The sequence below is a fragment of the Silurus meridionalis genome, chromosome 3, assembly GCF_014805685.1.
Source record: "Silurus meridionalis isolate SWU-2019-XX chromosome 3, ASM1480568v1, whole genome shotgun sequence".
Lineage (NCBI taxonomy): Eukaryota > Metazoa > Chordata > Actinopteri > Siluriformes > Siluridae > Silurus > Silurus meridionalis.
This window is the reverse complement of record NC_060886.1, coordinates 24,195,200-24,267,288: the sequence shown is the minus strand read 5'-3', so window position 1 is coordinate 24,267,288 and position 72,089 is coordinate 24,195,200. Positions and strand designations below refer to the sequence as shown.

The 72,089-nt window shown below is 36.4% G+C and overlaps 5 protein-coding genes and 2 long non-coding RNA genes across 13 annotated transcripts in view; 5 read left to right on the top strand and 2 right to left on the bottom strand.

Moving 5' to 3' along the window:
• The window catches only part of LOC124380504 (protein FAM171B-like), a 13,152-nt gene extending 8,718 nt beyond the window's left edge, over window positions 1-4,434 (top strand). The window contains exons 2-8 of the mRNA XM_046841560.1: window positions 423-656; window positions 911-1,003; window positions 1,095-1,250; window positions 1,342-1,512; window positions 1,945-2,061; window positions 2,158-2,281; window positions 2,855-4,434. Of these exons, the coding sequence (XP_046697516.1) occupies window positions 423-656; window positions 911-1,003; window positions 1,095-1,250; window positions 1,342-1,512; window positions 1,945-2,061; window positions 2,158-2,281; window positions 2,855-4,058 (2,099 nt within the window). The 3' untranslated portion in view covers window positions 4,059-4,434. The remainder of the gene's footprint in view (window positions 1-422; window positions 657-910; window positions 1,004-1,094; window positions 1,251-1,341; window positions 1,513-1,944; window positions 2,062-2,157; window positions 2,282-2,854) is intronic.
• Window positions 4,435-9,662: 5,228 nt separating this feature from the next.
• On the top strand, window positions 9,663-12,947 carry LOC124383196. The gene is made up of 6 exons (XR_006925237.1): window positions 9,663-10,334; window positions 10,540-10,796; window positions 11,843-11,881; window positions 11,998-12,036; window positions 12,126-12,238; window positions 12,694-12,947. It is a non-coding gene; the product is annotated as an uncharacterized LOC124383196 (long non-coding RNA).
• A 6,559-nt stretch (window positions 12,948-19,506) lies between these two features.
• Window positions 19,507-23,886, top strand: LOC124380300. 4 transcript variants are annotated; one of them, XR_006924656.1, is made up of 7 exons: window positions 19,507-19,583; window positions 22,005-22,109; window positions 22,304-22,629; window positions 22,726-22,831; window positions 22,918-23,020; window positions 23,628-23,720; window positions 23,836-23,886. It is a non-coding gene; the product is annotated as an uncharacterized LOC124380300 (long non-coding RNA). The 4 variants fall into 4 exon arrangements; XR_006924651.1 differs by lacking the exon at window positions 19,507-19,583 and adding an exon at window positions 20,388-20,755; XR_006924652.1 differs by lacking the exon at window positions 19,507-19,583 and having other exon boundaries at window positions 20,880-22,109; window positions 22,304-22,476; window positions 22,567-22,629.
• A 4,318-nt stretch (window positions 23,887-28,204) lies between these two features.
• dap1b (death associated protein 1b) lies at window positions 28,205-31,640 on the bottom strand. Its single transcript, XM_046845258.1, is given in 5 exon segments — window positions 28,205-28,606; window positions 28,800-28,863; window positions 29,135-29,172; window positions 29,175-29,221; window positions 31,447-31,640. Coding segments are annotated over 5 exon segments (333 nt in total). The 5' UTR covers window positions 31,514-31,640; the 3' UTR covers window positions 28,205-28,489.
• Window positions 31,641-36,820: 5,180 nt separating this feature from the next.
• Window positions 36,821-54,328, top strand: nme9 (NME/NM23 family member 9). 4 transcript variants are annotated; one of them, XM_046845296.1, is made up of 18 exons: window positions 36,821-36,908; window positions 37,006-37,063; window positions 37,152-37,209; window positions 37,642-37,745; window positions 37,897-37,968; window positions 38,831-38,947; window positions 40,251-40,329; window positions 40,416-40,498; window positions 41,019-41,111; window positions 41,613-41,767; window positions 43,232-43,413; window positions 43,917-44,061; window positions 44,841-44,948; window positions 46,713-46,864; window positions 47,454-47,598; window positions 49,329-49,594; window positions 50,075-50,170; window positions 53,774-54,328. In XM_046845296.1, the coding sequence occupies exons 2-18, from the start codon at window positions 37,031-37,033 to the stop codon at window positions 53,812-53,814; spliced, it is 1,929 nt and encodes a 642-aa protein (XP_046701252.1). In that variant the 5' UTR covers window positions 36,821-36,908; window positions 37,006-37,030; the 3' UTR covers window positions 53,815-54,328. The 4 variants fall into 4 exon arrangements, with proteins under 4 accessions (XP_046701252.1, XP_046701253.1, XP_046701254.1 ...); XM_046845297.1 differs by lacking the exon at window positions 53,774-54,328 and adding an exon at window positions 52,913-52,965 and having other exon boundaries at window positions 37,645-37,745; XM_046845298.1 differs by lacking the exon at window positions 53,774-54,328 and adding an exon at window positions 52,913-52,965 and having other exon boundaries at window positions 50,081-50,170.
• A 214-nt stretch (window positions 54,329-54,542) lies between these two features.
• On the bottom strand, window positions 54,543-67,177 carry smarcal1 (SWI/SNF related, matrix associated, actin dependent regulator of chromatin, subfamily a-like 1). Its single transcript, XM_046845294.1, is given in 18 exon segments — window positions 54,543-54,801; window positions 55,448-55,544; window positions 55,843-55,943; window positions 56,738-56,920; window positions 57,848-57,906; window positions 57,909-57,949; window positions 58,167-58,237; window positions 58,917-59,135; window positions 59,376-59,516; window positions 59,745-59,810; window positions 60,146-60,307; window positions 60,421-60,571; window positions 61,869-62,052; window positions 62,336-62,386; window positions 62,580-62,840; window positions 64,485-64,535; window positions 64,687-65,041; window positions 66,575-67,177. Coding segments are annotated over 18 exon segments (2,622 nt in total). The 5' UTR covers window positions 66,812-67,177; the 3' UTR covers window positions 54,543-54,609.
• Window positions 67,178-68,550: 1,373 nt separating this feature from the next.
• Window positions 68,551-72,089, top strand: part of marchf4 (membrane associated ring-CH-type finger 4) — a 20,513-nt gene continuing 16,974 nt past the window's right edge. Inside the window, exons 1-2 of the mRNA XM_046845459.1 lie at window positions 68,551-69,217; window positions 69,426-69,770. Of these exons, the coding sequence (XP_046701415.1) occupies window positions 69,513-69,770 (258 nt within the window). The 5' untranslated portion in view covers window positions 68,551-69,217; window positions 69,426-69,512. The remainder of the gene's footprint in view (window positions 69,218-69,425; window positions 69,771-72,089) is intronic.

Below are 72,089 nucleotides of genomic sequence, written 5' to 3'. Positions count from 1 at the left end.
TTAGTGTATTGTGTGTTTAGAATCCATATACTGTAGTAAGCTAATTGGTTCATTTGTAGAGCATCTTTACACACAGTCAATCCGAAAAATGCAAGTACAATGCGCAGCTTATTATAAGAGAATTAAGAGACATAAGCAGGGTAAAATTTAAATTTTACTAATATGGTCTCAATGACATGGGTAAAAGACCTAAACTTAATCTAGAAAGGTTTAGGTAACTTAAAGACTAGGAGAATTGGTATCAGCTTTTTAAGTTTCCCTACATTTGTTTAATCCTAACATCCACCACATTATAATATATATCTACTTTCTACATCCCTCGATGAACCAAATAGGATGCATGTCCATGAGTCTGCATTAGTTTTTTTTTTTTTTTTTTTTTTTTTTTTAAACCATCTCTAACGCTAATTCTGTTGCTCCAGAGTCAACATTCACCCTCAGGATCCAGGTGAAAGATGTTGTGAGCCAACAGCCTGTGAGCCACGCATCCCTGGAAGTGTTTGCGAACTACACACTTGTCAACTCCACAACAACCGGCAGAGATGGTGTTACTGTACTCAGGGTTCCGTACACACACAGCTGGCCTCTCACGCTGGTGGCCAGAAAAGATGGTTATATCCAAACACCACTGCTATGGAAAACCAAGAAAATGCCAAGTAATTAAAGTAACTGTTGTGTTGTAATAACAAAATAGATCAACTAAGTCACTGTGGCACAGTATCAGCAGTGCCCTAAAACCCATGTGTATCATTGGCCTACTTTACCCCCACTTATGAGCATATCTAGCAAATCTGAAGTGATATGTCCAGATAATCCTGCTTGATTCTAATGGCAATGTTTGTTGGAATCTTATGTATTTAGTGTCATTGACATTATATTATTTATTATATCGTATTTATTTGTTTTTCAGTTTTCTCATCCGTGACACTGCCACTTTTCTACCAAAACCAAGGAAACATATGGCTGTTTGAAGATTTGGTCATCATAACAGGCAAACTGTCTGGTGTGTAGCGATGGCTTCTGTCCTATGAAATAGTATATGATGATTTTTAGCTACACATTTTCATCTCTCTACATTGTGTGTATATAACCAGATAATGTGCCTCCTGCAAATGTGCAGTTCTCAAAGAAGCTGCTCTCACTACCAGACAGCAACATCTCTTCGTTAACAGCCTACCTGACTGTCCCTCAACTTCCTGTAGAGAAACATTTCTTTCCAAACACCACAGGCATTATGAGGAGCAAGTCAGGTAAGATATAACTGGCCTGAACTTTGTTGGGTTTTACTGTGAAAACTGTTTTTAGAGCCTATGAGTCTGTGTGCATGTTTTATATTCACAGGATACAGGAGTTTTGAGTTAAACCCAATTGCAGCAGTTAGTGTCCAGCTCTTGTATAATGGAACAGAGGTACAGATTTCAGGCCCAGTCCAGGTCACACTGCCTCTTACTGAGAGCAGCCAATCACAGCTCTCCTATACTGTCCCAGCCTGGTCATTTGACAGAAAGACTGGTAAGTTTTGTCCTTCTTAGATAAATAGTCTTTCTAGGGCAGAACATCATATTCTAAGTTTAATATTGGTAGAGAGAGGGAGGGACAAAGCAAAAAAGGACAGAAGGAATGAGCAAGAAAAATAGACAACTAACCAGAAGGAATGCAAAGAAAGACTAATAAACTTAGATTCAAATATGTACAGTGTGTATGTAGTAACACATATTGCACTAAGCATGCATTTTTCCTCTAGTAAAGGCAGAAAAGATCCTTATGCTACTAGAAACTTTCCTTCATGCGTTCAAGTTTGAATTGGTTTGAAAACCTGTGACTGAAACTCCAGCAATATGCATATAATCACAATAAACATTTTACAGGTTTGCTATATTTTTTTTATGACAGCTGAACTCCAGGAACACCATAAAGTCACACTATAATTTTTTTTCCACACAGGTGCCTGGGTGAATGATGGTCTAGGAACAGTTAAAATAGAAAACAGACATTTGGTTTGGGTCTACACTGCTTCCCATCTGGACTACTGGATTGCTGCCCCTTTTCCATCATCCACTGGTAGAAATTTTTTGTGTGGGACATGTACAACATTAAGATACCCGTTTGATTTTTTCCAAACATAACCAAACCGAATTCTCATTTGTAAACGTGTAGGTTACATGGGACATAAAAGCACTCTGGACTTCATTTCATACAACGCTTACCTTCTTGTTCCAGTAGTTGGAGGAGCTTTAGTTATTGCTGTTGGATTGCTTGCTGTTGTGTCATGCTATTGTAGGTAAGGCAGTTTTTTTAGATTACTGTATTTATTATCTGCTATACCAGCTTAATACCACAGTAATGTTGAATTCTTATAAGGTGTTTATTAGTATTATATTAAAGCAGCTCTGCACAGGAATTTTTTTTTAATACAAGACTTCATAGTTTTTCAATTACATGACTAGCTAATTTAATCAATGAGGCAATGCTAAGATATACAAATAATAACAAAAGCTAAGTTGGTGGACAAAATTAAAAGTAAATATATGTGGATAAAGTAGCCTCTTAATAACTCAATTTGTTTGCAGTTTCTCCTGGTAAAAGAGGATTAAAATCAGATTGGAACGTGCGGTAACTAGAGAAATAATCGCAATAATCTAGAGTGGTAAACGCAACTAAATATTTTGCCAGGTTGTAAAATACCATGTTACTGATTTCCTATCACATCATGCCAACACTGATTTAGTCCTTGTATAACCAACTTAAAGCGTCTGTTGTTTTGTTGGGCACAGAAAATAGCCACGCTGTATTTTGACAAAAATCCTATCAAAACCTCAAACTGGAAATTAACTGTTAATTTTTTTTTCCTTAGAGAGTCCCTGTGTAAGCGCAAAAGAAAGAGAGTCCACAGCCGAAAAACAGCAAGTAAGAAGAAGGAACAGATCGCTGGTAGAAACAACAGCAACGAGCAGCTGGACTTTTCTTTTAAAGTTCCTACACCTCACAAGCACAGGCATCGTTCAGCTGCATTTCAAAGCACATTAGCCTGTAAAAGGGATGAGCCTGAGGTAAAAAGGAAATGCAGCAGGAGCTTAGGGAAAACTGGCGAGGCAGAAATTCAAATCTATGAAAACCCAGCTAGAATAGCTCAACCATCTTCAAAAACCTTACAGACAACACCAAATATTAACAGTAGTGAGTTTGTAATACCTGTCTCTCTGCATGAAAATGTGTGTCTTTCAGAAAGCTTAGTTCTGTATAACCAGTCTGTAGCTTTGATTCAGGTTCCACAACACGTCACTTCATCAGTCCAAGCATCAGGGAGCAGGTCTGCAACGCTACCTAGGAAGGCAGTCCATTACAGTGAGCTGGAAAAACCATTTGAGGAACAAACTTTTCCAAAAATGGCACTTCTTTCGAAGGTCCAACAGCAAACCCTAACTATGGAAACAACATCTGGAGAGACAAGAAAGAAAGGCTGGAATTGCTTGCTGGAGTCTGTGTCTGTGCCAGACATTCTGAACAAAGCTACAGGGATGGACAGTTCCTATGGGGCTCATCAAGGTAGCTCTGAGCAGACACTACTTGAGTTATCCAGGAGCAAACCCTTCCCGCATCCAAAAGCCTGGTTTGTTTCTCTGGAAGGAAAACCTGTTGCACAGGTCTGCCACTCTATTCTAGACCTTCAGAAGTGTCACCTTCTACTCAGTGACAGTCAGGACACTAGCCTGGACTCAGGCGTCGACTTCAATGAGCAGCATCGAGAGCAGAACCAGAGCAGTCTGAGAAGAAACACAACTCACACACAGATCTGCTCGGAGGATGCAGATCTGCATAGCTGTGACAGTGACACAATCATAGCCTGCACGCCAGAAGAGCTTTTTCTCAAAAATACACAGCAGAGAGGCAGTGGAACGGTGTCCTACTTGCCAGAGGAGAAATGTGATGATGACATGTCATATAAGGGCAATGAATTTGTACCAATTCCACGAGTACAAGAACTCAGGAACACAAGGGAAAAGCTAAAAAGCACCTGGCACCTGAGAGAGGAAAGACCACTTATGAATCTAAACTAAATGCACATTCTATCTTGCTTCTCAGCTAAAGATTGTATTCCTTATAAAGCTTTTGATTTGTTTTGATGTGAATTCCCCAATGCAATCTAAAAGCTAAAAAGCATTTCATTCTGTTGTAGGAAATTACACTTGCAATGTTTTTGTAACTTTAGTTAATTTCTAATGATTTGTCATAATATAGGCCAAGAACTTTTAAAATCCAGGACATTCATGGGCATCTGATGTGGAAATCATCCTTAAGGATAAGCTGCTACTTCATAAAGATGTTTCCTCATGCCATGATGTATAGGCTTTGCTGCATGATTAACACATATGGGTATATTTTGTGTTATACTGCTTTGCTATGTATTTTGCATATACAAATAAACAAGTATGAGTCTCTGTATGCAGGATAAGTGCACGTCCTTTATATTAATTAGAGTTGCAATTACATTCGATGCTGTGTTCATTCACCCTGATTAGAATATTAACTTAAAATTATTTTATTTTATTTTATTTTATTTGTCTAGCGCTTTTAACAATGGACACAGTCTTAAAGCAGCTTTACACAGAAGCCCCGCCTTTATGATTAGTAGAAAGAGTTCAAATCACATTTTCTGCTGTTTCAAACAATAGGCATTATCACAAAGCAGTTATATCGAAATTAAAACATTTAAAGGGTTTAAAAACATTTTGGAGCCAGGGCTCTGTAAATTATTCTTCTCTTGGGATTAACCCAAAATCATCATAACTCGAAATTTGTTTACTACTCTTTTGCTATTTTGTTAACTCTGGCGCCCTCTGATGGTGGGTTTGAAAGTGAAACTAATACACCCGATGAACCGGAAAAGATAGCATAGCATAGCATTAAGGTACGTATATATTATTTGGATCTAATAATAAACTGCCTTTAAGAATGTTTTATGCCTAAGAAAAGAAGAAATATACAGTAAAGCAGATTATTATATCCCTTAAGTAACTAATACGATCAGTTTAAGGGTTAAAAGATCACTATGCACAGGTTCTCTAGATATTGTTAGCTTTGATTGTTTGTTATAAATTTGTACATATATAATTGGGATACAATCCGTACTTTCCATTTCAGAAAGCATGGACCAAATCACAACTAATAAGGTCAAACTGATTAAATGGTTACGCGGGGACGAATTCATTTTGCAGCATGTCCAGTCCAAGAAGTTGATAACCATGGACGAATACTTTAGTCTGAAAAATGGCTCAGACCCTGGAACACAAATAACGAAGCTCTTGGACCTGATTTTGTCGAAGGGACAAACTGAATGCATTGACTTCCTGGAACTGCTGAAAGAAGAAGAGGTGAATGAAAGCAGCCCACAGCTCAAAGAGTGGATAACGTCAGTAAACACATCAGGTATCTTCAAGTCTGCAAAACACCAAACTGCCACAATCTGATCCACCAGGAAGTCACAGATTTATAACCATTTCAGAAGCAGTACTTTTCCAAAATATATTATTATTGGATGTGATTTTCAGGACAAAAACAACAATAGTCACACTACTCTCTGTTAATGTGAGGTTTGGTATGGATTTTTAGCAGATATTAATAACTGATCACAGCTTTAAATAGTTTTTAAAAGCTAAAACTTTTGTTAAAAGGAGAGAAGCTTAAAGAAGAGAAAAGGTGATCTTTAAAGGAGAGAGAAAAACTGCATATCTTGCAAAAACATAACTTTCACACAAATTCCGTTGCAAAGTATAAATATAATTTTATCAACCGTACAAAGAATATAATGATGTTTACTCATACTGTTTGCAAACACAAAGTTTCAAATACAATTTTTGTCATTTTTAAACCCAATACAGTTCTGTTGTCTTCCCCCATTTGTTACAAAATCTGCTCCGAATGATTTTTTTCTGATATCTGATCAGATTATGGTATTGGCCAAACATTGAATCTAAGATAGAAAGATAGAAACTTTATTCATCCCAATGTTAAATTTACAAACTAAGTACTAAGTTTACTAAGTATCAAGTTGGTTCTGTTTTTAAGTGCTTAAAAGTACCAAACTTATAATAAATTTGCCATTATCAGATATTCGTGATAAGTGATTAAATCTAGATTTTCAGATGTGATTTTCAGGGCAAAAACTAAAATAGTCACACTTCTCTATGTTAATGTGAGGTTTGGTATTGTAAATATAGATGCATGATTGCAGTGAAACCTGGTGTTTTAGCAGATATAACTGTTTACAGCTTTAAAATGATTTTTAAAAGCTAAAACCTTTGCTAAAACGAAGAGAGAAGCTTAAAGAAGAGAAAAGGTGATCTTAAAAGTAAAGAGAAAAACTGCATATCTTACCAAACTGCAGATTTGTGATATACAAATGCTTAAATGTAGATTGCCAGTTCTGGCACACACAAAAAAAATACAATCTACAAAATATTATAAATTAAATATAAACGTATATCAGAGTACAAACAATGAATATTTTATTCCCATTCACCTCCATGCTTAGACGCAAGTAGCATCTGTTTATCCAGTTACACAAGATAATGAACCCTATATCCAGCTTTTTTTATTTTAACTAAAAGTTATGATATCCTAGGTTAAATGATAATCTACACACTTTATTAAGTATAATAAAAAAATCACTGTTCCACTGTTTTAGTTGGTGAAATGTAATAACTGAATATTATTACACAATGTCTTTCATCTTTCCCTCAGAAATAAAAGCAGCTTCACAGTCCTCTGTCCAAAGTTTAGGTATGTACGATCACCAAATCATACACCTTGAATATTTAAAACAAGTTACATTCAATCAAATACAAGATCATTTATGTGAATGAATATTATTTTACATAATATATTTTTCCCTCTTTCTCTAGAAACAAGTGATGCTCCACAGAGCTCTATCCCGTCTACAGGTCATGAATAATGTCCATACATAAATAGTGAATATTTAATTTAAAAACTTTTAGCAAACCTATAGTAATTTATGTGTATGCTTAGTGGAAATTATAATGCAAATATTTTTTCATCAACAGGTACCTCAGTGACTATTAACGCCTCTGGAATTTCCAGTGTTTTCAACCCGATGATAGTTGGCTCTCAGATTTCTGGTCTCAGTATGAACATGAATGTAAATCCTTAAAAATGTATTGTTACGGTAAATAACTTTCAGTTTTTGTTGTGCAATATCAATACATTTTATTAAATATATCCAGAAGAGAACAAGTAACTCTGATGCAATGGAGTTAATATATTATAGAAACCAAAAGTTTTGGTACACATTACACTTTCTGTCTAAAGGAATTTCATAATATTTCTTTGTCTCTTCCTTCTGCTCATCATGTGTTTTTCCCCTTTAAACTTCCCAGAATTTTGAAAAAAGAACCAAGTAAAACAAATTGAAGCAAAATTTGAACCAAGCATGACTAAACTGAAGCAAACATGGACTGCTCAAACTGAGCAGAAAAAACAGGAGAAAATGTGGAAAGTCCTGGAGTACACAACCAGCACAAATGCTGCTGAGCTTCTGATTGATGCCTTATATAAACCTGCTCCTGACATCATGACGGACTTAACCATGGCCTAACATCTTAGTGTGATGTTTACAATCTCTTTAATTATAATGTGGGCCATACATTCTACAAACCAAATACCTAACAGTGGGATGTGTACTTTTATTCCAGTTTTTTTATACAGAATATGAAAGTATTTTTAATATTGTGCTATGAACATCATTTAAATATATTTTTATAACTGCTGTGTGTATGTCAGATAGTCAAGCAAAACCTTATAATGAAAAAAATCAATAAATAAATAAGACTTATTAAGTAGTAGTGAATATTTGAATCTTTTGCAAGTATTCGGTGAACCTGTTGTTGTTTTTTGTTTAAAAGCTTCAGAAATCTTTATACCTAGCAGGGTATACTCTTAATCTCTTACTAAACAGTCTAACACTCTCATACTTATAGTAGACTAATACTAATGAAAGTAAAATAAGTTGCTTACGCTACAGATCTTTTTTGGTTTACCTCTCTGTGCTCACGTGTGCTCATGTATGTTATTTGAGCACTGCTACAAATTCCTTTTTATCATCGGGCTATGATGCATGAAAGCTTATCTGTGAAACATACTGTAGGGGAGGTAATCTCATGACTTGGATTTACTTACTTGGACTGCTCCTCACTAATTTTGAATTGACAAAACTCATAAACCAAAAGTAGCATAATGAATTCAAAATGTCACGAAAACATTTTGTCTGGCAATTTACAATGCAAAACACACAGGAAAACAAGCAGCAAGATGATGATCAACTGCCAACTCAGCAAACAAATTTTGGAGGCTTTAGACTAAAGTCAGTCACCTGACCTTAACCCACTTAACCCTCTGAGCATGCATTTGAGCCCCTGAAAAGAAAATGGATTTAAATAAAACCAGAGAAAATAACAAAAATTTCCATTCCAATAATTTTGAAGGAGGCTGTATAAATAGGTTTTAAGGTTTCAAGTTTATTTATACAGTTATTTTCACAATGGACATTGTTTAAAAGCAGCTTTACAGAACGAACATATTATAGAACAAAAAAAAGAATTTTATAAATGTGAATTATGTGGGATTTTTCCTGGTTTGCTTAACTGCTGAATCGTATTGTTAAGTTTTCACAATATTTTATGTGTTTATCATTACACTATGCATTATATCTAAAACAAAACACAGTGTATTAGGAATTTCTGAGCTTGAAAGTTTGAATTTTGGTTTGTATATTTATTAGGGTTTTTTCCTATTTTACAAATAGTGCCCTGAACCATAATCTGATAATATACAATTTCTGATTCAGTGACATAATTTAGAATGCAATCCTAACAAATATGAAGCCATGGTATAAAGGCCAACATAACATTGTGTCATTATAACATTATGAGCGGTGAAGTGATAAACACTGATTGAATCACTTCTTCATGGCACCTTATAGTGGGTGGGATATATTAGGCAGCAAGTACATTTTTTTCTTCGAATTTGATGTGTTAGAAGCAGGAAAAATGGCAAAGTGTAAGGAGGAGTTTGACATGGGCCAAATTGTGATGACTAGACGACTGGGTCAAAAAACTGCAGCTCTTGAGGGCTGTATCGGATCCACATTAGTAAGTATCTATCAAAAATGGTCCAAGGAAGAAACAGTGGTGAATCGGCGACAGGGTCATGGGCGACAATGGCTCCTGATGCACGTGGGGAGCGAAGGCTAGTCTGTGTCGTCCCATCCAACAGACAAGCTTCTGTAGCTCAAACTGCTGAAGAAGTGAATGTTGTTAATGACTGTTTTGGCAGCAAAAGGGTGACCAACACAATATTAGGCAGGTAGTCATAAAGTTATGCCTGATCGGTGGCCATAAAGTTATGCCTGGTCAGTGTATATAACTATGGAATCATATAGGAAACTAAATTCAATTTAAAATGCAATATGAAAATATATATTTCACCCACTAACAGGTGCCAGGATAAAGAGATAATGTGTTATTTACCACTCATAATGTTATAATGTCATAATGTTATGCCTGGTTGGAGTAAACCTAAAGCAGCTGAAAATGTTATTATTATCAGACCACCCAGCTTAATACAAAATTTAATTCTGAGCTTTTCCATCTTGTTTCTTATCCAAAGATTGCATCCATTATAAAGCTTTCGATTTGTTCTGATGTGAATTCCCCAATGCTTTTTAAAAGCTAAAAGCATGGCATTCTGTTGTAGGAAATTACAATTGCAATGTTTTTGTAGCTTTAGTTCATTTCTAATGATTTGTTATAATATAGGCCAAGACCTTTTGAAATCTGGGACATTCATGGGCATCTGATGTGGAAATCAACCCCAGTAATAAGATGCTACTTCGGAAAGGAGTTCTTCATGCCATCATTTTTAATTTGAGTTACTACATTCACTACTGATTGATTCACCCTGATTAAACTATTACCTTTAAAGTTCACTGTTTGGTCTATGAATAACTGGCCTTTATGATTCTAAGGTAGAAAGCTTAAGTTTAATAGAAGATTTTGTATAGTGTTTAACAATAGAAATTTTCACAAAGCAGCTTTATTGAAATCAAATAATTAAATTGGGTCTATAAACTTTTGGAGTGTTTAACTGTAAAATACACTACTCTTGGGATTATAATCATAACCATCGCCATTAGTCAAAATTGTGCACTTTTTGCTATTTGGTAAATAGCACCATCTAGTGGTAGGTTTGGTCTATGGCAAATTTTGACGGTAAAACTAACACACCTGAAGACTCGAAACACACGAATATACAGCAATAAGGTGCGTATATAGTATTAGGATATAGTAATAAACTTCCTTTAAGAATGTTTATGCCTTAGCATAGAACATACAGCAAAGCAAACTTCTAAATAAGCTTAAGGGCGTTAAAAAGATCATTGTGCACAGTTAGAGATTGTTAGCTTTGGTTGATTGCTATAATTTTGTACATTTATACTTTTAATAAAATCTGTATTTTCCTTTTCAGGAAGCGTGTATCAAATCACAACTTATAAGGTCAAAGTTATTAAATGGTTATGCGTGGACAGATTGATTTTAAGGCATGTTCAGTCCAGGGGTTGAAAAATTATTCAGACCCTAGAACACAAATAATTGAGCTCTTGGAAATGATTTTGTCAAAGGGACAACGTTTATGCATTGACTTCCTGGAACTGCTGAAAGAAGAAGAGGTGAATGAAAGCAGCCCACAGCTCAAAGAGTGGATAACGTCAGTAAACACATCAGGTATCTTCAAGTCTGCAAAACACCCAAACTGCCACAATCTGATCCACCAGGAAGTCACAGATTTATAACCATTTCAGAAGCAGTACTTTTCCAAAATATATTATTATTGGATGTGATTTTCAGGACAAAAACAACAATAGTCACACTACTCTCTGTTAATGTGAGGTTTGGTATGGATTTTTAGCAGATATTAATAACTGATCACAGCTTTAAATAGTTTTTAAAAGCTAAAACTTTTGTTAAAAAGGAGAGAGAAGCTTAAAGAAGAGAAAAGGTGATCTTTAAAGGAGAGAGAAAAACTGCATATCTTGCAAAAACATAACTTTCACACAAATTCCGTTGCAAAGTATAAATATAATTTTATCAACCGTACAAAGAATATAATGATGTTTACTCATACTGTTTGCAAACACAAAGTTTCAAATACAATTTTTGTCATTTTTAAACCCAATACAGTTCTGTTGTTTTCCCCCATTTGTTACAAAATCTGCTCCGAATGATTTTTTTCTGATATCTGATCAGATTATGGTATTGGCCAAACATTGAATCTAATATAGAAAGATAGAAACTTTATTCATCCCAATGTTAAATTTACAAACTAAGTACTAAGTTTACTAAGTATCAAGTTGGTTCTGTTTTTAAGTGCTTAAAAGTACCAAACTTATAATAAATTTGCCATTATCAGATATTCGTGATAAGTGATTAAATCTAGATTCAATATTCAAAATATTACAAATTAAGTGTAACCTGGTATAACCGAGTACAATCCATGCAAAATATGTTAATCCCATTCACCTCCATGTTTAAATATGCATATAAACACTTACAATTATTAAGATTCTTCAAATAATTATTAGAAATTCATGAAACAGTTCAGTCACAAGTACCATCTATTTGTCCAGTTACACTATCTATAAATGTAATTATATACTATGTTAAATTATAATTCACACACTTTATAAAGTATAATGCAACAATCACTGTTTCCCATTTAACCATACCTCGAATACTATTTCACACAATGTTCTTTTTCTTCTTTCTCACAGAAATAAAAGCAGTTCCACAGAACTCTGTCCAAAGCTTAGGTGTGCCCATACCACACACCTTCAATATTTAAAACAAATTACATTTAATCAAAAACATGTTCATTTATGTAAATGAATATTATTTCTCACAATTCCATTTTTCCTTTATCTCATAGAAACAAGTGCAGCTTCACAGATATCTGTCCAATCCTCAGGTCATGAATAATGTACATTCATTCAAAATTATAGCCATTTATGTGAATGCTTACTGAAAATTATAATCAAAATATTTTTTCACCAACAGGTTGCTCAGTCACTATTAACTCCTCTGCCCATGTATTCAGACCAAGTGGGGCTCAGATTTCTGGTCTCACTCTGAACATAAATGTGAGACCTCAAAAACAGGAATAATTTACAGTAAATAACATTCAGTTTTCAATATCATAACATACACTTTTTGCCAAAAGTATTGGGTCACCTGGTCAAGCATGGTATGTAATTTTTGAGCGTTGCATTCCACATTTATTCTCAATGTGCTCTTATAATTCCCTCCAATCCTCTGGGAAGATGTTCCACTATATTTTGGAGTGTGCTTATGGATATTTGTGTTCATCAGCCACAAGGGTATTACAAAAGGTACTGTAATACCTGTAATCCCAGGTACTAATATTGGTGAGGAGGCCTTGGGTGCAGTCCCAATTTTATTATAGCACATCTAAAGACGTCCTATACAATTCGTGGTAACAGTTTGGAAAAGAACCACATAAAGCAGGAAAGGTCAGGTGACCCAATACTTTTGACAGTATATTATATGTTCTTCCTTTGTTCTGCTCTTTATGTCTTTTCTGTTGTTTCTTTTAATAAAATGGCAGCAAGCATGTGAGCTAAACAGAATGACCAGGTTAAGATGTGGAAGTTTCTGGAGTACACAAACAGCACAAAGGCTGCTGAGCTTCTGATTGATGCCTTATATAAACCTGCACCTGACATCATGGAGGACCTGAACATGGGCTAACATCTCAGTGTCAAAAATCAAACCAAATACCTCCTGATGGGATGTGTCTTTTTTATTCCAGTTTCTGTATAAAAATATTTTTTTTATATCTTATAAATGCTGTGAGTAAATGGGACGATCAACCAAAACCTTCTGATGAAAATAAATAGTAATAAATAAGTAATAATGAGTAGCAGTGAATATTTGAACCTACTGTATTACAAGTATTCTGTGTACCAGTTTTTGTTTAAAGCTACAGAAATCCTTATCATTAAAACTGTCATGATCTGGACTTTCTGAGACTGTTTTTGTGTTTTGGCCACCAGATACCGTCACTGGTCCCCCACTTCATTCTTTCTATCCCCTAGCCTCTAACTGTTTACCCAATGTGTTCCACCTGCTCCTTGTTTAATCTCAGTGCATTTAAGTTACCCTTTTTGCTTTTGTTCTTGTTGGTTCATTCTGTCAAATGCGGGTCTTGAACCCGGGGTGGGTAAAGCGGCCAGTATCTAATTTTACTAATGAAATATAAGGTACTATATCTGCAACACTTCTACAGATCTTGTTTGGTTACCCTCTGTGCTCACTGTCAGGTGTTGCATTTGAACTCTGCTATTTAGCTGATAATCAGAAATAACTAAAAGTTATTGTTTTATTATAAAGCTATGATGCATACAAGCTCATCTGTGAAACATTGAGCAGGGGGTGTCATGGCTTGGACTGACATAGCTTCAGGTTCAAATTTTATTTGTCACATATACATACAGAGTGCGACATGCAGTGATATGCTTTGTACGACTGTCCAACATTTAAGCATAAAAAAAGAATAGAATTTAAGGATAAAATATAAATTAGATAAATAAAATGTATAAACTATAGAAAATATATGAAAATATATGTATATACATGAATGAGTATGGCAGATATTGACAGTACAAATTAAAGTGATTTAGTATGATTGTCCTTAAAGTGTCCATGTGCAGGGTGGTGTGATATAAAGTGACACTGTGCTGTGCAAGTTCAGAGTTGAAGTGACAGTCCAGAGTTAAGGTGTCACATAATAGTGCAAAAAAGTTGTGCAGAAATAAGTGAAGATGGAGGTGAGGTCTTGCAGTAGATCTTGGAAGTTTCCTGGTTTAAACTCTCAATGGCCTGCGGGAAGAAGCTCCTCCTCATTCTCTCTGTGTTTGCTTTCAAGGAGCGGAAGTGCTTCCCTGAACGAAACAAAGAAAATAGTCCATTGTTGGGATGAGATGGCTTCTTGTCAATAGGCTCACTAATTTTGAATTTAGATTACATTGTCACCTGACTTTAACCTAACTTAAGCTTCCTCAAAAACTACTGGAGAAGCGAGGACTAAACGATTTATTTTTGCTGTGAATTGAACATCTTTGGGTTTGAGATCAGCAGATGAATATGAGAAGGGTGTGCAGAATTTTGATTGGGAAAATTTCATGGGCTATCTCTGCTTAAAGGCAATACACACAGTAAAACGCATCAGCAAAAGCATCTTCAACTATCTCTATTCACTGATCTATTTTGGTGTAACTACACATTTTTGTGGCACTACCAGTAAGTTGCAGCCGTAAAGAGAAGAAGAAGAAGAAGAAGAAGAAGAAGAAGAAGAAGAGACGAAGAAGAAGAAGAAAAAGAAGAAGAAGAGAAGAAGAAGAAGAAGAAGAAGAAGAAGAAGAGAAGAAGAAGAAGAAAAGAAGAAGAAGAGACGAAGAAGAAGAAAAAGAAGAAGAAGAGAAGAAGAAGAAGAAGAAGAAGTAGCTGTTTCTAAACAACCACTAGAGGGCGCTTGGTGAACGCTTTTGGCTCTTCCTCTTCCTCTTCTTCTCATTTCTCTTCAATTTCGAAAGTGAAACTTGGCGGGAAAATTTCGACACGGTGAGTTAAAACTAATGAGATATGTTAACTAACAAATTATAGGAATAATATGGTTTACTAAAAAAATGGCTATTTAATGTCCTGAGATTCACAAAACAAGAAATCTACAGTATATCTACAGTCCTAGTCTTTTAATATCAGGTCTGTACAGCAGTATACAGTTTATTTACACATACAGCTCTGTGTGTTTCTATTCAGGAAGAATGGACATAATCATCAGTAAAAAGGTAGAACTTATTGGCTGGTTAGCTGGAGATGATTTGATTCTTCAGTATGTTCATTCCCAAGAGCTGATCACTATGGCTGAATACACGAGGATCAAAAGTATCCAAGATCCCATTAAGAAAACTACTGAACTCTTGGACATGATTTTGAGTAAAGGACAATCGTGTTGCATCGCTTTTCTGGAGCTGCTGAAGAAAAACGAGGTGAATGAATCAAGACCTGAGCTCAGGGAGTGGATAGCAAACGTAAATATCTCAGGTAGAGCAGATTAATGTTCAGTGTTCTTTATCTCTTTCTCTCTTTGCCTGTCTGTGACTATTTCTTGCTCTGATTCTATATCTGTCTGTCTCACTGTCCATCCATCCATCTATTAATCCATCTCTCTCTCTCTCTCTCTCTCTCTCTCTCTCTCTCTCTCTCTCTCTCTCTCTCTATCTCTCTCTGTCTGCCTGTCTATTTCTCTATGTGTTTCTCTGTGTCTCACTCTCTGCCTATCTTTTTTTCGGCTCTGGCTTCATTGTCCCTTGTCCATCTGTCTCAGTGTCTTTCTATTCATCCCTCTATGTCTCTATCTGTCTGTCTTAATGTATGTCTGTCCACCCATCCATCCATCCATCCATCCATCCATCCATCTCTTGTTCTGTCTCTTTATCCGTCTATATTTGTCCAACTCGCTCTACCACTTTCTCCCTGTGTTTGTGTCTTTCTATTTAACCATATCTCTGTCTGCCTGTCTCTTTGTACTTTTCTCTCGCTCCCTTGCTCCTTTTCTATCTTTCCATCCATCCCTCATTGTTCCTCTATCTTCCATATCCGTGTCCATTCATCCATCCATTCATCAATCCATACATCTATCATTCATCCCCACTCTCTCTCTCTCTCTGTCTGCCTGTCTATTTCTCTATGTGTTTCTCTGTGTCTCACTCTCTGCCTATCTTTTTTTCGGCTCTGGCTTCATTGTCCCTTGTCCATCTGTCTCAGTGTCTTTCTATTCATCCTCTATGTCTCTATCTGTCTGTCTTAATGTATGTCTGTCCACCCATCCATCCATCCATTCATCCATCCATCTCTTGTTCTGTCTCTTTATCCGTCTATATTTGTCCAACTCGCTCTACCACTTTCTCCCTGTGTTTGTGTCTTTCTATTTAACCATATCTCTCTGTCTGCCTGTCTCTTTGTACTTTTCTCTCGCTCCCTTGCTCCTTTTCTATCTTTCCATCCATCCCTCATTGTTCCTCTATCTTCCATATCCGTGTCCATTCATCCATCCATTCATCAATCCATACATCTATCATTCATCCCCACTTTCTCTCTCTCTCTCTCTCTCTCTCTCTCTCTCTCTTCTTGCTCAATGTCTGTTTATTTGTCTTTTACTTCAGTGTCTGTCCATCCATCCATCTAATTTTCTCTCTGTCTGTCTGTCTGTCTTTCTTTCTTTCTTTCTCTGTGTATGTTGTATTACTCGCTGCTTGTCTCTCTTTGAATCTGGCTATAACTTCCTTGCTCCTCGTCTATATGTCTCAGTGTCTGTCCATTCATGTTTCTAAGTCTCTGTCCACCTCTCTGCATTGCTGTCTTGTACATGCTGAAATAAATCCCTTTCTTCATATCTTTTTTATCTCAAGCAGAACAGAAAGAGAACAGTAACACCACTCAAGCTGGCAGTGCGAGTATTATTGCAGGTAACTTCAAAAGCTTTCATGAACTAATATTAAAAGCCACAGTATAAAGAGCTTCAGTACATTACATTTTTTGTTGAATTTCTAACTCCCTCTATAACTTTACTTCTTTTCTCTCTCTACATTCTCCAGATAACGAGGCATTTCTGCTGAAGAATCGGGGTAAACTAATTGATAGGATAAAAACTGTTGATAGAATCGTTGATGACCTTGTAATGACAGGTGAAATGGCAGCAAACGTGCATGCTGAGAAGACAGAGCAGGCCAAGATGAGGAAAGTTCTGGATTACACAAACAGCAAAAAAGCTGCAAAGCTTCTGGTGGATGCTTTGTTTAAACATGCGGGGGATGTCATGGAGGACCTAATCACGGCCTAACTGCTCAGCAAAGCACTTAAAACCTTTTCACTGATGAGAAGCGTTAATTACAGACCAAATACCTCACTGCGTTATAAATTACAGATCTTTTTTAATGCCAGTATATTTCTTTATTTCCATCATGATTTACAGACGTTCATAATCATTCCAGCATGAGTACAATATAGTCTGGGTTAGGTACAGAAACAATAGGTACAGAATTTTACAGCTCAGGTTTTACAATAATTGTAATGTTTTTTAAACTGTGCTGTGTTTTTTAAATCGACTGTACATGACTGTTTTAAAAATCTTATCTGCATTTTTACAAAAACCTCCAGACCATTTTAAAACTGCACTCAGCAAATCACTCATCTAATGCATGTGTGTAACAAGTGTAACAAATCGTGATTAATTTCCAACAGATTTTTTACACTATTTAGACTAATTACACTATTTGGTCAAAGGGTTGTGGACACCTAACCATCACACCCATATGTTTTTGTTAAAAATCCAATTCCAGAATTAGTCCACCTTTGCTAATATAATGACTTTCACTCTTTTGCTGAAACCATCATTAGATTTTGGAGCATGGATTGGAGCAGCCATAAAAGCAAGAGCATGGTCAAAGAGGCATTTGTCCGCTTAAGGTTCATGCAATCAGGTGCCCACAACCATTTGGCCATAGAATGCATTTAATATATAAAGCATTAGCTCCCATTTTGAAAATGCATATTTTTTATATAACATTGGCAACATTGTTCGATTAAAATATTTGAAGGAAATAAATGTTAATGTAACTGTTAATAAAGCAACAAAGATTCTGTGAATATTTGCATATGTGTATTCTATTATTGATGCCCTGGTATTGATGAGTCTAAATCTTAGTGTGACAAAGTTAGAAGACTGAAACAAAAACCAGGTGAACTTGCAAATTCTACGCCATTTTTAGCAAATTATTAGCACTTTTAGTTTTAAATAAATGGGTGCATGTATAAATTATAAATATATGTGAATACTGAGGTTGACCAAACCAGTCAAACTAAAGCCATGCATATTTCAGGTGGAGTGCATTCCATTACACTAGTTGCAGTTTTATGAATAGACAGATTATCATTTTTTTAAGTTGAAGCTTTGCATTTCACATTTGGTCACGTGGATATACAGTACATCTACTGGAAAAACTAAATTAGTTAAATAAGGGAAAATCACTCGCTATTTTTTTTATAATTTACTGGTCAAAGTAGTATATTCAAAAGGAGTAGCAAGAGAAATAAATTTGTTTAACCTAGCTGAGACTCGCTGAACAAGCATGTGTATTTTGCAGGCTAAGGCAGTTGCTGTTCTAAATCACTTTCTTGATTTGTTTGTTGACTGGTATTCTGATGTACATAAAGCAAATAGAGAAATACTAGTAGAGGAAGAAATAAGAATGCTTAGCATTCTTATCCCAAATGTTTTTGAGCTTACTTCTTCATATAGCCTAAAACATAATTTGGCAATTGGTCATCACTTTATATACTTAATATATCTAGCTATCTAATAGGTTGATGGACTGAAAATGGTGTGCAATGAAAAGAAAAGAAAAATTGATCTTGTCACCAAATAGATAAGAACTTAAGTCACGAGCCTGGCTTGAAAATGTATGAAGTAAAATGTACAGATATTTGTGTAAAGAATGTAATGAAAAAAAGTAAAAAGTTGTCCAAACAATAAATAGTGGAGTAAAGTACTGATACCAGAAAAATGTACTTAAGTACAGTAACGAAGTATTTGTATTTCATTACTTCCCATCTCTGGATTCAGAAGGTGCCAGCAAATCATTCGAAGTTGATTTTGATACTCAAAAAAGTTATAATTGTTGTATACATGAATAAGCAGCATATTTCCTAGCAGCATTTTGCCTGGTAGCACTTTCATATGAAGAGACTATTGGGCGAGAGCAGCTCAGTGTAATATCCAACCTTGCACATAAAACAAATGGGATACAAAAAGCTACAAAAAGTATTTTAAGTCTCTCTCTCTCTTTCTCTCTCTCTCTCTCTCTCTCTCTCTCTCTCTCTCTATATATATATATATATATATATATATATATATATATATATATATATATATATATATATATGTTCTTTTTTATTTTCCCTGCTTAATCAATGGATTATACAAATTGCAGCTCTTCTCCAATTCTAATATCACCTGCAGGTTTAGTGAGGAGACCTCAAAGGTATATGTTTTTTTATTTTTCTTAATTGTATATTTACCTTTTTTTATTGATTGACGTTGTTCAAGTTTCAAGTTTATTTTAAAAACGCTTTTCATTGTCTAGTTGTGCAGCCTGTAATGCAAAATATACTGTTTTAATTACAATACTAATTCCAATAATGTTGTTGTTGTTGTTGTTTTGTTTTTCCACACTTATTTGTTTGTTTGTTTGCTTATTAATTCATTCATCAATAATTCATTTATTCATTCAACCATTCGAGTTTCTGTAAAAAAAAAAAAAAAAACGGTACGAGAACACTCTATTGTGGGAAGTGGAATTTTCCGAGTTATCCTGAAGGATTAACAACAGAACCAGTGGCAACGTACCATTTAACATGGCTTAACACTTTCACAATGTCGGTGTCTTTTTTTTATTATTATTTTTTATCCTGGATTATGCTGTAAGATGTAATAGGTTATACTTATCCGTTACATATGGCCCTTTAAGCAAATATGAATTAGTCTGTACGTTAGCTAGCCTTAACAAACATAGCTAACTGGGAAACTGATGCTATCTAGTTTATTGTGCTAAACTAGCTATCTTTGATCAAAGTAAAGATGTTGGTCGTGTTTTATTTAGTTGCACACTTGTTAGTGAGAGGGCACGTATAGCATAGTGAAGCATCTCATCTAAGGACACTTCAATAAGTTTAAAGTCTAGTGGAGTTTCTGGTGTAAATCGGTTGTATAACAGACTGTATATTAAGTCAAGTCCTATGCTGCAGTTTTTTTAAGTGATGCATAAAGTGGTTGTAAAGCTGCATTCGGAAACTTCCCACTCCCCAATTCTTAAATACGTCGCCCAATACCACAGAAACTGCACTTTGCATTTAGTTGATCTTCTGAAGATGATTAATGTAAGAATTCACTATTAAGAGCACTGGGAATTACATTAAACAGCAGAAAACAGAATTTGACCATGATAAACCCAAACATGGTCATCATGGAATATGGTCATGCCATCAGGGGACTTTTTGAGGCACATAATGTTTATTATAGGGACAGCGCATGTAGGACGTTTTGGAGGACAAGGTAAGGGAGGCGAGATTGAGATTGTTTCGACATGTGCAGAGGAGGGACATGGGGTATATCGGTAGGAGAATGCTGATGATGGAGCCACCAGGAAGGAGGAAAAGAGGAAGACCAAGGAGGAGGTTTATGGATGTGGTGGGGGAAGACATGCAGGTAGTTGGTGTGAAAGAGGCAGATGTAGAGGACAGGGGGGTATGGAGATGGATGATCATCCCTAATGGGAGAAGTCGAAAGAAGAAGAATGTGGCTGATCCTAGACCTGACCAACCGAAGCAAGCCCAGATCAAAACCCTGCCCTCACAAGCAGGAACAGTAAACATTAGGCATAATGAGTGCATCACTTCAGCATTAACAGGGGAAATCTGGACTCAGACCACATGACCATTTTCCATTTTTCCAGATCAATCTTTAAGCATTAAGCATATTCTAATTGAAACCCTGCAGTAGAAACTCTGCAGAACAAACTGGCACTGCAGCAGGATGTGAAACTTGACAGGTGTTTATATCTTAGTTTTATATTTACAGCACAAAATCTTGGTACATGAATAAAAAAAAAACACAAAATGTAATATAAATATATGCTGAGTGACTGCATGGTAAGCTGTCTATGATACAATACTATATTAATATTATTATTATTATTATTATTATGATACTATAGATCGGTTTGAGTGGAGTGGCATGCCCTTTATGTTATAATAAAAGCTTGTTTTGCAAGGTTTGCTTCTTCATTTGTTCATAACAAAGGGCTTTGTATCGTTTTTGCACTTGTGCATCGTTTTGAAATTGCACTAGGGCTGAAGCTATCGATTAATTTTAGTAATCGAGTAATCGTTAAGTACTTTTTCTTTATTAAAGAGCAAAATTAAATATAGAGAAAATAAGACGGGTCTCTTAAAATGAACGTCATTTGTTTCCTTTTAAGGAACAAATTACATTTTATTGCTGAAATTGCATTTGTATGTGTGAAAACGAAAACTATTTAGTGCATTTATTTGCCATTACATCAAAATGTAATGTAATCGAATTTTCTTCCCTAATTTAGACTGTATTTCTCACAATTCAGACTTTGTTTCTCGTAAGCATAAAACATTTCTGGTGCATCCACCAATAATCATGTTTAAACAAGTCCTTCACCTACTTCATCTGTCTTCTTCCTTCTCCTCCGGAGCTGATTGTGAGACAGGGTTTTCTCCAGGGATCAGAGGCTCAGTTTAGGGGTGACGCTGCCCAATTGGATAAAAAAAAAAAAGGTTGGAATTGTGAGAAATAAAGTCGTAATTGGCAAAATCTTTGTCTTTAATGTAGCGGAAATGGGCTTCCATATGAAACTTTTCCTCGCTCGTCACTGTTTTCTCCTCGTTTAACAATTTTTTTAATTCTGCAGCATCTTCTGTTTTTCCTGTTCGGACGGCTCCAGAGTTGTAGAATAGCAGGAAAAGTCAGGGATAATGCTGTGAGGGGAAAAACAGTGCTCCGTTTGTAGTTCAATGGACTGCCTCGGTTAATTTGTTTGTACACTGTTACAATAAAATCTACTGTAACTATAAAATATTAGACATTAAATTTCCCCAAAACCCACAAAATGTCCTGGCAAGTCTCGGAACGCTTCCCCCATGCTACACCCTGGACACTTGATTTGAAACTTTGGAAGTGAGGATGGATGGAGAAGAATGATGTGTACAATTTCAACCCTGTAAAAACTGAATAAATTAATAACATGTATTTTTTTAAATGTTCCATAGTTTTCCAACAAAATATCGAGGACCATCAACATGCAAACGTTGACAAATCACAAGGTCCGTAACCTCTATCCTGAACGAGAACCCTGTGTTCATCCTCGCAGGCGGGTAGGATGTTGTCTCTTACACACACACACACACAAACAAACACAAACAAACAAACATTCACACACAAACACACATACACATAGCAGCTTAAAATTGAGAAAATGTTGAATGAACAATTAATCCATAAAGTGTTTAACATTTATATGACTCAGGTTCTTACTCTGTAGCATTACTGATTAAGGGTTTCTCCACAGGGGATTCCTCTGTCCTTGGTGACAACAGCTACCTGTGTGATCGGGGCAGTGTAACTTTTCCTGGTCCTCTCCAGAGGAAAACTCAGGAGTGTTTACAACAAGTGGATGAACCTGGTCAAAAAGAAGCCTATTTCTTCTGGCAAATAATGGAGCTCTTTTGCAATAAAAATGGAGTAAATGTTCATGATGTGTCATAAATTATTGGGAACAAAAGTATCCAGTATTTCTATTAAATTACAGTGTATTTGATGTTTGTTTTACAGAATTTGATGCTGGCTGAAGTTGCCCTACTCCTCTTCAAAGGCTAAAACTTTCTCAGGGACAGGGTATCGAAAGCTAGCTTATTATAACACACCAGTTTTAATAGAGTTTGTACTGTACTTTTATGTTTTTGTCAACTAATGTGACCATTCCTGTGACAGCTTGCCGGGGTTAAGAACCAGGATGGCCGGTGTCTTCCTCTGGCACAACTTTTATGCGCCGCTGAACCACAGTACGAGCGCTTGGTTGAAATGGGAAAAAAGCTTGGTATGAATCAGTGACCATATTTCTCTGGTCTTTTCTGAACTGTTTCATGTACCCTGATGCTCACATGTTTGCTCTTTTATCTGCAGACTCTGAAGGGCAGACCTATGCAGCACATCTCTGCTACTTGTTGGCGCTGAAGGAGCTGTCATCCAGTCAGGGGTCAAGTTTTGAACTAATTGGATGTAAAAGGTATTTTTTTTGTGTGTGTGTGTGTGTGTGTGTGTGTGTGTGTGTGTGTGTGTGTGTGTGTGTGTGTGTGTGTGTTTTTATGATTATTCTTTCCTTACTTACTACTGAAACATGTTTCTCTTTGTACCAGTTTGCCAGTCAGTCAGCCAGCCATGAGGGAAGCTATTGAGAGAACTGAAGTTTTCTCATTTTAAATTTGGCCCAAAAATTCTAATCAGCTAATTTATTTAAGTTAATAGTCATATTTGTGTTCTCCATTATTTTTTGGATGAAAAATGATAACGATGCATGTAGCTGCATAGATGCTTCGGATTGATCATACAGAAGTCATAAATAGTCCTGAGAATTTGCATTAGCAGAGTGTTTAGGCTGCATATTTATTTACTTGAGTAAAAAATAGGTGAAAATTATGAATACCGTTCACCTCCTTTCCGATTATTTATTTGTATTTATTTATATATTTATTTGTCTTCCTTTTTTTTATATTAAGACTGTGTTGTATCTTAGATTTTAACAAGCACACCTCATTCACGCCTGCAAGAAAAGACAAGTGCGTGAGGCCCTTTTATTCTTATTTTAATTAAATGATCGTCTGTCTGTTTAACAGATGAGTTTGATTCACGGTACATTCCAGGAGAGCTGTTGGATCTGAGCTGTTGGATCCGTCCGTGCAGGAGTACACAAGGCAGATGGTAAACAGGTGATATGACTGCACATCTAGAGTTATTTGCAATAATCATCGCAATCCATTACAATTTATAGACCTTATTAGATTTTCTTATTAGAATGTTATTTTGTTTTATATACACAAACAGGTAGCCATTAAATATGTGGGCAAAGGTCAGAATGATAAATTTATCACCATGGTAAGTAAATATACTGTACTTTTGAGATACTACAGAGATATCATTAAAATGACAATGCTATAGTAGCCACTTTATAGATAAACAGAGCTCAAAATGATGTGTGCCTTAACTTGTTACTAATAAAGTAATTATAAACTCGTAATCATGTTACAGCTTCATATTTTATCCCCGATGACCCACTATTGATGTAGTAGTTACTTTAAACCCAAACTTACTATGTCTGTTACATGATCAGTGGCGACGTCAAGGCAGAGAATCTTCTAATCAATACCAGCACTCTGGATGTGAAGCTGGATGTGGAGATTTGCTAAAAGACACCCCTTACACAAGATATGCAGGTAGGTGTAGTATGAAGGAAGTATAGGAAAACCAATCAAAGACCACCATTTTTGTGAAGATTCCTGATGGTGCTAATTCTTACTTTTTCACTAAGGCACTTGGGCTTTCTGCCCTCCTGAGTGGATATGTGAGGGACAGTATTTGGGTTGTCCTGCTACAGTCTGGAGTCTGGGTATACTCCTGTTTAACTTGGTGTGCAGGGACTTGCCCTTGCATACAGAGAATGACAATGTTTATCAGAACCTGCACTTGGTTTCTGGTCTGTCTGGAGGTAAGAAACTGCAAAAGTGTATAAAGCCCCCCAAATGAATAGAATTTTAGATTAAATCGGATCTAAATGTTTAATTTCTTTATAAATGATGTCATCCCTGCACATACAGGTTGCCATGATCTGATATGGTGGTGTCTGGAACAAGACCCTTTTTCTCGGCCGACCTTCGAGGAAATTCTCAGTCATGAATGCTTTATGGGACTTCCGAAGGTGATACAGTACAAAGAGAATTAGTCCTGTTTTTAATGAGTTCAGAATAATCTAGGTTTTGTGGGTAGTACTGGAGCAGTATTGAGCTTTAAAAAAGAGGTTGTACCTATGTAATTAGGAGGGCAAGCAAAGGTGCATAGAAATGCTAGAGTGATTGTATATTTCATTATTATTTATTAGGGGGCAGAGCACCAACAGTGTACAGACATCCTTTAAACGATGTATGTTTTGCATTTTATAATAGTATATGTTTGCCATGTTCTAGTTGTGTAGGAATATTTCAAATGTTTTTGATTTCATACATTTGTGAATTCTCAAACTGAAAGTTTTGCGCTTTTTCCCCCAACACCTTTAGTCCAATAATCATAAAATCTGGAAGCAACCATCAGGAGATGAATTTTCCTCCCTCCAAAAAAATCACATTTTACTGCCAACACAAAAAAAGCAAAGACTCCTCCATCCTTAAGACATTGATGAGCTCGGAACTTTGTTACAAAGCACTTTGAGAGTGAGACTGAGACTCCTGTGTTGTATAGTAAATACATGTGCCCTAATAAAGTTGCCATATTAACAATTATTAGTTTTTCTTTGTTATATAATGTTTTTATCCATTTATTATTAGTGTTAGGATTAGTATTATCAGGAGCCAAATAATTACATAATGAATTTACTGATTCATGTGTTTAACTGATAAACATTTGCACCACACATTTACATCAAATTATATATTATTATTGGCCAAAAATGATGTTTTGGAAAATGGTGTCTGAATTAAATCCAAATCACCACTCTTTCACTATTATTTAAAAAAGACATTAGTAAACTTTCAGAATTCATTTGACCTACTCTACAATTTTAAATTTTGACCAGAAGATGGCGACAGATAGATAGATAGATAGATAGATAGATAGATAGATAGATAGATAGATAGATAGATAGATAGATAGATAGATAGATAGATAGATAGATAGATAGATAGATATATATATATATATATATATATATATATATATATATATATATATATATATATATATAATCTAGATAGATAGATAGATTATATAAGATTATATATGATTATATATATAGATTATATATAAGATAGATAGATAGATAGATTATATATATATATATATATATATATATATATATATATATATATATATATATATATATATATATATATAAAATCTATCTATCTATCTATCTATCTATCTATCTATCTATCTATCTATCTGTCGCCATCTACTGGTCAAAATTTTAAATTGTAGAGTAGGTCAAATGAATTCTGAAAGTTTACTAATGTCTTTTTAAATAATAGTATATATATATATATATATATATATATATATATATATATATATATATATATATATATATATATATATATATTACATACCACCTTCACAAACGTTTTTAATCTGGAGGAAATACAGTATAGACCAAAAGTTTTGGTCTGTACTGTATATATATATATATACAGTACAGACCAAAAGTTTATATATATTATATATACAGTAACCAAAATTTTGGTCTGTACTGTATATATATATATATAAACTTTGGTCTGTACTGTATATATATATATATACAGTACAGACCAAAAGTTTATATATATTATATATACAGTACAGACCAAAATTTTGTACACACCTGCTCATTCAAAGAGTTTTCTTTATTTTCATGACTATGAAAATTGTAGTCACACTGAAGGCAACAAAACTATGAATTAACACATGTGGAATTATATACATAACAAAAAAGTGAACTGAAAATATGTCATATTGTAGGTTCTACAAGCTCTGTTAGGGGAGGAGTCATCAATTATTTGCAAAAGTTTTGCTAGGAGTTCAATTTTACTTATTGTTCATAGTTGACTAGCACAAATAGAAATGATAAAAAACAGTAAATCTAACGAAAGACTGTTTCATCCAAATAAAATGTTTGTCTGATTGTATTTTAATAATACAAATGTATCAACCAATTATGTAGTCCCAAATGAGTTAACTGAACAACAGTGATCAATGTACACACGGATGGGGAGGGAGAGAGAGAGAGAGAGAGAGAGAGAGAGAAACATTCATCATATGTTTTGTGTTTGTTGCACATTTTGATGCCAGGGGTAAGAAGCTCCTAATAATATATTCTTCTTTCCTCTCTTCTCTTTTTCCCTCATTTACTGTCTGCTCCATGGTCTCTTCTTTCTCCCCCTACTGTCTCCTTTGCTGCCTCCTCCTCTGATCTGGCAACCTTTTTAGGGACTGGTACTTTGGTGCCCAGAATAAAAGAACAGTCTTACATTTAACAGACAGATGTAATAATGAGTGCATTGTATAAAGCATTACTATAGTCATCCGCTTTAAGATATGCAAGTCTTAACATAGCTGAGGTGAGTCTCCAGGCCTCTTAGTTTTAGGTAAACCTCAGCAGAGATTCTCTCTCTCTCTGTCATCCATCCAATAATTATATAGTGGCACAAGTTCTCCCTTTCTTCTCAGCAATTCTAGGTGTAAGCGTGTGAACACGTTGAATGCATAAGACTTGAGAGCCCTGTGTCTGCTTTGGCAAAGGCCGGGAACAATTGGCATGAGATGGTAACACCATGGATGGTTCACCATTCTATTTTAGCGCAGTGGGAATTTACATTTTTTTAGATTAGAAACAGGTTTGGGGGGAATTGGAAACCTGTGCACAAATGGTTTGTATCCATTATACCAGGTTACACACAAGTCATGTCTAATATTACATTTATTTTGTGATCTAAACAACAGACCTTAATTGACCACTAACACATTTCACATGAACACCTCGCTCTCTTCCCACACAAAAATATTCATTCTGACACATTATAGCATGTTTGACATCATACTTGGAGCTACCTATCCACATGCAAGGTTGCAGAGATTAGGAATAGAGGACATTGCATGTTACTTGTCAATGGTTTCAAGCTCAATTCACACACTCAGATTGGATCCCTTTAGTGCTTCTTCTTTCGGCTGCTCCGATTAGGTGTCGCCACAGCGGATTATACGTCTTCATACCCCCCCGTACATCTGCCTCTTTCAACCCAACCTGCATGTCTTTCCTCACCACATCCTTAAACTGCCTCCTTGGCCTTCCTCCTTCCTCCATCCTCAGCATTCTCCGACTAATATACTCCATGTCCCCCCTCTGCACGTATCCAAACCATCTCAAATGCGCCTCCCTCACCATGTCTCCAAAACGGATCCCTTTAGTGCACTGAGCTGTATAATACAATGGCTGGTTGAAAGCCAGAATATTTCAAACAGCCAGCTGAGTAAATGTAAAGTCTTCATTTCCTAGTGTATTTTAAATGGCATGTCTGGGCCACTCTCAAATCTGACCCAAACCCTCTCCACCCTCCAAGTACCCAATGTGATGTGTCCATTTCAGAGGAAAAAACAGCTTTCAGATTAGAATATGACCACACTATTCTAGGTAAAACAGAGGGAAAGTTGGAAAATAAATAAAACAGACTTTTTATTAATGCAATACGTATTTATTCAAGAAGTAAACATGAGCTCATGCATTCTTTTCTGCAGGGTAATCAGCCTGCCAGCTGCATTTCATGCAGTATAAAACAGTTATGCTTTACACAAAGCTGTGAAAACAAAATCCTTTAAGAGGTTAGAAGTTAACAAGAAGTCAATATGAAAATTTGAGTCAGGTCCTCAATGTGTACCCTTCTGCTCGAGCGCGTGCACACCGACTTCCTGTTTATTTTGCAGACATCCTGGTTCTTCAGCTGTTAACAGTTTTGGCTCAACACTTGCGGGGCTGTTGGATCAAGAACGAGCGCTGCATGTGCAGTTTCTCTACACCGGGTCTGACTTTCCCATGCCGCACTGAAACCGGAGTCTCGGGGAAATCATGGCCCAACTGCAAGTCGGAAAAAAAATTCTATAATAATAAAAAATGTTTAAGAAATGAAGTGTTTATCAGTAAGAAATCCAATTATTTTTGGGGTTAAAATCTAAATCACAAACTTTATTAAATTTAAAGTTGCATTCTAGCCTTCATAAAGTATTGACATGGAATGTTCATAATGTAAAATGGGTAAACACAAACATACTTTCTCTAGGGGGCCTGCCATTAGAATACCCATTTGCTGCATCCGGGAGAAGGTGGTCAGAGACCTGCAACATACCACACATACAAGTGGTGAGGAAATGCAGAAAACAAACAAAAATTTCAAACATGACCAAGAATGCATGCATGGCCAATTTTACATGAGCTATTAATCAGTACTTCATCTTGTACAGTTTCAGTTCCCACCCAACACTATTAATAATCACCGTTTATAGTGCACCAGCAAGCATCTTTGTACGGATTTCTTTTAGAAAATGTCTTACATTTCTCACAATAGTAAAGCTGCTGGATTGTAAAAAGATTAATTCAGCTTTATACCTGGGTTTATCCGCTTTCTTGCTCTCTTCTCCAGGGTTCCATTATCCTCACTGTTTTTCTTAACTACTCGTTTTCCTCCTGCTTTTACTGCAAAAGAAATAAACATGTTGGTTATTCCAAGCAGTCAGAAAAGGGCAATTTTATGCATCAGATCTATTTTTTCCCCTCACTTGCCACACGCTATAAAATTGACAAAACACACACAAACCATGTTTGAGTGTTCATAGTAAGTGCTGTAGAAACGCTCCACATTGCTGGTAATGCTGCATCTACTATATCAAACAAGGTTTGTTTGCTATTGTGCTTAAATAATTGTCTGCTAGCTTTACAACTCAAAACAAAGAAGAGAACTGCTGAAATTGTGGAATAAACGTAAAAAAAAAAAAAAAAAGAAAATCGATTTGTTCAGCCCATGCATGATCAAATTCTCAGTTCCTGGCTTGCAGTGAAACGAGAGCTACGGACTGTGAACAGAAACAGTTTGCACATTTACACTTAATCTGTAGGATCGAAAATAAATCTTTCTTCTATTGTTGTCAAAATGAGCAAGCGTTCACCCTGAATCTAAGCCAAGACCTTATTATTTGAAGCACATCTATCCCAATAAATAAATAAATAAATAAAAACGTGTGTACATAATAAAACCAGTGTCTAAACCAGATGGGTGACTCCATAAACCCCTAGGGCTCTAAAGCTGGCACAATAACACCAGCTAAATCTCTTCCTCCGATTAACTGTTGAAGAGCCGTCTATAGAAATCAAGCCAACAAAAAGGCCAACCCTGTTAAATAAACAGTCAAAAGGTGCCCTCTGTTCCACATCAGACTACTTCTGATCATCATCACTGTACCCCGCAACATTGTATATCTGAAATAAAATGGACATTCGGTGCAACCCAGATGAGGATGGGTTCCCTCTTGAGTCTGGTTCCTCTCAAGGTTTCTTCCTAATACCGTCTCGGGGAGTTTTTCTCTTGCCACAGTCACCACCGGTTTGCTCATCAGGGACAAACTTACTTATAAAGAACATACTCACTTTTAATCAACACATTATCTGTGTAAAGCTGCTTCGAGACAATCTTCATTGTTAAAAGCGCTATACAAATAATGAATTAAACATATCAAACCGGATGATTTAACAGAATATACAAGAGAAAATCTAAACGGTATTAACAAAGGGAAACCGGTGCTATTTTACACAGAGTCCAGCTGTGATTCAGGTATAAAATAAAAATCACGGCAAAACTATTTTGGAGCAATGTGAAAGTTGAGTGCTGAGAGACATAACTGACCATTAAATATACAAATTTTGAGGCACAAATTTTTTTTATGAGGCAAAAAAAATAAATAATTATGGTCCATACCAACAAAGAAAATAAATAATACTTTCATAATGATAAAGAAAATTTCACTGAAGTTGTAGCATTTTGGATTGAGCTCATTTGGTTAGTTTAGCTTACTTTAGACCGCATTTAAAAACAAAAAAAATTGAGAAGCAACAGCTTTTTGAGCAGTTATTATAGACACTTGCTACATTAATGCTAATCTTGATTAATTTGAAAAACGCATTTTCATTGTCCACAATGAGGAAGTGTTTGTCTTAAGATCTCGGGTTCCCATTCAAAACACATGTGCACCTCTCTTTTATTTATTAAAAAAAATTAAATTAAATTTAAAAAAAAAAAAAAAAACACCTGACCAAAATAACACATGACGCATACGGAAGTGTTTTTTTTGGAAAACGTGAAACGGTTTTAAAACAGAGAGCTTTCAGATCTATCTGCATTAATCCACCATTTACAGATGTTCAAGTGCATGAACCAAGAACCTCTCACCAATCATTCATCATATCTACCTACATTTGTCTTTAGAAAATAAATAAATAAATAAATTTAAAAAAAAAGATGATTCCTTCAAACAATAATTATTTATGCTTCAACTTTACTCTGAAGTCTTCATTAAGCAAAACATTTACCATGTTATGTAACGGGTGTTAGCATAAAGACTCTACATCATTGATTACGTCATCTGGCGACCATTAGCTACTTTCCCCTGAACAGATGGCAACTGTACGATCTGTTGATGAACTGAAGTTGCAGCCATTGTGCAACACTGAAATGTTGATCACATGCAATCTCGAATTCACTCCGAATTATATTAACCAGCTATGTGTTGATCTCCTACATGGATCAGATGTGACAAAAAAATCTAAATCTTTATTATTGCCCTTTTTTATCACATATCGTCCTTTTCCTACTGCTCTTTAAAAGCAATAAAAACACACGTAAACAAACCAAACACCCAAAACAATACCTGCAGGAGGATGTCCAGCCTTCAAAGATAACGTGTTCCTCATTCCAGCTTTAGATAGTTGCACCATGTTTTGAACGTTTCTTCCAATCCTGCAACCAAACACACACAAATATCCTTCCTCGCCCTGTTTGCTCTGTTTTATACTCCTGAACGGAACCTAGCACTGAGCATGCAACAATGTGGAAAGCCTACAGTGCCAAAACAGCCCCAAAAGAGTGACATCATCAGGTAAAAAAAACAACACAGAAAACATTCTAGCAACTCTTAAACTTAGAATTTAAATCCTGAAGGCACCAAATGTGTTTGGTGGTGCTTGGATTTGAATGCATGACTCTTGAGTGAGGTCCTTGAACCTCAATTTTCTAACTGAGATAATCACAAGTCTCTATGAATGAGGGATTTTTTGGGAAAATTCCATTAATTCATGTGTAAACTTGCAGTGTTTTGCTTAACTCTCATGTTATTTTACTGTTTATGATGCCAAAACAACACGCTCATACTGTAAACAGTGCCTGTTCTATAGGTTACAATTAGTTTATGGGCCATGATCAGGAATGAGGGCCCTTTGTTTTTTAGCATTTCAATAAAAAAAATAAAATCATAGACTGATAAAAAGGACTAGTTTATTTCAGCGATTGAAGATTGCGTAGTTTTTCAATCGTCATTCAGGGTGGATTTTTTTTTTACTTTGAATATTGCACATAGAAAACATTTTTTACAATTATAATCAAAGTGTTTTTGCCTGGTAAGTGTTTTTAGCGATCAAAGAACAAATGTTGCTAATCTTACTACAAGATGTGGCTCTACACACTGTAGAAGAAAACAGACAGCCATCAACCAGATACACAAAAACCACAAGTACAAGAACTGCAAAAAAAATGGCCTTTATGTGGGTTTTTGATGCTTGTGTTTTCCTTTCACTTCTACATGAGAACACAGTCATTGTGCTTCTATGTTTTGCAGTGCTCTGCTCTGTGAACACAAGATGATCCAATCCAGATTTATCATAGAAATGTGTATTTATTATACATTTTGATATAGTGGACTGTACATAATTAATACACATGCTGCTCTTATAAATAGTTTTATTATAAATGTAAATTAATGTCAATAAATATTTAGGCTAAACGATTTTAATTATAAAGAGTTCACTAAATGGTGTTTCTACACAGACACTCACTTAGTATTTTACAAGAAAAAAGCATTTTATTCATATGTTTTAAAAGTATTTGATTTATATATTATTAGACATTTAAATTGTGATTCCTTTATTTCTACAGAATTCTATTTCTATCACATGGATAATACATTATTTAATCACAAACCCAATGATGTATTGTGTAAAATGACTGCTAAGGTGTGTGCGCTGCTAAAATCCAGAGGCTCCGCCTTCAGAGCAGGGAACAAGACGGCCTTAAAGACAGAGAGGGCCAAACCGTTCCGTGCCATCAGAGAGGCGAAGCGCGCACACGCCAAGAGAATCCACGGCCACTTCCAGGATAGCGGAAACACCCGGCGCATGTGGCAGGGCATCCAGGCGGTCATGAACTACAAGACAACATCACCTGCTTGTGACCTCTGCTTGTGACCTCTGCTTGCGAGGTCACCTGCTTGTAACCTCGAACTAAGTGTAAACATATATTAGACATGCTTTTCCTGAACTATTTATTGATTTTGTCATAAAATAGCTAGTATTAGACCAATAAATTAGCAATATCAGTTGATCTGCACAAAAAACTACATTGCAGGATCTGTAGTACTGCGCTGAGGTGAAAGTTTAACACAGACAGTCCACAGTCAGGATTATGGGCCTGAATTATGTTTCTCATCAGCCATTGCACCTCCACATTCCAAGTCACATTCTACACAGGTCATTAACAACATTTTCATTTTTGACTAAACTAGTGTCACTATTTATGTTCTTCTAGTCCACAGTTTTGGTTAGTGTTTGCGTAGTGCTTGTTTCCTTGACAGGTTACACACATTTTGTTTCTTTGAATACCGTTGTATTCACTTGCACTTAATATAAAGTAAATAGCTACACTTGCATCTGTTTATCTTCATATTACATAACACTTGGTTGGTACATTTATCGTGGAAGCCTTAAATATGTATCTTTCACCTGATCCTGGGGATGGAGTGTATATGGACAATTAAGCTACATAATTAGACAAAATCTTTAAGGTACTCTATATGAGCCTTTCTTGTTCAAAGGTGCACGTGCAAAAGGAATGGTAGCCTTTTTTTCTGAAAGTGTATCATATCACACATGAATGTAGCACTGAGTCTTTTAGCTATACTGTATACTGTTTAACATCCAATTCTGTCTGGCTTTAATAATGCGATTTTGTGTCCCATTAGGATCTGAGAAGGAGCGCTTAAAGTTCTATAAAGATTTATGTTTCCTTATTTAATTGTATGCATGATTGTGTTTCATGGAAATTTCTCTAGGTAAGAAAAGACAGAGATTTGTGGAAACAAATCATATCTTTAAATATTTACATAAAAGAGTGCAGCTGCAAGGACCATCTGATTTCCAGTTGAATAGGATTTTTATTTTTTTATTAATAATAATTCATTAAATTATAATTGTATAAAATTTTACATAGCATCTGCATCGAATTATTTCCTTCTCTTCGCCGCCACATGTATGATGAGGAAATATCTGTAACTGGCAAGAGTGATAAAACAAAACGAAGATTTTTCCTCTTACGTTTATATTTTCCTAAGCCCATTACATTATTTTTAATTAGTTAAAGCAAAGAATAAGCAATGATATAACAAATTTGCCATTACATTAGTTTTTGTTGCAAAAAATAATTAACAAACTGTAAACTGTGTGTATGGGCAATGTGGAAGAATCATTGTCTGAGAACCTTTTGTCTCCTTGATAAGGCTGGCGTTTCAAGGCATCAGTAGTGTTTTAGGTTTCTGGATAATTTGTTGCAGCTTTAGAAGTGGTTCATGTAGCTGTTCTTACTCCTACTGAGCATTAATCACATACTGCAATATCTTTATATAAGCTTGGCTGTATTAAACCTCTGTAAGGGTTTTAAACAATACTGCACTAAGCATAAAGACAAACAATATATACATGCCTTTATACATACATATTTAATGAAAGGCATAAGGTAAAAAGGCTGCAGAACTAAAATTTATTTAAAAAAAAATCATTGAAGACGTATATGCTAAATAATTACAAGGTAAACAAGCAACAAGGTTTGGTTACTCAGGGGAGGCAGACTGCTCAGAACAAAACACAATAAGAAGAAACACTGGCTAGGCAATGCATCTTTATTCTATTGTTTTCATGTTGTTGTTTTTTTAAGTACAAAGCAATATCTTCAAATAAATAACTAATATTGAAACTGTAAACTCTAAAAATGCATATCTTGTGGTTTCCATTATTTGTATTTGAAGAGGACATGAGATAATTATGAATATACTATAACGTATGAGTTTTGTAATTTAATCAAAAAACACTGTTGAGAAAACATTGGAGTTTGTGCAATTGTAAGAATTAATTTATATCATACACAAATTCTGAAATATATAAATGTTAATTCTATTAACGGATTACAGATTAGTTGCATGTACCCCTGACCCCTGACAGGACAGGTGTATTCTTTACACCTTTTCCATGCTTCCATGATCTTCATCATACATTTAATTGGCTCTTTCTCTAGTTTCATCATCTGTTCCTTCTTTAATGGTTTGCTGACCTTCCATAAATATTTACACTGATAATGCAGACTTTGAACAAAAGCACTTTAGAACACAGTCACAGTCTCTGCAACTAAGAATAAAGAACACAATTTCAGCAACCCTGCTCTTCTAAAACCCTGTTGTTGAAAGAATGGTTTTCCACAGCTCTATTATTGTAGTTTCTATTAAATCCATGCTTTGCACACTTAAATATTCATCCCAATAAATTCATGTATAATGTGTATAAAAGCAGCAACCACAGATTTGATATTATTGTCCATGACAATCATTTGAAAATTTACATGGGAAACTGTTTGCCCAAAGTACTCCAGCAGGTGGCATACAGAATGTGTGCAGTTCTGGGGGAAATGGGCAATATTTGTGAGGGAACTAATGACTAAATGACTATGTACCAAAACTAACCAAAAACGTACCACATGGGGGCGCCCTTGCTAATATTAATGTTTTGTGTGTGACTGGGAAGTATATACAGTACACACACAAACACATACACACATTTTAAACTTTTAAACTAAACGAGCCTCTGTGGAATAAATCAAGCAGAGACAAATTTTGAACTGGAAAAAAAGAAGTACGAAAGGTTTTTTTTTTTTTTAACACCAGTATGTTGTGACAGCAACACTCTCTCTACACCTGCAAACAACTCCAAGACCAATGATCTCTGTCAGTGCTACACAGAATGAAACTGCCAAATGTACCTCATCTAACAGACACTGAGAAATTACAGATCATTTCATGACAGGGACACACTGCTGCCACTTCTATATTTGTCTCACCATGTCACAGAGAGAAAAGGAGTAACCACACACAGTGGACCATATGCTTTCATATAGACATTGAGGAGGATCTTCATCCATTGGCAGCGTGTAAGCACACACTTGTAACATATATATATATATATATATATATATATATATATATATATATATATATATATATATATATATATATATATAAACGACTAATATTTGACTTATAACCAATTCTAAAGGTAAACTGCAGTCAAGACAAGCATAAATATACACTTCGCAAGGATATATGGTGTCAAATTGAATCTAACTTCTAACACTTTAAATAGCAAGTGTTGATTTAATAAGCTTTAAATGTTATTAATATACATCAACTACAGTTTAGTCAGGTTAAGTTAAGTGGCTTTTATTATACTATCTGTACACTATGCAGTGAAACAAAACAATGTTTAATAGGACAGAGATGCTACAAAAAACAACATACATTGACACAATGAAATACAAAACCAACAAGAAGAAACAGACATATTCAGGACATAAAGAACATGGTGTCAGCACAGGATCAACCATGATACAGCATCTCTGAAGCAGAGAAGGTTAAGGGACTTGCTCAAGGGCCCTACAGTGGAAGTGGTCCTGTGGTGCTGTGGTCCTGACCTTCTGAACCATAATCCAGAGCCTTCACCACTGAGCAAACAAAGTCACAGCCAAACATTTTAGAGCTTCAAATTCATTATTATTATTATTATTATTATTATTATTATTATTATTATTATTATTATTATTATTTAAATTCATTATCATTCATTAATATTTAAGCAATTAAATATAATCAGTACTTTAACATAAATGACCAATAGCGCCATTTCAGTGAATTACGCCCACTCAGGAAACCCGCCCACTTTTGCAATGCTTGGCAACCAGGACGCCAAACAAGCGGGTGCTAACACGCCAGAGCTTCGCCCAAAGTTTTTATATATAAAGCAGGTACTTGTGGGTTTTTTTTTAAAGGTTTTTTTCATGCATAAAATGTCTTTCTGATTTTTCTGACGTCTGCATGCTGTGTTGTAATTATTGATCACAGATCTCGAAGCATCACGTTTAATTCTATGGCTGGAAAAAAGAAGGAAGTTAGTTTACAGGTAACAGAGTTTCAAATAACGGAGCACAGAGGTTCTTGTTGTTCTTACACATTTTTACAGCCTTGAAAAGTAATTTTTTTAATCCCAGGTGTCCATCAGTAACGATGAACAATGGGGTGAGATGTTGGCCACGAGAGGGTTAACAGGTGAGAGAAAAGAGACAAACCTCTGGCAGAACCCAGATGTTTTAAACAAAATATCCTCTAAAAGAACAGGTTTCACTGTGTAAAGAAAAGCTCGTTGTTGAGTTTATATTTGAGAATTTGAGAGTGTATATAATTATCTAGATAGATTTTTTATATATAATTTCTATATTTTTTATAGATAGATACATTTTCTGGCAACTTACTGGAGCCCTGTCTTATATTTTATATTTAATATTTGTTTTGTATATGCTTGGTCCAAATAAAGTAACCAGTCAAACAGGCTAATAATTAGAAATATTATTAATAGTAATCATTTTATCAATAATATTAAAAAGAAGAAGAGTAGGGAAGGAAATAAAAAATATTATTAGTAATAGAATAACTAACTAAGACTTCAATTATATACAACTGCTAATCTCTCTGGTATTTTAGTAGTGGATGTGTTCCAGCAGTGGTGTGGACCATGTCGTGCTGTCGTAAGCCTCTTCCGCAAAATAAAAAATGAGCTGGGAGATGACTTGCTCCATTTTGCCATTGTAAGATCATTAGTCCATCGACTAGGGTGTGCTTTTGGGAGTAATTTTTCACAGAAGCACACCCTTCATGAATTTTTCTCTGATTTTTGAGTTCTGAGTTGGTCACTGTTGTATGCAAAATTTAGATTTATATGCTTTTTGAAATCCCAAGGCAGAAGCTGACAGCATTGAAGCACTAGAGAAGTACAGAGGAAAGTGTGAGCCCACCTTCCTGTTCTTTGCTGTAAGTTATTGAAGATTTTCAGTTCTCCCTTGTTAGTATGCTCATCACTCCTGTGGATGAGAGTTAGAAACTATTTCCTATTTTAGCAGGATCATCCGTCTCCATACCACCCTGTCCTCTACATCTGCCTCTTTCAAACCAACTACCTGCATGTCTTCCCTCACCACATCCATCCATAAACCTCCTCTTTGGTCTTCCTCTTTTCCCCTTCTGGTGGCTCCATCCTCAGCATTCTCCTACCGATATACCCCATGTCCCTCCTTTGCACATGTCCAAACCATCTCAATCGCACTTCTCTCACTTTGTTCCCAAAACCTCCTACATGCGCTGTCCCTCTAATAAACTAATTTCTAATCCTGTCCATCCTCATCACTCCCAATGAACATCTCAACATCTTCAGCTCTGCTACCTCCAGCTCCACCTCCTGTCTTTTACTCAATGCCACTGTCTCTAAACCATACAACATCGCAGGTCTCACCACAGTCCTATAAACTTTCCCTTTCACTCTTGCAGACACTCTTCTATCACAAATCACTTCTGCTATCACTCTTCTCCACCCACTCCACCCTGCCTGCACTCTTTATTCACTTCTCTAACACACTCTCCATTACTTTGCACTGTTGACCCCAGGTACCTGAACTCCTCCACCTTCTCCACCTCTTCTCCCTGCAACCACATGTACTCTGTCTTACTTCTACTGACTTTTATTCTCCTTCTCTCCAGCACGTACCTCCACCCCTCCAGGCATAAATCATGTTGATAACTTTAAATGCCATCACACACTTTTGCTTAAGGAAACAAGGCTTATATATTTTGTGCTACATGTTCAAAAACTGTTTTCTTTCTGTTTCTGTGTGTACAGGGTGGGGAGCTTGTAGCTGTGTTGCGAGGTGCAAACGCTCCTCTCCTGCAGAAAATGATAGTGGAGGAACTGGCCAAAGAGAAAAAAGTGCTTGAGCACAGCATTAAGCGAATTGTGGTGAGCACCTCAATGCATGAAACATGTTTATCCTACATGTATTCTGAATCTTAAAAAAATTATGTTTATGAGAAAGAAGATGTCTAATCTTTCCCTATAGATTTCCAAATTCTTGGGTCTTTGGGTGATAAGGCTGTATATTTAACACAAAGCAGAACCCATGTTGAACACCATCGCAGGCTCTTAGAGTTCTTTATGCTTTTGACAGTTCCACAACTGGTTCATGGTTCACATTCAAGTCTGCTATTTGTCTAAATCCTTTGCACATGGTTTTAACCACTGTGGACCGATCTGTGGCATGTGTATGATTAGCACAGAATTTCAACAAACCTTTTGACTTTTAACGTTCTAGATTTTTGTTCTGTGTGTTCAAAATCTCTTGGCACAATGTAAAAAAAAGCTCAATGTACTTAATGTACATGTACAAAAGGATATAAAAACTCGACACACCACTGCTAAAAGGGCAGGTTTTGCGAATGAAGATAAAAGATTTTAAAGCTTTTTCCACCCTAACTTTAAAATTACAAAAATGTGTAATGTATACAGTGTATAAAAATTAGTACAAATAATTAAGGGTTTTTAAAAAGAAAAACAAAAAAACAGTAACCTGGGTTTAGATGTTTACCTTCAGGGTCCAGGAGCAGCAACTTGCTCCCAACGTCTTAACCACTGAGCTACCAAATCAAATCAAATAAAATTTTTATTTGTCACATACACATACATACAGAGTACGACATGCAGTGAAATGCTTTGTACAACTGTCCTGCATGAGGGAATAGGATGGGGGAAAAAAATAAAACAAGGGAAAAAAGAAGGCAGATAAATAAAAACAATAAACTATGTAAAATATAAAAATATATAAATATAAAGATCAGCAAAAAAAATTGTGATTAATCTTTGTCCATTTGAGATTAATTGCTTTGTTATGTTGATCTGATTGTACATGAACCCCCCCAAAACCTTCAGGAATGCACAAATTACTTTATACTGTATTGCTCCAGTGATGAAAATTCTGACATAATTACTTTAAACATGCTTCTCTGTCTATCTCCTTACACTTTTGTCTAGTGTAAGAGCTTAGAATTTCTTGATATTTCCTGACAATTCAACATCTGACTTTAGTCTTTTAGTTCAGTATTGTTTAGAATCGTCTGATTTTTGTTCTATTTTTAGTGCGGCAAAGAAATCATAGTAGTCATGCCATCAAACCAACAGTATATAACCGATGCAGTAGACAGACATTAGACTGAAAAAATAAAGATCAACATGTATTTGTTATAATTTGTTACATCTTTTGTCTCAGGTGGTAGATGACGGATTGATTGATGAGGATGGGGTGCAAGAAGATGCAAAAGCTCATCAACATTATGAAGAGGCTCTTGGTACTTATAAATTCTTGGATAAAACCCCCCTAAATATATGCATTAATTTTAAGTAACGATAATTATCTTTGTCTTTTTCCATTCAGTGCCTGCTAACAGGTCTTACACAGTGGGAATCATTAAGCCAGATGTTGTTGCACATGGGAAGACAGATGAGATTATTATGAAGGTACAAAATATAGTGATATATATATATATATATATATATATATATATATATATACTACAGTACTACTAAATTCTTGAAACTGATGATGTTGTTGTTGATGGATTTGTCTATAATGTTATTTCATCTTTACCCTGGCCCTGATATGAGTTCCAGCTGCAAGGAAAAATCAGTTTATTGCACTTGTTTAAATTTGTTATCATTTCTAAAGTAACTACTAGGGATTATTTAAAAAACAATATTGATAGGATAAAGTTTTCTGTAAGGATATTTTGATTTAATATTTTATGAAAAACTCTCTAGTATCAGTGTTTTAGAGATGTCAGATGTAATGTAGTTCCTTTCCGACAAAGCAAAGCCTTTAGGATGGATGGCTTTATTAATATAGAAAAAAAACACTGCTAACTTGCCATAGTATAAGAGAAATTAGGACATATTAGATAAACTGTTTATCATGTCCCTGAGTATGTAAATCTGCATAATAACCCAAGGAATAATTTTGTTTGTTTGTTTGTAAACTAAGATTCAAGATTCAGGCTTTGAGATCCTGGCTCATGAGGAGCGCAGACTGAGTGAGTCGGAGGCTCAGGAGTTTTATCAGCACAAAGCAGCTGAGGTAGTATAATCTAGCATGCATACTGCACAAAGGCCCCTGCTATCTGGCTGTCTTATCACCCTCTCATACCCACATTCAGCTTCTCTGGAGCACTTTGATTTCCTAAGAATGTTTTTTTTTTTACAGTTGCTGAAGGTCCCACAGAGCTCATACAGGCTCAGCTGGTTGGCTGTGTTTGTCATACAGTAAAAAAATTTTATGTAGTCTTTATACTACAAACAAATGGCTGCATTCATTATGTCCTTGCGATTATTGTTCTTACTGGAGGTATACAATGTGGAAGCCTAAGAATAGAGCTGCTGACAATGTGCATGTTCCTACTTTTGCTTACTCTGCAGAACCACCAAACAGCATGGAACTGAGCCTCAGGTTGTCTTTGACGTAGTTCAGTAATGTGCACACCTCATGTCTTTGTGTGTGTGTGTGTGTGTGTGTGTGTGTGTGTGTGTGTGTGTGTGTGTGTGTGTGCGTGTGTGTTTGTGTGTTCGTATGTGTTCCCAGCCATACTTTAACGAGCTGATCCACTTCATGTCCAGTGGCCCCTCCCATGTTCTGGTCATTTCTAATCCTGATGGTACTGATGATGTCATCTCAGCCTGGCAGGCATTCCTTGGACCAGCAGATATAAAACAGGCCAAGACAGAGCATCCAGAGAGGTATACTTCACATAAACCACTTCATGTACATTAAAAAAGTTATGTATCCTTATATACTTGAGTCTTTTTCAACTTGTCGTCATATATACCATAAATTAAACCTCAAACTTTAAGTGTAAAAATCTTAATTGTATAAATTAAGAACCATATAATACTCAAATGAAATCCTTGATTGTAGCATGATATAGCATTTATTGACTGTATTTAATAACGCAGATTGTACAAAGAAACATTTACTCAATTTTTTTGTATTTGCATTAAGTTTATTCACCTAATTACAATAATTTAGATTTTCATCTTTTTGTTTTATCGTTGTACATTGCATAACATAACTTATTATCATTTCATCTTTACCAATTGATTATAGCACTCTAAGCTAGCAAATATATGAACGTGCTCTGTACTATGTTTATTGTTATATAAATATTGAAGTTTTGTGAACTGAAAAAACAAGCATTAAAGGTAAATGTAAGGTAAACGTAAATTATTTAATTGAATCTCAATATAATTAGCTTTTGGTTTATGAAAATAGGCAGTTAATGTTAAACTATAAGCAAAGTGTCCTTGCATTTTAACATTGCATAAAAAAAAACTGCCTTCAAACTAAATATGATGATTAATATTCTAACTTCGCAAACTAATTGAAACTCCTCCTTGCTTAAAAATGTGTGTGAATGAACAGCATTGCTTTTCACTGATGCCACAGTCTTCCATTATACCTAATCACACCATCTATACAGTCACAGGGGTGACAGTGTTTTTTTAATTTTCAAAATAGTGCGTATTTCTAAGCAATTGTAGGTCACTAATTGTTATCTTACAGCCATACATTGTGTAATGTGTTGTAGGAATGTCCTGTGAAAACTGTGGCCTTCAATGAATTATTTAGCAGAGAAAGGCAACAGAGCCTATTGAGACTTTCCTTGAAGTGACGCAGGCTAATAGTATACATATATCACAATGCTTGTGCGTTTTTTTGCATGATTTTTTGCTTCATTACATGATCTGAAACATCTCTTAGGCGCCAATATTTTCTAGAACAAAATTTAAGAGCGACCAGGAAGAGCAGATGTGTGCTTTTACTGAGACGGTCCCATATTGTTTTCACAGATATGAGCGTTAACAGATATAACAGAACGCATCCTGTGCTTATCGTCAGCTTCCCCTTCTCTCTGCGCTTGCTGAGAACCAGCAGTCACACCATCTGTTCTTTCTTTTTCTCCTTTTTCTAATTTTTTCTCTTTTTCTCTCTGCTCAATGTTGTTTTTGTCTAATTATACCTCTCTAAATTTTCTTTCCCTAACCTTCTCACTAACCCCCCTGCATTTTGGGGGGTTTGTTCTATTTACTTATTTTCGTAAGTAAGGCTCACTTTCTTTTCCTACTCTCTCAATGCATTTTAATCTTTTTTCTAGATCTAGATATTGTTCCTCTCCCTGAACTTCTTTTTCTTTTCTCCCCCAGTCTGCGAGCTCAGTATGGAACCGAGGATCTCTACAATGCTCTTCATGGCAGTCATGATAGCGAGGAGGCTGGTAGGGAGCTGGCCTTCTTTTTCCCCAACTTCGGACCTCCAGAACCGGAACCAACACCCGTTGAGAGGACACTGGCACTCATTCGGCCTAACGCAGCCAGAGAAAACAGAGGCACGTGCCAGAAACACGTCTGCTTGCATATGGAAATACATCCTACAGGCATAAAAATGCAGAGAGAGTGAAAAAGATATATATAAATGGAAATGTTTATGGGTGGGTGATATCGGAAAATATCATACAATATAGATAGTAACAAAACTAAGTAAGACATTGCAAAAAAAAAATATACATTTGAAAAATAAAATAATTTGAACTAAAGATATGTACCATCTATAGAACTTATAGAATTTTTTTTATTATTTATTCGGTACAGAAAACTGTTCAGAAAAAAGGTATTTTAGAGTATTTACAGTATTTAGAACGAACAGTTCTAAATATACATTTGGTGCTCTGAGAGCATATAATAGTCGGCATTATTGCAAACTTTAACCCAACTCTAATGTAAAGACTCTTTAATTTGTAAATCACACAGTCATACAGTTCTCTATTTTATTTAGTAATTTACATTTTTTTTTTATAAAACTGAGTAATAATAATCTGGATTTGTTTGGCAGATGAGATCTTAGCAAATATCCGCAAGGCAGGATTTACAGTTGCCATGCAGAAGGAAGTGACACTAACCGAGGAACAGGTCCTCCAGTTCTATGGTCAGCAGAAAGATGAGGAAAACTTTCAATCACTTCTCACAACCATGACCAGGTAATTATTATTCAGTATTGCAGCAAGCTGAATGTCTTTAGAGGATTTGCAAAGATACTCTTACCATAGTATGGCCTATCATTCTACTAATATTCAAAAAGCTCTGGTCAAACGTGTTTTCATGACAAACATCAGAACCTTCAACATGGATTAGTTTTATCATTGTCTTTAGATGAAGTAGATGTTTCTTTTACCACATTACCATTTATTTTAAATCCCAGAACAACAGATCATATTTTTTTAAGTTTATAGTTACTGTATCAATTATTGAGAAATGTCACAGAATTAAGATCTAATAGTTTTGAACATAAATCTTCAGAAATCAAAAAAAAAATTTTTTAAAAGAAATGCAAATGCATAGATTTCTTCCCACAGAAAACTTTACCAACACATTTTTTTCCTAACCCTTTTTAATAATCATACAAGTAACAGAAACATATCTGGGAAGTGGTAGCTGGGATGTGGTAGCTCAGTGGTTAAGGTTTTGGTGATATTAAGGTTCAAACTCCAGTATCACCAAGATGCCACACTTGTATCATGCCCAATCCTGTGCTGTGACCCCAGCTTCCTAACATTGGATATGCAATGAAAGGCTTTCACTGTGCTCAAATGTATGTGATATGTAAAAAGCCTCTCTATTATCAAAACAAGCACATTACTGGACGATTAATCGTCATTTTGTGTCTAATCAAAAGTCAGAATTGAACACGTCTGTACTGTATAACAAATGCATGCATGTGTAATATACAGTGTGTGAATAGCTGTGCTGTTGTGTGTAGTGGCCCTGTGCTGGCTCTGGTCCTGGCTAAAGTGGGGGCTGTCGAGCACTGGAGAAATATGCTGGGACCCAAAGACCCAACACAGGCAAAGCAGGAGCAACCAGACAGGTACTGACTGAAACTCTGACTCTTAAATCTATGCAGATTTCTAATTATTCTCCTCGGGCATTTGTCTTGTTATCCAGTCGCCATTAACATTAGCACTCCTTGCTTCAAATTCAATGCATATGACTTCTTAGAAATCATATCAGGCTAACTCAAGTCGAGCAAGCTGACTGGTGTTAGCAGTTGAGATTATGGATATTTATTAATAATACATAAAAATTCTCCTCTCGGTTCTTTCTAAGTCAGCATATTTCAGCTAGCTAGTTAGAGTTGTCTGGAAAAATTTGAAACACCTATTATTATGACTTCTGGGGATAGATAGATAGATAGATAGATAGATAGATAGATAGATAGATAGATAGATAGATAGATAGATAGATAGATAGATAGATAGATAGATAGATAGATAGATAGATAGATAGATAGACAGACAGACAGACAGACAGACAGACAGACAGACAGACAGACAGACAGATAGATAGATAGATAGATAATGTTTTAAGGCTTTTAATATGTTTCTTTTAGACATATTTGGAGATGTGTATTGTCCACACTCATAAAGGCTCAAAATGTTACATCCTTTGTACAACAATTTCTATAGAACTGGAACAAGTGGATGAATGGCAGAGATTTTTAAGGAAAATATGTATTTTGTTTCTTTTTGTTAGGCTTTGACATTTCAATTTAATATCATTTAAAAAAGACGAAATACTTTAATTTATGAATTATATACAGAATAAATTTGCTACAGTTTCAGACTAGCTTTGGTTCAATTCTAGAAGTTGATGTGTTGGAAGCAGGAGAAATGGACATGCATAAGTATCCGAGCGACTTTGACAGAGGCTAAATGTGATGGCTAGACCACTGGATCTCCAAAACTACAGATCATGTGGAATGTTCCTGCTATGCAGTGGTTAATAACTATTAGAAGTAGTCTTAAAAATTATAACTGGTGAAATAGTGACAATGTCATGGACACCCAAGACTTTTTGTTGAGTGTTGATTATGAAGCCTGTCCCATCTAGTCTGATCTTACAGAAGAGTGTAGCACAAATTGCTGAAAAAGGTCATGCTGGTTATGAAAGAGAGGTTTCAGAACACACATTGCATCATAGCTCCTTGTGAATGAGACTGCGTAGCTAAAAAACTATTAGAACTGGACTATGGAGCTACGGCTGAGTGTGTGAAAGAAGATAAGCCATCAAAGGCAGTGTAATGCACTAGATAATATTTTGCTGGAAAACCTCGAGTCATGCCATTCATGTGGATGTTTCTTCTGACACGTATTACCTTCCTTGACATTGCCAAAGACCAAGTACACCTCTTCATGGCAATGGTATTCACTAATGGCTGTGGCCTCTTTCTGCAGGATACTGTGCTCTTGTGCACTCGGGAAAATTTCTTAAATCCGAATCTTTATAATGTGCTGGAGAAAACAAGTCAGATTTTTTGGAAGCCCCGCCTTCAAATTACAGGACTTAAAAAAATCTGCTGCTAATGTGTTGATGCTAGATACTACAGTACATGTCTTGTGGAATCCATTTCTTAATGAGATGGGGGGCACAAGAGGGACATTGTGTGAATACGTATTTCCGCTCACTGTACTGTGAATGCAGAGTACATCCATTTTTTAGCTCCACCAATAATCCCATAATGCATTGCAGATCAATTTAAATTACAATGATCAACAAAGACTTATCTGCATTGATGTGTGTGTGTGTGTGTGTGTGTGTGTGTGTGTGTGTGTGTGTGTGTGTGTTCCTCAAGCCTGCGAGCTCAGTTCACATGGGAGAGCGAGTATGTGAACCAATTGCATGGAAGCATGAGCGTGGAAGCGGCTGCACAGGAGATCAGCTACTTTTTCCCTACAGAGTGCACACTGGCTGTTATCAAACCTGACACTTCAGAGGAGCTCAGGGGTAATGTACTAAACAGAGTTGTTTTTGGCAACTGCACATTCTGTTCACTGTTTTTATCAGCAGGCCAAAATTTCTATTTGCACATACAATAGCTATTATTTAATAAAATACAATTCTCTTTTCAACCACACAGCAATAGAAGTATCAAAAAATTGAGGGTTTATTGATTAGGCATTTCAATTAACTATGCCATTTGTTGCTACTATGACATGTGTAGCACCTTCCTGTGCAAAAACCGTAGTTTAAACTTCACAAGGGAATTGAAAAGATAATAAAGAGAGTATTAAAATCAAATAGGAACATAATTTGAGCAGCAGTAATAGTAAAAATATAGATGTAAATCATTCGGAAACAATGAGACCAAATACAAGCACAAAAATATATTGAACAGAGGTTGCAAAAGAATAATGTATGTTGGGCAAGTGAGCAAATGTAGCTAATGTGAATTCAAAAGTAGTACTCATGATTAGAAGAAGACGTTTATGGAAATAATCAAACCAATACACAGGCTTTCCATATTCCAGTGTACAAGGATTTGATCTAGAATAAATCTAAAATCCGGGTTTATTTTTGGGTGTGTGTTCAACAGAGAAAATCTTAGAGGAGATCCAAGTTGCAGGGTTCACCATCTCTCAGCAGAAGGAGATGATTTTGTCCAATGAGATGGCAGAGGAATTTTACACACAGCACAGTGACAAGCCATTCTTCAACCAGTTGGTGGATTACATGTGTCGGTAAGATAATATACATCCCACAAATTATAATTATTATCGCAAGGTAAAGGTGTTCACAATGGACTTTTACTAGTGTGCCTATATCTATAAGACTCCAATTCCTTTTCAGTAATTCTAGTTCACCTTAATGGTTGTTTCTGTGATGTATTCTTCTACAAAATTTGCACATGTTTGTTATCTTTGGCACCCAGAGGTGCTGGATGTACTGATTCTCTCTCCAGCATCAGCTGAGCTGTGTTTTATTTAAATTCCTCTGAAGCTGGTTGGAAAATGATCAGGGGAGAGGGTGTACATTCACTGTCTTTGAAAATGCTTATGCACAGCAAACACGCTCTGTATTTGCAATATAGCATTAATGTAAATGAATGTGTACAGACTACATTGTTTGATAAACATGAACAGTAAATGCGAGGAATAACATGATTTCCAGAAAGTCCACAGTGCCTGTGAAAAGTTTGGAAACATATGCGACAAGTTAGGAAAAAAGGTAAAAACAAGAATTGAACGACTGGAAAAAAGTTTTGTAAACAGATGAGTCCAAATTTTTGTCTCTAACAGAAAAACTTATGTAAGACCAGAAGAACAGGAGAGAAAATGTTTCCAGACTGTCTCACACCCACAGTTAAAGATGGAGGTGTAAGCTTAACAGTTTTGCAGTTGTTTCGGAGCAGGGAAGGTTAGAGACTTATTCCAGGTGAAAGCAATCCTGAAATACTTATTGGACTGCACCCTACAACAAGACAATGACCTGAAGCATACATCCAAGCTCTATAAGTGTTATTTAGAGAATAAACAGTCAGTTTGGAGTGTTATCTGTCATGAAATGGCCTGCCCAGTCACCGCATTGAGATGAATTGGATTGCAAAGTCGGAAATAAATATCCAACTAGTGAAGAACACCTTTAGCAAGTATTTTAGAAGAATGTCTGGATGCCAAGAGTGTGTAAAGCTGTTATTTATGCTTAGGGAGAATTTTTTAAATAAAAAATAAAAAATATGTATTTGTTTGGTCAAAGTAAATCTTTATACTGTAAATGTACCCTTTACATAAAAACTAAAAGAATATGAGTGTCTATCAAATATTATGAGTAGGGGTTTTAAAACTTTTGACAGCCAATGTATAGGCTAAAATTTGTATATTAAATTGCATATTAGAAGTGTTTATATCACCAAAGTTTATTTTTAGTTGGTCTGGGATTCTGAGGACTAATTTTGCCAGATTCAGTCAGGATTGTCATATTTAGAAATACACAAATTTACTACGCAAGGATAACATGATCCTGATAACTTTATAAATGCTCTAATCTCGGTGATCTGATTAAAGAAACAGCAGATCGACACTTAAAGGAAATGCTTCTGCAATGCTTTCATTCTGAATGATCACGACGCAGGTTATTGCTCCAATGGACCAGAATGAAATTCACTCGTGAAAAAAAAACTTTATGTTTCTTAAACTGTATCTAAAATCTTAGTTACAGCTTTATCTGATTTGTACAAACTGCTGACAATGGACTCTACTTCCAAAAAACATTTATAAATATTTATTTTTTAATTCCCATTTTTCCACCTCTTTACATTTCCAAAAGTTTATTTTGTGAGTTTTGAAATGAACCCAAACAGCATAAAACTCACTGCTACAATCACATTCACATTAATATTGAACTGTATATCATAATTTATATCTATACAGAAAGCTGATTTGATAAATCTGTATCATATTGTTTCCACCAGTGGTCCATGTACAATGCTGATTCTGTCTAAAGAGGATGCAGTACAAGAGTGGAGAATGATGATGGGCCCTGCTGATCCCAGTATGGCAAAAGAGACAGCACCAGGATCGCTGAGAGCTCGCTTCGCTAAGGACATCCTGGAGAATATTGTGCATGGTTCATCCAGTTTACATCATGCACAGGAGGAAATACAGCTCATCTTTGGGGGGTTCAGCACAAAGAGTCAAGTTATGAGTACGGGAGCTGATGATGAGCCAAATCCATTAGGTAATTTATTCAGCCTTTAACAAGCACATAAAGCACTAATGTTAGTAAATCCTTTTTTTGTGTGTTATTTCCGAAACTTTTTACTAAATTCAGAGTGATTACTGAGGAAAAACACATTCAAATCTAAAGAGTAATGTGTTTTTTTGAACATTTATGAATTTATGGACATAGAATTAAATATTTATGATGTAATAAGAAATGTGTAGAGGTGTGTAAGAAAAAACAAAGGAAGGAGTGTACAAGATTCTCCTTTTTTGTATTTACATTTATTGGCCATTATAGGCACAGAAGTCATATCTTTCATCTCAGGCCAAAGTGACCTAAAACAATCTGTGTAATATAAATCAAATATTTATATTTAACTTTTCAGTTAAATCTTTTCTTAGTGTAAAATAAGTTTGTTCAGCCTTTAATAAAAATGTTATATTTTATATTGCCCCAAATATGGATTGTGTGTGAATATAACTGTCTTTCCCCTAGAAACAGAAGAAAGCTTCGCTGAGCTGAAGAACCTCCAGACATCGAGATCACCCTCATTTAGTGAACTACAGAACCAAACTGAGCCAAACCATAAAGGTTAGACAAGAAAATGTCATATAATAGCAATTTATTTCTTATTACTATACAGATATTATATACAATCTAATTTTTGTTGGGCTTGTCTCTTGTGATAAGTGAAATGCACGTAAATACCTACAATCACCTTAATTAAGAAACAAATGCTTTGTTTTATAGAAAGCGTTTCAAAGTTGGAGTCTTTAGAAACAGTTTTTTTCCCTGTTTCTAATACACCTAATACTTTATCCAGTTGAGCAGGGAGCAGACATCAAAGTGTGGATTAGAAAGGAACTAAGAAAACCCTCCTGACATTGTGCAGAAGTAGTGTACCTTTGAGCCCTGAAGCCAGAGACATGAATGAGGGAGATCTTTTCAGAAGAAAAAAATTGGGATTTTTCTGGGCAAAAGGGAGATGGTAATTCATGCGTACCCAGTGACCACTGACATTTCATCCCTAAATACACTTGATTTCCCAAAAGCACAAAGGCATACTAATAATTACAAGGTACAATAAGCATGAACATGGTGAATGGAAAAAAAACACCATCCAAACCAAAGACTAGGTGCTGATGCTGGCTCCACTGATATTGAGTAGATACCCTTTAATGGAACCACTCGTTTGTCCAGAATTAGTTTTAAGAAATGGTAAAACACAATGCCACTTTTTACTAGCAGTAGCAATTTTAAGAAGTAGAAAGAAAACATTGGTTGGATGGTTTGGTCAGAAAATATTTTGTTTATAGCTACATTTAATGTTGCTCATAAAACAAGTTATCGCCGGCATTAAAGCAGCTCTTTCTTTTCTCTATTTTAAAAGACAAAAATGCAGATTGCCTTATTATCCAAGCTTTCCTGTAACCCTCATTTTTTTAATCTGCTTATGACACAAGTTTTTGTATAAGCTGTTACTATAAGCATGCTAACTTATTAGAAGTACAGTTGTGTTCAAAATTATTCAACCCCCAATGCTGTAAATGGTTTTAGGGAATTTAGTGTACATTTGTAATTGTATTCAGAATGAAATCCTACAAGGACTTCTTAAGGAACCATATGCAACTAAAATGACATCAATTAGTTTTGTAATACAGTAGTAAATGTTTCTTTTGTGAATTCTTCATTGACATAATTATTCAACCCCTTAAAGACTACCACTCTGAAGAACAGAGGTTCAATGAAGTGTTTTCAATCAGGTATTGAAAACACCTGTGGATAACAGGGAGCAGCAATAAAGCCTAATCAGCACCAATTAGGCAGCTTTAAAATGATTGTGATTCTCAGCTCCTTCTAGACATTTACTGGTGTGGTTACAAACATGGTGAGGTCAAGAGAATGGTCCAGGAAGACAAGAGAACAGGTGATTACTCTTCACAGGAAGGGCAATGGCTATAAGAAGATTGCAAAGATGTTAAACATACCAAGAGACACCATAGGAAGCATCATTCGCAAATTCAAGGCAAAGGGCACTGTTGAAACGCTACCTGGTCGTGGCAGAAAGAAGATGCTGACTTCGACTGCTGTGCGCTACCTGAAGCGTAGAGTGGAGAAAAGTCCCCGTGTGACTGCTGAGGAACTGAGAAAAGATTTGTCAGATGTGGGTACTGAAGTTTCTGCTCAGACAATACGGCGCACCCTGCGTAATGAAGGCCTCCATGCCAGAACTCCCAGGCGCACCCCCTTGCTGTCCCCAAAGAATAAGAAGAGTCGACTGCAGTATGCCAAAAGTCATGTGGACAAACCACAGAAGTTTTGGGATAGTGTTCTGTGGACTGATGAAACAAAATTAGAACTGTTTGGGCCCATGGATCAACGCTATGTTTGGAGGAGGAAGAACAAGGCCTATGAAGAAAAGAACACCTTGCCTACTGTGAAGCATGGCGGGGGGTCAATCATGCTTTGGGGCTGTTTTGCTTCTGCAGGTACTGGGAAGCTTCAGCGTGTGCAAGGTACCATGAATTCTCTTCAGTACCAGGAGATATTGGATGACAATGTGATGCAGTCCGTCACAAACCTGAGGCTTGGAAGACGTTGGACCTTTCAACAGGACAATGATCCCAAGCATACCTCCAAGTCCACTAGAGCATGGTTGCAGATTAAAGGCTGGAACATTTTGAAGTGGCCATCGCAGTCACCAGACTTAAATCCGATTGAGAACCTCTGGTGGGACTTAAAGAAAGCAGTTGCAGTGCGCAAGCCTAAGAATGTGACTGAACTGGAGGCTTTTGCCCATGATGAATGGGCGAAGATACCCGTAGATCGCTGCAAGACACTTGTGTCAAGCTATGCTTCACGTTTAAAAGCTGTTATAACTGTAAAAGGATGTTGTACTAAGTACTAAGATTGAATGTCACTTGGGGGTTGAATAAAACTGATAATGATGTGAGCTCAGAAAAGACATTTGTGGTTATTTCATTATAAATGTTATGTTATATTTGTCTGACCTACACGTGCCTCTTTGATTTAATTGTAAGCAGGATGACTGAATGATCATAATCAATGTCAAACCGACCAAAACAATCAATTTCAGTGGGGTTGAATAATTTTGAACACAACTGTATATTAAGTGCATTAATATAAACCTTGCAGCTGAATCTACCATCCCATCATGGCTACCAGAGTCAGATTGTGAGAATTCACTGTAGACTTAAATCAAAATGCAGGAATAACTAATCATTAGGAAGTATCATTTAAAACCTTATAAGTGTTTAATTATTGGTATTTAGAAAATGTTAACTCAATGATTTGTAATGCACTTTATTTTAGGAGAAGACTCTGACATCAGGGACAGAGTTGAGGAGTCCTGAACAAACCATGAATTCTCTTCAGTACCAGGAGATATTGGATGACAATGTGATGCAGTCCGTCACAAACCTGAGGCTTGGAAGACGTTGGACCTTTCAACAGGACAATGATCCCAAGCATACCTCCAAGTCCACTAGAGCATGGTTGCAGATTAAAGGCTGGAACATTTTGAAGTGGCCATCGCAGTCACCAGACTTAAATCCGATTGAGAACCTCTGGTGGGACTTAAAGAAAGCAGTTGCAGTGCGCAAGCCTAAGAATGTGACTGAACTGGAGGCTTTTGCCCATGATGAATGGGCGAAGATACCCGTAGATCGCTGCAAGACACTTGTGTCAAGCTATGCTTCACGTTTAAAAGCTGTTATAACTGTAAAAGGATGTTGTACTAAGTACTAAGATTGAATGTCACTTGGGGGTTGAATAAAACTGATAATGATGTGAGCTCAGAAAAGACATTTGTGGTTATTTCATTATAAATGTTATGTTATATTTGTCTGACCTACACGTGCCTCTTTGATTTAATTGTAAGCAGGATGACTGAATGATCATAATCAATGTCAAACCGACCAAAACAATCAATTTCAGTGGGGGTTGAATAATTTTGAACACAACTGTATATTAAGTGCATTAATATAAACCTTGCAGCTGAATCTACCATCCCATCATGGCTACCAGAGTCAGATTGTGAGAATTCACTGTAGACTTAAATCAAAATGCAGGAATAACTAATCATTAGGAAGTATCATTTAAAACCTTATAAGTGTTTAATTATTGGTATTTAGAAAATGTTAACTCAATGATTTGTAATGCACTTTATTTTAGGAGAAGACTCTGACATCAGGGACAGAGTTGAGGAGTCCTGAACAAACCATGAAGGCTGTGGTTCATTATTATACAATATGTTTACAAGTTTACCATCCATCCCAAACCGGTGACACAAATATGGAAAGTAACAACTATATACAATGTATTAGTTTACAGTAGTGTTCCAATTTTCCTCCACAAAACTATGAGGCCCAAACCGGTTCCAGCACGAACCATTAACCTGGAAATAGCAGCTTCAACAAGCACATAATGGTGTAACTGGTCGGGGTGTCCAGAAAATGTTGTTGTATTGTGTATCATTGTAGCATAAGTACAACGTAGTGGAAATTCTTTGAAAGCTCAGATAAATGTTACTAAATTACAGTTATGGAAACATCAGGCATTGCTACTCCTATGAAATTTATATTTTGAGGTGTTATTAATATTAGATCATAAGATATTAGCATTTTTAACATGTGCATTTTGATATATTGTGTCGATTGCATGGCTTTAACCACTGTAGTATAAATAACAGTCAAATGATTTAGCTGCAATAAACGTTTATGAAAAACACAGCTCTTCTCTGGTTGATTATATACTCAGTACAAAAAACAATGAAACCCATACAAAACATATTGATTTGGTAAAAACCTGTAAATAAACATGTGCTTTAATAATTAGAATGTTTCCTCCAACACATATGCAATAATTATATAGAAATAAATCTATGCTATTTTTTCAAACCAGACTTTCCAAAAAAGCAAAACAGAAAAAAATCAATCAATCCTGACAACCAAAAAGTACACTTTATTACGTTGATAATTGGCAGGCTTTATTTACTTAGTTTTTTTTTTTTATCCGAAATAGTCTTCTATACGCCTTTTCTTGCTGGGGCTCTCTGAGACGTGGTTGTCCTGGTGGCTGACTGAATCTGGCTGATCATTGTCTTCCCAGTCATTTACAGCTTCTAATAGCATTGATTCGTCCATATCCTCCTCTGAGAATGATCTCTGAAACATCTCTGTGATTCTTGGCTGTTTCTGGTCCTGCAAAGCAATAGAGCAGATATGAGCCCTTATCCACAACACTGTCAAATTTCTTATATATGGATATCATATGCAAAGTATACACAATTAAGCCGGTTGTGAAATGCAGACACACCCACAATTAACCGCATATGGTATGTAGGCATCGCTTCATGGCACAATATGGACTGGCATTTTACTAGAGCCATGGAAAACACACATTAATAAAATTGGTGTTTTTCCAAAAAGAAGAACAAATCAAGGGTAGTATTTGGATTTATATTTCTGGTGGTACTTTTACTATGACCAAAAAATAGTCAGAAACGCCAATGGTTCTATAGATGCCCTATTTTCCACCCAACACTGGAAGGCTGTTGTTGGTTTGGAAAATACCTGCTCTATCTTCAATTTCTGTTAGAAATGTGCCTGTAGCCAAAAATAATATTGGACATAAATTGCATTTTCCGCTCAGGTTTCACTCTCCTGAACTGTGGTTCCTGCTGATGGTTCAGGATATATTTCACAGTTGTGTAAAAGCAAAGTACTTTCCTTTTATTCGATTGCTTTCATTTTTGTAGCACTTCTGTTATACAGGTTCCTGTGTCTAAAATTTGCAATAAATAAATAAAATAATAATAAAAATAATAAATAAATGTCGTCATCCCACCTTGCTGTGGAAGCTGGCACATTCTGCCTTGTCTGAAATATTGGACTCGGACAAGCCAACCTGTTCTAGAACATTCATCTTCTCCTGGATCATTGGCCTAGAGACAAAAAAAAGTCGTGTGTTATTTAGCTTATAAAGAGACTATTCTACTATTTCAAATCCAAGTTAAAGTGGTAGTGGTAGCTCAGTGAAACAAAAATATGCAGCTCAGTGGGTAAGATGTTGGACTTCTAATCTAAAGGCTGTCAGTTAAATTTACAACACCACCAAGCTGCCACCATGAGCAAAGTCATTACCCATCAACTGCCCTGTTGCGTAAAAATGAGATGAGGTGCAACTCGCTCTGAATTAGGACGTCTGCCAAAAGCCTTCAATGTAAATGAAATGTAAATTACCACAAGTAGTCGTCAGCTGTGCCTTTGGCTACCAAGTAGTGAATGTCCACACATCTGGTCTGTCCAATACGGTGCACTCTGTCCTCTGCTTGAATTAATATCTGTAAAATGTACAAAAATCTTAAGGCATAGAATAATTAATGAGAGGCCTATTTCAGTAATATTGACATAATGCGGTCTGACATTTTTTAATAGGGAGAATTTTTTTTAAATAAATTTACATTCTGGATTGCAAAAAATGTAAGTAAAGGAGGTCATATAACTATTTACACTGGGTTAGTTTTGTATAGTGACTTAGTGTAATGTTTTATGATATTCCATACACTGGGATGTAACCACACACTCAACCTTGATTACAACAGCAAGTGGCTATAATGACGTAAAAACAAATTGTTTTGAACATGGATATGAGAAGTACAATCTGGTTTTATGACCAGAGTACCTCAAGAGCTTAGGGCACATTGATGCTTCATCTCAGTAATTAACGAGTGTTACAATTAATAGCCTTAGTATTGCAAGACATTAAATCCTAACCTCGGAGAGAAACATATTTCTAGGTCTTGATATTACACAAATAACTTTTGTTCCTTTCACATTACAGTATTATTATTCAACAGAAGTACTAACAGTAATGACAGTACTTATATCAAACCAAAACTACTAACTGTCAACCTCCCATCATGACATGATGAATTGACAGTTTCATGCAAATGTACACCTTTAGTGCTGTTGCACAAATCTCATATCACAGAATTGACTCCTATTGTGTTGAAACAGAAGAAATTCCCCACTATTAAGTAAAAGTCACAAAGCCTGTTGGATGACCCACAAAATGCTTATGTGACTACCCCACCTGACTGAATAAAAACGCCCTCCCTCACAGAAGCACACTAACCCCTGGGTTCCAGAAGAGCTCAGCGAAGACGACAAGGTCGGCAGTATGCAGCGTGAGGCCCATGTTGGCAGCTGTGATGGAGAGCACAGCCACACAGCTCTGCTCAGAGAACTGGAACTTCTCGCACAGCTGCTGGCGCTCTGCTGAGGGTGTGGACCCATCGATACGGATGTGACTGATTCCCTGGGGGGTGGAAGAGAAGAGAAATAATTGTAAGCAAAAAACAACAGACAGTCATCTGAGGGGAAAATTAGGATATATTTAAGAGCATACAATTTATTAATCTGATTGGACAAACAGCATTGAGAGAATGCTAATATTTAGTATTTAATGTAACGGTACACAAAACTCACGGTTCGGTATGTACCTCGGTTTTTAAGTCACGGGGAAGAATTGCAAAACATGAAATTGCTTGCTGGGTTTTTTTAACAACACAGTTTATTATTATTATTACAACATTTATCATTTTTAAAACAATTTGAAATAAAATTCTTGGTTGGTTGAATAATATATTAATTGCTCTTTCATTCTATATAAGTAAAATAATTTTGAATTTAATTTTCATTAAATAGTTTACATTTGTTAGACATCATTCGGGTAATACAGATGTGTGTGTGGGTTTTACATTTAATATTGAATTTTCTACTTAACTGTTATGCTTATTTCAGCATACTTTAACAAATGTGTTCCTTTCTTTCCATCCTTCATTCATTCACTCCCTTGATATGCGGAATAGTCAAGATTTTCTACTTTTAAAAGAAATTTTACATTAATACTTATATTATATTTTATTCTATTATATTTTACTGTTTGTATCATTCCATTGTTCTGTGTTTGCTTCTGTATGTAAAACTCAGTTTCAGCACTTATGATTGGCTGTCAGTCTGTCAGTGTGTTAGAGGGCAACATGCAAAGCTCAAACCAGATTAAAAAATAAATAAAACAAGATTTTTGGCCATATTCTGTCTGGTCATTTCTTGATTCTAAAACTGTTACATAAAAGAAATATCAAAAAGGAAAGCTGGGTGTCAGCTCAAAGTTTCTTTTTTTCCCCACCATAATTTTTGTCTCTGGATAAATTTTTGCCAAAAGGCCAAACTCCTTTCCTACCTTATCAGTAAGCTCTTTAGTTATGCTGTCCAGGACTCGTCTATGATGCGCAAACACTAAAACTTCTCTCGTCCACATTCCAGCATGTCTGAAATGTACTCGCTTATAGAAAGAAAAAAAAGAAGCATACATGTAAGGCATGGTGAGTCTGTCAAAAGAAGAAACAGGTAATGATTAACCTATCAAAAAATTAAAACCCAGCATTCAGTATTCAGGCTTTAGATCAGGATGTGTGTAGTGTATCAGAGAGTTTAGATTCTGTTTTATTGATTCAGAATTAATGGGTAATAAAAGTGGAAATGCACATGGCAAAACTCACAGGATGGCTTTAATCTTGGCCTCTGCTGTGTGGTTAAAGAAAACCAGTAGAGCATCCTTCTCTTGCTTCTTCTGCAGAAACACAGAAAGAAAGTCCTGATCCACTTACAGGATACCGATAGGGTGCAGACTCTTGGGTATACATTGGCCTACAATTTGTGTATCAGGAGAAATCCTGGGAAATTTTTCCGACAGTTTCTATTATATGAACTTACACTATATGATGTTGCATGAACTGAAATGTGTTTCTCTTTTGTGTGCCACTCAGCCAGAGGTACATTTTCATGTCTGGTTACCACAAAAGTGAAAGCACTGAAAACTGCGTTTCGAATACTATAATTTTAACGACTGGCATGCTGTTCTTTTTTCTTTTTTTTTTTTCTTTTTTTAAAAAGAGGGAGAGAACACACTGAACAAGCTAGAAATGATAGCACTGGCTTAAGGCAAGGTTTTTACATGGAATTAAATAAAGTTCCTCAATTTTAATAAAAGTTTCAAATAAAGATGCATGAATGTATGTTTTGGGCAAAAACAAAACAAAAAAAATCTGTGTAGTTCCATGTTGCTCACTTTATAAAAGTAAATATAGACTGTATCTGTTGCCATAAACATTTAATCCGCTCCGTATCAGTGAAAACTGAACCACCATAAGAAAGCCACTGGCCAGTGTTTTTTGCGTAGTGAACTATTTATAGCACAGCACTGGCATGGACATGGTAGTATGTCTGGTGCTGGTAGGAGTGTCACTCACATTGTGGCATTCTTTTGCGAGTTCTTTGGCTGCGGCCGAAAGTGCGGCTTTGGTACGAGAGTTTATGCCGTCTGTAGTCACGGTGACGACCTTGCGCTGCTTGGCAGGAAGCTGCGAGAGCACGTCAGGTTTTAATCGCCTCAACATAAGACATTCCGCTAACAACAACTTCAATTCAGCCAAATTGGAGGAGCCGGAATAGTCCCAACCCCATGGGAGCTACAGAAAAAGAGGGTAGGAGGTAAAGGATATGAGATAGAGAGGGAGAGAGAGAGGGAGGCAAAAACATGGATAGAGATTGAATATGGAAAGAGAGAAAGAACACAGATTGAGTGTATAATTAGTGTATAATTTAATTAATTAGAGCAGTGTTAAACACACCCTATTATAATATTTAACACAGAGTGGTGAGGTGACCTCATTTAAGCTGATTAAAGCCCACCAAGGGAAGTACAGTACCTGCTTGGCATCACAATATCTCACTCCAAAATCATGGAAACGAGGAAAGAGTGTTGGCCTCACAGCCAGAATCTGGGTGTAGAGCTCAGCCGGACGCGACATAGCAGGAGTTCCTGACAGCAGGATCACTCTTTTAGCAGCCTGCCGTATTCACACAGCAATAAACGAGGGTCAAATTCTCAATATCACGATATCGAAATATACAACAAGCGAGCAAGCTAGAAAGCAAGACATTCAATAAGACTTGAGTTCAATTCAGAAGCCTGACTGAGCATAAAACAGCACAAAATCTATAAGCAATAATCTAAACTACTGCAAGTAATAAGTCAGTGAATGTTGCCAGGTGAATAATGGAATAAGTGTTCACACCTTTAGTAGAGGAAGAGCAGCCTTACAGCGAGCGGTTTTAATGTTCTTTAGGAAGTGGGACTCATCCTGTGCACACATAGAAAAAAGAAATGGGTCAGACATTATCAGGGGATTTTATACAGGAATTCAGACTGTAAATACATGTGGCAGACACGAGGTCATCATCAAATCCATTACATCTAAATTACTATAGAAGACATTTCAGCTTTACATGAAACAATCACAGTCAAATCACAGGTTTGCATCAATACGTTTCATAGTGTAAACTGTTACAATACTTCTCTATTAATCATATTTAAACAAAAATAGAGGAGAATCCTCATACCCCATTGTAAACCAATTCTATTCTTTTAAAAATGAAACCTAATCACAAGTTATAACAGGAATCCTGGGCAGCATACCATAATTAGCACACCAAACGGACTGGCAAAATTCTGCTTCCCCATCTTGCTAAGCAGGTCGTAGCTGATAATGTTGATGAGACCAGAGCGGAGACAGTCTTTACCAGTCACCACCACGTTAATGCTGTCTGCTTCTACTGAAGGCAACCAGCGGCGGATCGCCTAACACACAGAAAAAATAAATACATCATTCATATCAAAATAAAACAAGCAGCAACATTAATTGTCGTAAATGATATATTTAAGAGGTTAATTCATGGTCAGTCTAAATTCACCTCGGCCCAGGTGAAGCGTACAGAGGAAGGAGTAACTATCAGCAGTGGCCACTCATTTCTGTAGTAGGCTGCAATACAGATGGCCTGCACTGTCTTCCCCAAGCCCATATCATCAGCCAGGAGCAGACGACCTTCTCTGGACACTGCAAAGCTGTATTTCAAAAGATAAAACACTTTATACCGTTAACAGCGTCACTGTACACAAACTATGATTATTTATTAAATCATTATACTACCATATAGTTATTGTTCAAATATTTTTGAGGCAACTTTTCCTCAGGAACAAAATAATCCTGCCCTTCACAACACTTATCAATCTCAAGCGGTGGACATACTGTATTCTTCCTCAGAGACACATGAAGCCATCAGATCTTTTCATTCTGTTGCTCATGGACGGTCATAAAGCATCTGAAGGAACTCTCAGGACAGTGCTAACTGCTCTTTTCTGTAAACGTGAGCACTAAGAAAAGCCGTGATTTGCCATGATGCAGGGCAGAGCAAGTTCTGTAGTCATGCATACATAAATAAATGAGCTGAAAGCAGCTTGTTAAAAAAAAACGAGACAGAAGCTACAATTAGATTTGACAACAATAAAGAGCATGCTTAATGATGCCTGCCAAGAGCAGTACACATTTGTGCTCAAGTTCTAAACATGGGCACTGTTTAAAACCATCAACTAATCATTACTGGGTCACAATTCCACTTCCAGATAGTAAGAAAGACATTCATAGATCCTGAATACACTCACTTTAATAGGAATATTATTAATACACCCACACTATACACCTGTACATTCACAATTGTAACTATTCATATAACAATTAACACAATGTTTAAATTTAATTTGATTACAGAGTCAGTCTGGATCAGGAACAGCACATCCGGCATCACCACACTGAACGCTTGATGGAAAGCCAAGCAACATACTGAGAAAGATGAAGACGGCCCGGCTCCCACCTGCATCACTACCTGGTGTGAAAATTGCACAGTCAAAGATTTCAGGACCCCACAGTGGATGGTGAGGACAGCGGAGAAGATTAGTACGGTCTTTTTTTTCCCCCTTAAACATGGACGTTTACACCACACACACACACACACACACACACACACACACACACACACACACACACACACACACACTTTTTGCCCTCCGGTTGCCTGTTTAAGTTACTAAAACCTTCTTCTGACCAAACTCCCATTCTCGCAACAACAGGGCAAAGTTTTACACCCCTGACAGGCAGCCATGTCTCTGGTAAGTGTTTCACTGCACGTTGTGCTGTGTGTGGTTGGCTATTTGACAAATACACTTTTCAGAAGTGCGCACACATTTTACAAATATGTGAACAGGTACACTTCATTGTAATGTGCAAAAAAAAAAAAAAAAACGATGATACAACTCTGCTGCATTATTGCTACAGTCCAGATGGCAGGAAGTATGTGGCACCTACTTGACACCTAACTGCTGAAACGGCATGAGGCTGCGTGTGAGACTGCTGTCTATGCCCGAGAGATCGGCTTCAGGGATTTCTGGAGGTGTGGAATGGCTCTTCTCAAGCTGGGAAGAGAAGGCCTGGAGCACAGCACGCGGTAACGGTTCGACCTCCACAGAAGAGATGTCGTTTAGAGTCTCCACTGATGACAGAAAGGAGTAACAACAGCTGATTGGTCAAGCAGTGTAAATAAGATGGTGCAAGGGGGTTAACATAGGCAATTAATTAAATAACAAATTAATATAGAAGTAAGCATTATTAACAATTATGCAAACTGAATAATCTGTAAAACTAATTATCTAAATCTAATTATATTTTTAATGATTCGGTGCATCGTTTTAATTATTTGGTACACGCACACTAATCTTTTTTCTGTCCTGATTCTTGTTCTCATTCATTTCAAATCAATCAGATACTGTACATACTTAATTTGGCATAATCCTCAAGTAGGAAACTCCATTTCCTTGTCTTCATGTCTTAAAAAAAACATATAAAGCATGTTATTGTACAGGCTGGGGTTAACATCAAATCTTTATTTTTATTTTTTTTATTTCTAAATGTAAAATTTTGTAAGAAATGAGCTGGAAAGAATGAACCAATTGATGCATATCATATTTTTGAATTATAAAAAAAAAAATTTTCGGCAACCTAACCAAAAGTATTACTCACCATAGCTTTTTGAAGGCATCTGTTTAAAGACCCCTATAACATCTGCATGGTATGTGATGTCCACTTCCAGGCGTGAACGGGAAATAAGTGCGCATCTGCCCTTGATTGTGGCCCCAGGCTTCTGCCAGCCCTGGCACAGCTTCATCATGGCCACCAGTGCTGCAGAGTCTTTTGGGCGAATGCTGGAGGCGGATAAATCCAAACCTTCCATGCCCTCCAGAGCCTTCAAAGACACAGAGGGGAGGCCTGCTACCTCCTCCACTAAAAAGAAAAAAGATTTTCTATACAACATCCTAAATCTAATGGTGCTCAGCATTACCATAGAAACAATTAATGCTCAATGTTTATCACCACTACAGAATGCAAAAAACTGATACGTGTCATAACATACTGGCATGAAGTTCTACCATGATAATGTTATCTTAAATAAACAGATGGGTGACAAAGTGTCTTATTTGGGTGCTAGGACACCACAAGCCAGGAGAAGAGCTAAAGTGCACGTCTCTGGAACTGTATTGGGAAGAAAATACCCCTCGGTTATTCTGAGCGCAGTCTAATGCTGCTCCGAAATCTCCCATAGGTGTTCAACTGCATTGTGATCTAATGAATGCGAAAGCCATAGAATACGATTTACATAAATTTCCTCCTCGTTAAAGCATCAAAGCCCTGTATGGAAGTGCAGTCATACTGTAAAACATCCATCTGGATAGACTGTAGAATGTTTCATCATGATGATGGAGATCAGGCAGGCAGACTTTATATTGTATCTGCAGTGGTCCATTGTGTACTTCATCAGCAACAATATTGTCTTTTGATTTAAAAATTTTTCCACCTTTACACACACACACACTATATTGCCAAAGGATTTATGGTGACCTGACCAATCACACTTATATGTGCTTTTTTGCACATCCATTACGGATTCAGTCCGGGGGGATGCAGGTGGTGTTTCAGTTTATTTCAAAAGTGGTCATTGGGGTTGAGGTAAGTGTTCTGATTAGGACACATGAGTTCATTCACTACGATCTTAGCAAATCGTGTCTTTGTGATCCTTTATTTATGCACATCAAGGCATTGTTGTGTGTCTTGCAGGAAGACAATTTATTACTTCTATTGTGCACAAAGTTGGCAAAGTGGTCAGTATGAGAGAATTGTACTCAAAGCACCAAATTCTAACTGCTCTAATACAAGATACATACATTTGTATGGTCCTGTCAAGCAGACAAAAACATGAACATGATGAATAGGACATCACTTAGGGTGTACTTACTTTTGTTGCCAGCTATTTAGACAATAATGGCTGTATGTCAAGTTATTTTTAGAGGACAGTAAATCTGTACTGCTGTACAAGCTGCAAACCGACTACTCTAAAATATATCCAAGTTTCATTTCTATACAATCGTCCCTTAAGAAGATTTAATATAATATCTGCAAGAAATGTGCTCACTTTTGAGAGATACTGTATATGGACTGTTAAAAGTTAAAAGAAAAGTGGATGCTACACAGTGTTAAACAGCATCCCAACTATGAGACTTTAACCATCAAATTCAAGTTTTTCTTAAAATGGTACATTTGTTTTCTTGGTTCTATTGTGAATAAAATATGAGTTTATGAAATATTCAAATTATTGCATTTTTTTGGGGGGGGGGGTGGATGAAATACTTGCTTGGCAAAATCACACTTGGCTTCAATCCCTTTTAAAAGGTGATTATGTAACCATTCATGAAAATTTCATTACATTTAGTTGCATGGATCTCTTATATATCTTGTATTTTCGCACTGGTCCACGCCGAATTAAAGATTTTTACTGAATGCAAACGTATGGAGGTTGTGTAAAATACAAATGGCTTGTATACAAATATCACAATGTATAGAGTCCTCTTTGTACAATGCAAAAAGACCTACTGAGTTGCTTATAATCCTCGAGGCTGAAGTTCCACATCTTTGTGGCAGGATCTGCGACAGAAGCGACAATTATTTAAAGTGGTAGAACCATAATCAAGAGAACAATCAATCACAACCAGTCAATATAAAGTTCAATCTGCACATCATAAAAACATTACCGTCTTTAAATATTTTCTGAATGCAATATTAAATCAGAGCTCACCATAGTTCCTGGAGGGAATGTTTTTGAACACATTGATGAGCTCTGCGTTGTAGCCAACCTCTACTCTAAAGCGCTCTTCTGAATGAGGAACGCACTTCCCTCGTACACACACTGCAGGCTTTTTCACAGAAACAGTCGAGCCAGAGTCCAGGGGATTGAGTGCCTTCTTGTCTAAAGGCTGGTTGTGTGGCTTCACACTCGCTGCGTAGAAATTAGTAGCCGAGGAACTCTGCTTTGGTTCCGAAAAATCAACAGCACCTTGGGCCTTGGGCTTGGGGGATACAAAACTAGTCGAAGGAGTAGATGTTTGACATTCTGTCCTTTTCGGGATTGGAATTGGGTCTATGAGCTTGGTCTGGAACACAAGAGCAAATAGAATACATTATAAATATTATTCTATCTATCTAGGTGTTAAAAAAACAACAACAATAAAATGTACAGGACAGGACAAGGTGAGTAACCTGTAGTGATGATGTTGACATTTAAACCTGTTTATTTCAAACAAATGAAACAAACCGAACAGCTTTTTGAACATGTGCTTGTCTGTCCTGCACACAAAATGCTTAGGAAGCCTTGGGTGCAGTCACTCAGGTCGAGTCTCTGGAATTCTTTCACTGGTACTTTGGCAAACTTACATGGCCATTGTTATGCTCAAAGATATTTGGGTCTCCCGGAACAAATTAAAAAACATTCTAGACAATTGTGTGCTCTCAAATTTGTAATAACCATCCTCTGTGTAAAGTCTGACCAAGTTGATCTTATACACAGTAATTTTTATGTTTTTTTTTCAGTATATTTCCAAATAAAAGCTACTTTGTTATTTATTTAGTGATTTTATCGCAGAAAGTCACCACTACAAAGCCCACATCTAATTTCAAATGGTCACTGTCGCTCTTCACAAGAAGTCCAAATGTTTCCATCAAAAGGTGCAGGCCATTTGTTGGTACCTCAAATAATAAGGACTACAGCAGAGGGCAAATCTTTCGCTTACAAAGCTCCATAGTTAGATAATACTTTCAGACACAGTTCAAATTGTTAAAAGGTTGAGAACATTTATTTAGTCGAGCCTTTTGTCAGTAGGGATGTTTGGGGAGGTCAACTGGGATGTATGAGGGCTGTCATCCCCCCACTCTCACGCATCTCTTATCCCAGAGATCCCTCATGTCTGTGTTATCCACTGGCTCTTCCAGTGTGTCTTGCCACATCCCCTATTTGCACCCTAATCACCCTATTAGTTTTGCTTGGATATATATATATATATATATATATATATATATATATATATATATATATATATATATATATATATATATATTGTGATGATGAAGCCAGATTAAAGATATGTCTACTGGAAGATGCTATAAATGTTAAAAGTTCTCAGGAATACTGGGAGATGTGTGGTTCCTTGTGATTGAGAGCATCATTCAACTTTCCATCTCTCAAGGAAGGCAGAGTGTCTCAAGCATTTGTGTCACAATAAGGATACTTTATAACCCTTGTTTCTCTCTCAACATGCCTCTGAGATACCAGTGACCAGCGTTCCTGTCCATTTCTTCTTTTTTGTATCCACCTGATTCATCCTGAGGTCCTACCCGTTGATGGAGTTTTCTTCAATTGGAGAACACACTATGCAGCTGAGGATGGTTCCTTGAATAGGATGATCAGCCTAAAGATCCATGAAGTTAGTAAGCAACGCAAGAATACATTTGGACTGTAATGAAGTCATTAGACATTTTGTACAGTCTTCTGGCTCATGACTGCACTTTGCATCGACAGTTCTGCATTTAAGCGCCCTTCACTGAACAGTACACCATGAGCTGGCATCCCTGGGACCCTGTTCTTGCAGGCACATTGTTTGTAAGCCACATGCAGCTTGTGAGGTTCCTACCTGTCTCCCACTGTGGGCTCTGCTGCTTGCTGCAGGTTTTGGAGGAAAACTCGGCTTGTACTTTACATTTCCTACTGCTGCAGGATGTGATTGGGTTTGACATGGCTTGTGTGTTGCAGTCACAGCTTGTACAGGTTGTTGGCTTCCCTGTGCAAGTCTCTCGGCTCTTCTCGCCAACGCTTTCTGTCTGTTCTCCTCGATTTTCCTCTGCTGTTCCGGCGTTAGATTGCTCGACATGTCTGCGGTAATGAAGTCAACTAAAAATATTTCCTGCCTTCAGAATAGTGAGCGGACGACTCCATGCGTTAAGCCAGATTTCACGTTTATAACACATGGAAATTATGCGGACATACACCCAATCGGTTGGTATCTAAAAAATAATATGCAGCAGTTTTCTCCAACTAGCTTAGCCAGGTTATTTACTTTCTAAATTAGTATTATTTAACCCGCAAATAACGCTAACATTAACTGACGCGTTTGATCAGCAACCCGATTCATGTCCGTGCATTGTGTACAGCAGCTGCCCATCTACGTTCGTTTTTATATTTGCTTCTTCCTGCAGCATGAAGTTTCCGACTTTAAACGCGTCGCAGGCGGAAATGACGCAGCTGAGCGCTTCCGCCACCTCAGCGAGCAATACGTCTCCGAGTCCGCCATTTTGGAAAAGGAAAGACTCAGGGAGACGTTCAGATCCAATAGGATAACAAGTCTCACACTTTCCATCCCACTCTAATTCTCACAATCTAAGCTGGAAAGAATATTATAACTTTTATAATGATTAGAAATTAATATATTATTTTTCTTGGAAGTTGCCCATAAACTTGTGTTTCTTGAGTTATTATGAATATATATATTTTTAAATAAAATCATGGTCAATTGTAATGGTATTAATTTAATTCAACTTTATTAGAAGTCAGGACAAGTGAAAAGTTTAAGTAAACAGGATCTAGACAGCAGCCCAAGGCCTACATTTATGCTGCATGAAAAGAAAAAACAAAACAAAACAAAAAAACACAATGTATGTGAATAATGAATCCCTGTTTTATGCACATATGACATTGTGTTTTATCCACTTTATTTAGTTACGCTGGGACAGGTTTGGTTTGGCCTAGTGATGCGTCTAGCCGAAGCACATTTGCTTAGAGATACACTATATGGAGAAAAGTGCATTTAAAACATGAATAAACACCAAATCCATACTGTATGTAGTTTTTCCTCAACCTACCATTCTGCATAATTTTAGTAGCACTAAAGTGCACGGATTTACTTTGAATTCAGTCGCATTACAATTTCACTTCCTGCTCGAGCATGACAGAATAAGCAAATGAATAAATGACTAACAAAAAGCTAGGTTGAGTTTCTTCTTCACACTCCCAGGATTCCCCATTCACCCAGTTTCTGTCTCTCTAGTGTTCCACAGGTTCTACCCATGACCTTTTTCTGGGTTTACCAGTTTCCTCCCACCACCCAAAACAGTGGCATCACATCAGGGTTTATTTCTGCCTTCTGCCCATGCGATCCCAGGACAGGCTTCAGATTCACAGCAACCCTGACCAACAACAGAAAATAAATAAAGTCTAATTTGGACATGGTGACTTATCATTTGTACATTTACTCACACCACCAGGGTTGTGGTTTGAATCCCTCCTCTCTTTCGTGTACCTGTGTTTCTTCCCCAGTTCTAAAAGATGCAATATCCAAATGTTCTGCACTTTGTTCATGAATCTGTTCAGTCTACAATTGGTTAGGACCTTTGAATACCTCAAACCCCAGAAGATCCTGTGCTTTGTATTCTGAGTACCCCTGTGTATGATAAGCAGTACAAAAGATATAGCCATAAACTTTTATCAGGTGATCTTTACTTATCAGTGGTAGTAGTATATAGTGTCATTTTAATTTCTTATATGTATGTTTGCATAATTTACTATTCTATAAGGATCAGTTTAATTACATGCTACACATAGCAAATAGCGGTGTCCTCTTGCAGGTTTTTTTGACACTTCCTGGGTGCTACCACTCATCGCAGAGGTTGGTGTGACGTCACTGCTCGGCTCGGGATCTGTCCCGGGAAGCTTTGGTGCTGAAATCTGCAGCGACAGGAGAACAGGCTGCAACATCCCAGCACACTTTTCTTCCCAATCGCACACTTAAACACACCATCCGGTGATCCAAACCGACCCTCTGTAGCGCTGTCAGGGTCTGGATTATTAAAGCCTTTCTGCTCAGAGGAGAACCCACCCGCGGAGAGACGCAGGGACGGTTTGGTGAGGGGACGAGAAGGTGCACGGATTGAGTCGAGCTTCTACTGCAAGTCTGCTTTCTGAAGAAAAGCCTGTGTGTGAATAGTAAGGCTGTGCACAGTATAAGCCAGGCTTGTGGAGCGTTCAAAGAGTGAGAGAGATGCGATGCAGAAAAGAGACAAGATTACACACAGAAATGCTGGGAAAACCGGGCTCTTTTAGCTCATAAGGACATCGTGCGAATGAGATGCCAGGCTGCATGAAGTGATCGCTTGGAAAGCAGACATTTCCAGCTTGGGAATGCTTTTACGCAGCATGCACAGTTCATATACTGGACCCCAACATCAGATTTCTATGTGTTGAGTGTGTCGGTTTATAATTTGCATCCTTCCAGGGAAGACAGGTGAGTCGGGTTTTATTCATTTGACTAATGATGCACGGTTTTATGAATGAATAAGTGACAAGTTTTGCTTGGATATAAAGATAAAAGATATATCACTACAAAGATATGTCTACTGGAAGATGTTATAAATGTAAAAAGTTCTCAGGAATACTGGGAGATGTGTGGTTCCTTGTTATTGAGAGCAGCATTCAACTTTCCATCTCTCCAGGAAGGCAGAGTGTCTCCGAGTGTCTCAGAGTGTCTCAGAGTGCCCAGTGTCCCCCCTCATCCCTTTTCTTCTCGTGGCGAGGGATAGATGCAGTGCGGCCGCGGCATGCTGAAGGGCCGCTGCTGCTGTGTGCTCTTTAGGGACCTGCAGGTGTTGCTGCTCAGGGACATGAGCGGACACCGAGACACTGAGGCTCCCAGCACTCAAAGCCATTCCACAGAGGACTCGGTGTTGGACACGACAGTGGCAGAGCTGTCCAAAGACAAACAAGATGAGCGCTTCTCATTTATCAGCTACGCAGAGGGAACGCCGGTGTGCAGGATCTGTTTCCAAGGGCCTGAGCAGGTACACATTTAAAGCATTCAGAACCAGCTCTTTGGTTAAACGTGCTAAGTAGAACCTTACAATTACATAGAAAAGAATGCAAAACTATCCTTGGTGAGGGGCTGATACTCTTTTTGTACCTATCTAAGAGTTCCTAAAGCTTTAAAGGTGCACCCGATGCATGTCTTCATTGGAAAAAGGGGCCAAATTTATTGTTCAGAAAATGAGCAAGAATTGACCAAATGCACTCCTGAGACCTCCCATCACACCATTTGATGTGTGTGTATATATATATATATATATATATATATATATATATATATATATATATATATATATATATATATATATATATATATATATATATATATATATATATATATATATATATATATATATATATATATATATATATACACACATCAAATGGTGTGATGTAGTGATCTAGTCTTATTTTATGATTTAAAGGTTTGGTGTAAAATTGAACAGATGTCTGGGATCTGATTTTGCAGCTATCGAATGGTCGAAGCTCATGAACAGCACCTTGGTATAAAGCTGTCTGCAACGATCTCATGCATACTTGCTTATGTATTATTTGATTAATTCTTGCTAACCAGTGATTTGTTATTAAACTATTAAAAGCTTAATATTTTGCCTTTTGTCACCCAGGAGCATATGGAAAAGACATACAATTTACTAAAGGTATAAAATATGCTTGAGGGCACAGCCATAATAAATAATGGTACAATTCGGCACGCTTTTGTGTACAAGACAGTCACTCCATTTTAGAGTAAGAAATGTCAGCTACACAAATAGGGGAGGGGAGGGGAGGGGAGGGTTAGCAGTCTTTCCAAACGTTCTTCCAAAAACTCACTGTTGCTGGGAACATGCTCTAAGGATTCCACAGATTCTAATGGTTGGTTTATTTTTGTAATTTCTATAAGGTGTCATACAGTCCTAAATAAATAAACCAAACAACTTATTAGGAAAAATATTGAAAGTTTTTTGTGGAACTTTATATTTTATTCTATCATATAATGTTCCAGCCCCAAATATAGGGAATGGACTTCATAAAGGCTGAATATATATCTCAGCTTCCATAAGCTGCTGGAACCATATCTTATAAGACTTAGCTGGAAAAACACTGATAACCTTCAAATGACACATGGAAAAGGCAAACCAAATAACCCATATGATAATACAGTTCTATGCATTAACAGTCATAATAGTGATTGCATATTAGTTAGGTTCAGATGAATGGATCTCTAACTGTATTTAGATTCCCAAAGGTGTTCGAACCATAGGTGTAAAACAAACCTTGCAGTGTTTCCTATAAGATAAGGTTTAACCCTAGTTATATGTGAAAAAAGACTGGATATGCCTTTTGCTTACAGTTCTATAGACTCTAGATAAGATTACGTAAGATCTTTCATAAAGCAGCAATGCTTTAATAACTTTGCTATATGGGGTTTATAGAAGAGATATCATAAAGACCCCCTTTTGAAAACCTTGCATAGTTTTAATTGTCATAAATGCAATCCATGATCAAGAGTGTAAATTTGCATGTCACCTGTGTAAATGTTGAATTTGTCTGCTCATGCTCTGAGATCTGACTTGATTACATTATAATACATTGTGTTTTTAGCACTGTGCTGGTTTAACCTGCTATTGCAGTCTGAATCAGTATCATTTGGGGCACAAATTATTCAAATTGTTTTATTAAAAACAAACAAAAGTTTTATATTGAGTAGATTGGACGATCACACAACTCTGTGTGTATTTGCATTTATGTATACACTAATTTGCGAAACCTTGCTGAAGATGCTTAGTAATCAGTAATTTTTTTTTACCTGTATCTGGATGTATTTTTGGATGGCTTTATTATGGCTAAGTCATATGTAAAAAATAGGATGGTGTGTTTACATCACTGAACAAGAAAGCTATTTTATGAGAAAGAATGCTGCAGCTTTTGTGCCAGCTCTGCCATTTGATCCCAGGCTGCACATGTACAGAAAGAAGGGAATCTGATCCTATTCAGCAGGAATGGATACCCTACTCTGCTGATAAACATGCTGCATGAGGTAGCAATTACATATAATGACATATAAAACTCTACTTTGCTTCTAATATATATATATATATATATATATATATATATATATATATATATATATATATATATATATATATATATATATATATATATATATATATATATATTTGGTTGCTATTTGTTTTTGTTTGATAGATCTTATATTCATACTCTCCACAGACGATTTATGCTCAGCACTGAATCAAAGAAAAGTGTGGAAAGTTTGTGATGCATCCTACAAACCAATA

Excerpts from the sequence above, each read along its gene's own strand:
- nme9 (XM_046845296.1), top strand. The coding sequence starts at position 37,031 with ATGGCTGGAAAAAAGAAGGAAGTTAGTTTACAG. Across the intron at positions 38,948-40,250 it reads ACAGCATTAAGCGAATTGTG|GTGGTAGATGACGGATTGAT; the intron begins GTGAGCACCTCA and ends CTTTTGTCTCAG. Across the intron at positions 49,595-50,074 it reads TGATGAGCCAAATCCATTAG|AAACAGAAGAAAGCTTCGCT; the intron begins GTAATTTATTCA and ends TCTTTCCCCTAG.